General features: G+C 41.4%; 1 protein-coding gene and 1 non-coding gene across 3 annotated transcripts; one reads left to right on the top strand and one right to left on the bottom strand.

Moving 5' to 3' along the window:
- Nucleotides 1-16,911: 16,911 nt before the first annotated feature.
- On the top strand, nt 16,912-59,152 carry LOC105476686 (Yip1 domain family member 6). Of its 2 annotated transcripts, none has more exons than XM_011732835.3 (7): nt 16,912-17,038; nt 29,861-29,989; nt 31,346-31,424; nt 36,835-36,877; nt 39,434-39,559; nt 40,847-41,004; nt 53,842-59,152. In XM_011732835.3, the coding sequence occupies exons 1-7, from the start codon at nt 16,982-16,984 to the stop codon at nt 53,958-53,960; spliced, it is 711 nt and encodes a 236-aa protein (XP_011731137.1). In that variant the 5' UTR covers nt 16,912-16,981; the 3' UTR covers nt 53,961-59,152. The 2 variants fall into 2 exon arrangements, with proteins under 2 accessions (XP_011731137.1, XP_011731140.1); XM_011732838.2 differs by having other exon boundaries at nt 16,995-17,072.
- A 2,232-nt stretch (nt 59,153-61,384) lies between these two features.
- LOC112425742 (U6 spliceosomal RNA) lies at nt 61,385-61,491 on the bottom strand. Its single transcript, XR_003016861.1, has one exon. It is a non-coding gene; the product is annotated as a U6 spliceosomal RNA (small nuclear RNA).
- Nucleotides 61,492-71,766: the final 10,275 nt, after the last annotated feature.

Below are 71,766 nucleotides of genomic sequence, written 5' to 3'. Positions count from 1 at the left end.
AGGGCAATTACTTTCGCACCAACCTAATACGTAGGTTTGTAAACGTGACTAAGATATTTGTACATAACTTATGTTTTGTAGATTTTATTTATTTAAAACTTCTATGGCATGTTAATGACTTATGATAGTATCCTACTCTGGGCAGCTGTGTAGGATCATAACACGGTTAAAAAAATACTTCCCCTCAGAAGAAGTCTTTTAGTGTAGATACAATAAATTTCATAGAAAAAAAAGAGGAACAGAGTTGGAGAACCCACACTTTCTGATTTTAAAATTCACTACAAAAGTACAACAAACAAAACTGTGTTGTATTGGCATAAGAATAGACATATGGATCAATGGAATTTAATTAAGAGTTCAGAAATAAACCTTTACTTTGATGGTCAATTGATTTCAACAAGGATACCAAAACAATTCACGGGGGGAATGAGTAGTGTTTTCAACACATGATGTTGGAATAACAGAATATCCAGCTGCAAAAGTTGAACTTAGACCTTATATTATACCATATATGAAAGTTAACTCAAAATGGATAATAAACCTAAAAGTAGGTGCTAAAACAATAAAATTTTCAGAGGAAAATGTAACTGCAAATCTTCATGACCTTAGGTTAGGTATGATACCAAAAGCACAAGCAACAAAAGATAACCAATAATAATTTATTCACCATGCATCCTTTGATGCATGAAATTAGAAATTTTCATGCATCAACAAATACTGCCATGTTTTCTATGTGTCTCTCAAAAGTTTATGCGTCAGAAACTTTTTTTTTTTTTTTTTTTTTTTGAGACAGAATCTCACTCTGTCGCCCAGGCTGGAGTGCAGTGGTGCCACTATGGCTTACTGGGCTCACCTGGAATTCCAGGTGTCAGCCACTGTGCCTAGCCTATGTGTTGGGAACTTAATCCTTTTTCCCTCATGGATGGATTAGTATCACTATCATGGGAGTGGGCTTGTTATCATGAGAGTGACTTTGCTATAAAAGCAAGCTTTCTGTGGCCTCTTGCTCTTGTCCTCTAGCCATGTGATGCCCTCTGCCATGTTATGACACAGTAAGAAGGCCCTCACCAAATGCTGGTGCAATGCTCTTGGACTCCCTAGCCTCCAGAACCATGAACTAAATAAACTTATTTTCTCTATAAATTACCCAGTCTGTGGCATTGTTATAGCAACAGAAAATGAACTAAGATAGATACCATAAAGAAGTTGAAAAAGCAACCCACAAAATGAGAGAAAATATTTGCAAAGTGTATTTCTGACAAGAAACTTGTATCTATAATATATAAGGAACTCTTTAAAAAGACAAATAACTCAATTTAAAAATAGGTAGAGGATTTGAATAGATATCTCCCCAAAGAAGCTACATAAATTGTCATTAAGGAAATGAAAAGATGCTCAACACCGTGTAATTGTGATATCTGTGACATATGTGAAATGCAAATCAAATCCAAAATTATATATCACTTCACACCCACTAGGGGACAGCTATAATTGAAAATATATGTAATAACATATGCTGGTAAGGATGTGAAAAAAATTGAAGGCCTCATACATTGCTAGTGGAAATGTAAAATGGCATAGATATTTTGGTAAATGGCTTGAAAGTTCCTCAAAAGGTTAAATACGGAGTAACCATAAGACCCAGCAATTTCACTCCTAGATACATACTCAAGAGCAATGAAAACTTATGTCCATGTACTACATGCAAAAGTTCACAGCAGCATTACTGAAAAATGGAAATAACCAAATGTCCATGAATTGATGAATGGGTAAGCAAAACATGGCATGTCTGTACAATGGAATATTATTCAGCTGTAAAAAGGAATTAAATACTACATTCATGCTACAGCATGGATGAAACTTGAAAACACTATGCTAAGTGAAAGAAGCCCACATATTGTATGATTCTATTTATATAAAATGTGCAGAACAGGCAAATGTAGGTTAGTGGTTGCCCAGCACTGGTGGTGGGCAATGGGGGATTTGAGGATGATGGCTAAGGGGTGCAGAGTTCTTGTCTGGGACAATGAAAGTGTTATAATATTGATTGTGGTGATAGATGCATATCTCTGTGAATATATCAAATATCATTCAATTGTACACTTGAAAGGAGTGAATCATAGGACATGTGAATTATATTGCAATAAAGCTGTTACAAAATCCCTGAAGTTTTATTTATTCGCTTAGGTTTTCCAGGGAAGGCATCAGACTCAGAATTAATTTGTTTTTTTGAGACAAGGTCTCATTCTGTTGCGTAGGCTAGAGTTCAACGGTTCAATTGTAGCTCACTGCAGCCTTAACTTCCTGGGTTCAAGTCATTCTCCCACCTCAGCTTCCTGAGTAGCTGGGACAGGTATGCACCACCATATTTGGCTAATTATTAAGTTTTTTGCAGAGACAGGTTCTTGCCATCCTGCCCAAACTGATCTCAAACTCCTGGCTCAAGCAATCTTCCCACCTTTGCCTCCCAATGTGCTGGGATTACAAGCGTGGGCCACCACACTTGGCCCTGAAGTTTCTTTTTCTTTTTCTTTTTCTTTTTCTTTTTCTTTTTCTTTTTCTTTTTCTTTTCTTTTCTTTTCTCTTTTCTTTTCTTTTCTTTTCTTTTCTTTTCTTTTCTTTTCTTTTCTTTTCTTTCTTTTGAGACAGGGTCTCACTCTGTCGCCCAGGCTAGAGTTCAGCGGCGTGATCACAGCTTACTGCAGCCTCAACCTCCCTGGGCTCAGGTGATCCTCCCACCTCACCCTCTGGAGTAGCTGGGACCACAGTCACTATGCCTGGCTAATTTTTTGTATGTTTTGTAGAGATGGAGTTTCACTGTGTTTCCCTGGCTGGTCTCAAACTCCTGAGCTCAAGCAATCCACCCGCCTTGGCCTCCCAAAGTGCGGGAATTATAGATGTGAGCCACCATGCCTGGCCCCACTGAAGTTTTAATAAAGCTATTTTCAGACATAAAACCACTGAAATAATTCATTTCCAGTAGACACACACTACAAAAAATACTTTTAAAATTTCTTCAAGTGGTAGACAAATGACACCAGTTGGAAACCTGGATCTATACACAAAATACACAGAAATGAAAAGCATTAGAAAGGGTAATTACGTGTGTGAATAGAAAGACTTTTATTTCTTATTATTTAAATAAAATAACAAGTCTTAAATAAAATAATAACAAAAGACTTAATAATTAGCCGAATATGGTGGTGCGTACCTGTGGTCCCGGCTACTCGGGAGGCTGAGGTGGGAGAATGACTTGAAGGCTGCAGTGAGCTACAATTGCACCACTGAACTCTAGCCATGTTGCTGCTTTTTAAACTGACTGTTTAAAAAGCAGCAACATGGCTGGGTAAGGTGGCTTACCTGTAATTGAAGCACTTTGGAAGGCCTGAGGTGGGAGGATCACTTGAGCCTAGGAGTTGAGACAAGACTAGGCAATATAATGAGGCCCTGTCTCTACAAAATACATACATATATATAATGTGTACTATGTATATTAGTACTATATATATTATATATAGCACTCCTCTCTCAGTAATTGATAGAACAAGTAGGCAGAAAATCTGTAAGAACATAGATAACATGAAGTACATTATCAACCAACTTGACCTAATTGGTAACACTCCACCCAGCAACAGCAGAAGAGACATTCTTTCCAAGTGCACTTGAATCATTCACCAACACAGACTATATTCTAAGTCATAAAACAAAACTTAACAAATTTAAAAGAATATAAGCCACACAAAATATGTTCTCAAACCAGAAGGAAACTAAATGAGAAGTTGATAACAAATGATACCTTGAAAAATTCCCAAATATTTGGAAACTAAACAGCATAGGGGTTTTTTTTTTGCTTTGTTTTGTTTTTGTTTTCGTTTGTTTGTTTGTTTGTTTTTGAGACAAGATCTCATTCTGCTGCACAGGCTAGGGTGCAGTGGCACCGTCATAACTCACTGTAACCTTGAACTCCTGGTCTCAAGTGGTCCACCCACTTCAGCCTCCAGAGTAGCTGGGACTACAGGTGTGTGAAACCATGCCAGGCTAATTTTTAAACTTTTTATAGAGATGGGGTTTCTCCATGTTACCCAGGCTGGCCTCGAACTTCTGGGCTCAAGTGATCCTCCTGCCTCGACCTCCCAAAGTACTGGAATTACAGGCAGGAACAACCGTGTCAGACTGGTTTCTGCATTTTTAAGGTCTGTAAAACCCAAAACAAAAAGACATAAAACAAAGAATAATGTGCAACAGAGACAATTGATCGTCTGCATAACCTAAAACATTTACTAGCTAGCCTTTTACAGAAAATATTTGTCAACTTTTGATTTAGAGGATTGCTTCTCTGATAGTTGTTTGTTTGTTTGTTTTTGAAATGGAGTCTCACTCTGAAGCCCAGGCTGGAGTGCACTGGCACGATCTCGGCTCACTGCAACCTCTGCTTTCTGGGTTCAAGCGATTCTCATGCCTCAGCCTATGGAGTAGCTGGGATTATGGGCATGTGCCACCCCGCCCGGCTAAGCTTTGCATTTTTAGTAGAGACATGGTTTTGCTATTTTGGCCAGGCTGGTCTCAAACTCCTGACCTCAAGTGATTCGCCCGCCTCGGCCTCCCAAAGTGCTGAGATTACAGGAGTGAGTCATGGCGCCAGCCTGATTCTCTGACAGTTTTAAATGTATTTTTACATAGTCATTGTTCTGATGAGGTTTCCTAAATTCTCTTGGGTCAGTTTGAACACTTAAATTTTTCTAAGAAATAGTCTATCTCCTTGACGCTTTCAAGCTTATTTGCACAGATTTGTACATAGCACTCTCATGTAAATTAAAAATAAAAACCAATTTTCCATTATTATTCTTGGCCTAAATTTCAATTCCATCTTTACCACTAACCAAATTTCCGAGCAATTTGGAGCAAATAATTTACCTCTTTAGAGTCTCATTTTCTTGCAAAATGGAAACAAGAATAAAACCTACCTCATAGAAATTTTGTGAAGATAAGGTACAAAAATGTATGTGAAATTAGTTTGCAAAATAGTAGAGTTCATGCAGATGTTAGTTAATATTTTTAATCTGCTAGGAGACTTAAATGCAGTCATTTCGTGTATGTGAACTTTTCCTTTTACTCTTGAGATGTTATCCTTGAGTAGGAAGATATGGGATCAAACCTAGTGTATAAGTGACTTAGATAATACAGATGGTTGTGAGGAGCAATGGCAGAGAATGTGCTTATGGATACTAACAAGTGGGTACATGTGTGGTCAATAGAAGGTCTCTTTGGACTGCTTTTATTTTCTCAGTGAATTAGGGGACAAAGTTTTCATCTGAAATTCAGAATTGGAGAGGAGACATTGAAGTTTTGAGGAGAAAGAAGGTATGATATAATCTTTAGGTGAGTGGGCAAGTAAATGGACTTAAGAAATTTGTGTGATCACCAGGCAGCATTAAAGGTCTATGAAGCTTTGTGGTCCCTTAAAGTGAGACCAGTCAGCTAAGTTGTATGTTTTGCTCTGATAACATTTAGCTGACGATGCAAACACCAAGTATATAGAGTGTTGGGTTTAACCAGGTCTGTACTCTTGCCAAATGAGTGCAATAAAAGCAAAAGAGGGGTAAGGGAGTTGAGAATGTTGCAAAGAAATGATTGTGGTGATTGCCAGTGGAGTTTAAACTGAATAAGGAGAGAAAAGTGGACATCAGGGGGATGAAAGACAGTAAAACTGTGGCAAATCAGTGGATTGTAGGTCTCAGTAGGATCAAAGTGTAGGAGTGAGATGGTCTTGTCTCCTTCCCTGAGCTTTTATCGCTTGCTTTTTCTTAGACCTCGTTTCACATACATTAAAGATTTGTGCTTTTCTGAGAATCCACACATAGACAGAGGTAGGAAATAATTTGGAGGGCTGGACTGAAGAATTAACTATATTTTAAATTTGTGTAGGCTGTTAGCAGTGGCTTACACCTGTAATCCCAGCACTTTGGGAGGCCAAGGCAGGAGAAGCACTTGAAGGCCTGAGTTTGAGGCTGCAGTGAGCCTCAAAAAATAAATAAATAAACACACACACACATACATACATACATCTGCATCCAAGTAGTTCAGATATTAGAGAGTCATCTACTCATCCTAAGGGACTGCAGTGTGTTAGGAACTCAGTGGCCTCTGCTGCCCTTGGTCATGTCCACTCGCAGGAGTCTCTGTTCCCAATCTTATTAGAGAGGAAACTTTAAAATGATTCCTCGTGGTTCATCTTTCCTTCCTTTTTCTTTCCTTTTCCTTTTCTTTTTTATATCTTTCTCTTTCTCTCTCTCTTTTTTTCTTTTCTTTCTTTCTTTTTTCTCTTTCTTTCTTTCTTTCTTGAGTTGCTCTGCTGCTTAGGCTGGAGGGCAGTGGACTCACTGCAGCCTCAACCTCCTGGGCTCAAGCAATCCTCCTGTCTCAGCCCCCCAAGTAGCTGGGACTTCAGGCACCTACCACCAGGCCCGGCTAATTTTTGTATTTTTTTGTAGATATGGGGTTTTGCCATGTTGCCCAGGTTGGTCTTGAACTCTTGGCTCAAGTGAGCTCTGCCTGCCTCAGCCTCCCAAAGTGCTGGGATTGCAGGCATGAGCCACCGCACCTGTGGAATTTGTATGCTTATTCACTACATCAAAAACACCTCGTGTGGTGTTTTTTATATTTAAGTTTACTTCAAACTTTAACATGGAAAGCATGGGAAGTATTGAGTTGCTGTTGCCCACTCCTAAGGGTGTCCTTTCCTTTGCTATTCTTCCTCTTTCCTTGTTAGGCTCATCCTTCTCAAGAAAGTGATGGGGGAGGGGTGGAAAGTATGAGTGTGTAGTACAATAGACACATTGCTCTTTGCACTGTGTGTCATTTTAATGGCAACCTAATTGCGTAGGTTTTGTTTGCTTTTCAGAAGTGCACTTTTTAGATGCACTCATTCAGAACAAACATTGACCATACATTCGTCCACAGTGGCCCTATGTTTACCTTTTTTTCAGTTACAAAAAGGGGAGGCACTGCTGCCAAGAAGCGAGGTAGTGAAGGACCAGAAAAAGAAAGCAGAAGGAACAACAGAAAACAGTAGAGGAAGGAACATCTCCCATTGGCTAGCTACATACTAGCATTCACCACTCAGTTTATCCAAGTTCCATCTCACGCCTCAGCTTCCCTCAGCCCCTTGGCCTGACTTTGTTGACAGAATAGTTTTATTTCACCTTCCAACTGCCTGACCCCAACACTCCCCATCTCAATTCTCTATTCATGGGCCTTGCTCTCTCCAATCCATCACTGGCAGTGTGGGTTGATTTTGTCTTACTCAAAAACAAAAACATTCTGGCCAGGCGCAGTGGTTCACACCTGTAATCCCAGCCCTATGGGAGGCTGAGGCAGGAGGATAACTTGAGGTCCGGAGTTCAAGACCAGCCTGGCCAACAAGGTAAAACCCGTCTCTGCTAAAAATACAAAAATTAGCCGGTGTGGTGGCATGCGCCTGTAATCTCAGCTACTCGGTAGGCTGCCGCATGATAATCACCTGAACCTGGGAGGTGGCGGTTGCAGTGAGCTGAGATAACACCACTGCACTCCAGTCTGGGCAACAGAGAGAGCCTCTGTCTCAAAAAACATACACACACAAAAACAAAAAACAAAACAAAACATATTCTAACAGACACAGAACAGTTAACTTCATATTTTTACATAACTATGTGTTCTCAATTTTTACAAGGAATGTAATGTTTTTTGTGTAAAATTTTTATGTAAGAAAAAGTAAAAGTTCTTGTCCTACCATCCTTGTGTGGTATCTGTCTGTCTGTCTCTCACACAGGTCACTCAAGTTAATGGGAAAGAAAGAACAGGGGCCCAAATTCTGAAGTTATAAACAACAGAAAATAAAAGATCTTCTGTCTCCAGTGAGGGAATAGATGAGAGTCTGGAAGGGCAAAATCGGGTGGGGATGGGCAGCAGACATGTGTTTCCTTTTTTTTTTTTTTTTAATATTGATTGATTGATTGATTGATTGATTGAGATGGAGTCTTGCTCTGTTACCCAGGCTGGAGTGCAGTGGCTCGATCTTGGCTAATTGCAACCTCTGTCTCCTGAGTTTAAGCAATTCTCCTGCCTCAGCCTCCTGAGTAGCTGGGATTACAGGCACACACAACCATGTCTGGTTAATTTTTGTATTTTTAGTAGAGACGGGGTTTCCCCATGTTGGCAGGGTTGGTCTTGAAACCAACCCGGTTTCTCAGATGATCCGCCCACCTCGGCTCCCAAAGTGCTGGGATTACAGGCGTGAGCCACCGCCCCTGGCCAAACATGTGTTTCTATTGTAAATATTAATAGCTAACATTTAACTCAGTCCTCAAAACTCTATTAGGCAGCTATTGTTATCTCCATTTTACCGATGATGAAACTGAAGCATGGAGAGATTTAGTAACTTGTCCAAAATGACACGATTTACTAATGATGGAGTTGAGTTTCAAACCCAGATAGTCTGGTTCCAGAGTTTGTCTGCTTATTCACTACATCAAGCAAGTAAAATTGCTTCCTTGACACTCCTACTACCACCACTGTTTTTCAGATGACTGTCGCCTTGCGTTTAGAGTAGGCATCAAATACCTTTCAAGCCCTGCCTTGTATTCTTTCCACCCACCACTCTGTAGGCAGGTTCAACCTGACAGTACTTTGCCTATACTGTGCTTTATCTCACAGAAGTCCACAGGCTTCTTCTTGCCTGTGGGAACCTGTTCTAATATTCTGAAGCATGTACAAGTCTGGAGGTGAAAGGAAATTAACACTGCAAGTAGTGACTGCTGACCAATGGGATACAGGAGCTGTAGAGAGATTCCTACTCTTCTGTCCCTCCAGTGGACAACTCTGAACCGCATTCTACATGGCTCCTCAGTGGGATTGACCCCCAGGTGCCCAGCTGGAAATATATTCTTTTAACGACTTTCCCTCCTTTTCTGCTTCAATCTTTCATGTTCCCCGTTCCTGTTACATGGGATGACTTTCCAATATCAACACTAACATGAAAGTCCTTGTCTCAGGCTGTGCCTTCTGGAGGAAATCCAGGAATAGACAGACAACTGCAGCAATAAGATATATTTTACTTTATTTTTAGCATTTTACTTTCTCATATGGTATATGCCCTTTTTATTTATTTATTTATTTTAATTGAGACAGCATCTCAGCTCACTGAGATCCACCTCCCGGGTTCAAGCAATGCTCCTGTCTCAGTCTCCTGAGTAGCTGGGATTACAGGTGCCTGGCACCACACCTGGCTGATTTTTCTATTTTTATTAGAGATGGGGTTTCACCATGTTGGCCAGGCCATGTTGGCCTGACCTCAAGTGATTTGCCCACCTCAGCCTCCCAAAGTGCTGGGATTACAGGCGTGAGCCACCTCGCCTGGCCTGATATATCCTCCCCTGCTCCACCCCTCAACTTTTATTTTTATTTTATTTTATTTTAGTTTTTTTGAGATGGAATCTCACTCTGTCGCCTCAGGTTAGAGTGCAGTGGCACAATCTTGGCTCACCACAACCTCTGCCTCCCGAGTTCAAGTGATTCTCCTGCCTCAGTCTCCCAAGTAGCTCGGATTATAGGCCCCTGCCACCAAGCCTGGCTCATTTATGCTTATTTTTTGTACTTTTACTAGAGACAGGATTTCTCTATGTTGGCCAGGCAGGTCTCAAACTCCAGATCTCAAGTGATCCGCCCACTTTGGCCTCCCAAAGTGCTGAGATTACAGGTGTAAGCCACTGTGCCTAGCTTATATCCCCATTTTTAATGAAGATATTTGTATTGCTTTTTACAATATATGTGATGACTGTGTTTTTTTAATTTTTAATTTAATTTAATTTTTTTTTTTTTTTGAGTCAGTCTTGCTTTTGTTGCCCAGGCTGGAGTGCAGTGCCATGATCTCAGCTCATTGCAATCTCTGCCTTCTGGGTCCAAATGATTCTCATGCCTCATCCTCCCAAGTAGCTGGGACTACAGGAATGCACTACTACACCCGGCTAATTTTTGTATTTTTAGTAGAGATGGGGTTTCACCATGTTGGTCAGGCTGGTGTCAAACTCCTGGCCTCAAGTGATCTGCCCGCCTTGGCCTCCCAAATTGCTGATATGAATGAGCCACTATGCCTGTCCTGCTTTTCTTTTCTTTTTTTTTTTTTCTTTTCTTTTCTTTATAGTTCACAGAACATGAAAAGGGCATCCTTATCACTTGGACTTTTGTTCTCATCTTTTTCTTCTGTCGGTGGCAAGATGGTTGTTGCATTCTTGCATCTCCAGACATCACGTCTATATTCAAGACAAGAAGATTGAGAGGAATAAGCCATGCAAGCTGAATGTGTGTCCTCTACTTAATAAAATAATTGCTTTCTCAGAAACCTACCCACATAACTTCTGTTTTATTCTCATTATCCAAAACTGGATCATATGGTCATTCCTGTGGGTAAAGCTGGGAAATTGGAGAACAGGATCGTCATGATTGATTTGAATCAATTGTGATTTATTGCCTGGGCCTGAACAAAAGTACAGGTCTGTTAAATAATAAGGGGGACATGGATACTGGTAGGGAAATTGAATTCTTGTGTGTTCATTAGTCCTTCTGTTTACATAAATAGTATTTTTATAAGCTGCTTTTCTTGTTTAATGTACCACACACATATATCTTAGTCCATTTAGTGTTGTTATAACCGAATACCCGAGACCGGGTAGTTTATAAAGAAAAGAGGTTTATTTGACTCATGATTCTGGTGACTGGAAAGTTCAAGATTGATTTTCTGCATCAGATGAGGGCTTCAGGCTGCTTCAACTCACTGTGAAAAGCAGAAGGAAAGCCAGTGTGTGTAAAGAGATCACATGACAAAAGAGGAAGCAAGGGTGGGGAGGTGACAGGCTCTTTTTAACAACCAGCTCTTGTGAGACTTAATAGAGTGAGAACTCAAGCGCCCCTGAGAGAGGGTATTAATCTACTCATGAGGAATCCACTGCGATGACCCAAACACTTCCCGACAGGTCCTATCTCCCAACATTGCCACATTGGGGATTAAATTAATTTCTTTCTTTCTTTCTTTCTTTCTTTCTTTCTTTCTTTCTTTCTTTCTTTCTTTCTTTCTTTCTTTCTTTTCTTTTCTTTTCTTTTTGAGACAGAGTCTCACTGTGTGGCTCATGTGGCTCAGGCCTGTAATCCTAGCACTTTGGGAGGCTAAGGTGGATGGATTGTCTGAGGTCAGGAGTTGGAGACCAACCTGAGCAACATGGCAAATCCCTGTCTCTACTAAAAATACAAAAAATTAGCCGGGTGTGGTGGCATGTGCCTGTAGTCCCAGCTACTCAGGAAGCTGGGGCAGGAGGATTTCTTGAACCTGGCAGTTTGAAGCTGTAGTGAGCAGAGATCATGCCACTGTTCCTCCAGCCTGGGTGACAGAGTGAGACTCTGTCTCAAAAATACATAATTAAAAAAAAAAAGAAAGCAAATGTTAACTTCTCTACTGAAAATGTTCATGGTTTGAAAGAGAGTAATTTATGTGGGCATACACAATTATAAATGTTGCTAGATATACTTGTAATTGAAAAAATAGGCCTGGCGTGGTGGCTCATGCCTGTAATCCCAGCACTTTGGGAGGCTGAGACAGGCAGATCACCTAAGGTCAGGAGTTCAAGACCCGCCTGGCCAACATGGTGAAACTCTGTCTCTACTAAAAATACAAAAATCAGCAGGGTGTGGTGGTGGGTGCCTATAATCCCAGGTACTCAGAAAGCTAAGACACGAGAATCGCTTGAGCCTGAGTGGCAGAATTTGCAGTGGCTGAGATTGTACCATAGCACTCCAGTCTGGGCGACAGAGTGAGACTCCATCTCAAGAAAAAAAAAAAAATATTATGGCAATTCCTATTCTGTGAGTTTGTTTATGTGTATCACATTATTTTACCTTCAGAGGTACTTTGGAGTTTTTGTGAATTGCCTAATGCAAAAATATAGGGCACTCTACTTCATCTCATAATTATCTCTTACCCTGTTTGTTAACAGGGAACCGATATGTGTACCCTGAAAAGGCACCCAGGGAACCTGAATACTGACTGCATCCCCAATCACTTTATAACTTGACCTCCTCCTAGCCCAATGACAATGCAATCTTTAGTCAGGGTGCTGAAAAAGCCCAGGGATGAGGTACATGGTAGAGGAGTTAGGGAGATTGGTTAGGGAAATCTTCAGGGAAGTGGGAAAGGACTAGGGAATGGGGTAAGGGTAGGGAATTGGGTTGGACCAAGGCAGGAATGGAGAAGGGAAAGAGGTGGAGGTAAATAGAGAGGTTAGGGAAGGATCTGTCAGTAATTTTTTGAGACTGAAGAAAAGCTATGGTTACACTAGGAAGGGTTAAGTGCACAGATAAGAGCTATATTTATACAGAGAAGTGCTATACTTCGGGAAAGGCAAGCACCAAGAAAAGAAAATGCTGAAAGTGGGAAACGCATGTGGAGTTTGTAGGGCTGTAGGGTTGCTTGTGTATTGGAGACTGAGGTTTAAGCTAGTGTTAATAGGTGAGAGTATTCAGTGGGACCAATGGCCTCAGGGAGAATGGAGCCGGCCTTTGTCCCAAGACGAAGAAGAATCTAAGGACATTTTCAGGCACTTCCAGAACAGTGCTAAATAACAGGGGGGATAAAAAGTATTCTTGCCTTGTTCCTGGATTTAATGTGAATACCAGGTATATCATGATGTTGGTTTTGAGACAGATATTTTTTGTCACATTAAGTTGTCATATTTTATTTGCTAACAGTTTGTTTAAGGTGTTTGTGTGTATGCATGTGTGTGTGTGTGTGTACATATATATATATTTTTAAAAATTTTGTTTTGAGACAGGGTCTTCCTGTGTCACCCAGGCTGGTGTGCAGTGGCATGATTATAGCTTACTGCAGCCTTGCCTCCCTCGTTCAAGCAATCTTTCCACCTCAGCCTCCCAAGTAGCTGAGACCACAGGTGTGTGCCACCATTCTCGGCTAATTTTTTTTTTTTTTTTTTGAGAGATGGAGTCTTGCTCTGTCACCAGGCTGGAGTGCAGTGGCATGATCTCGGGTCACTGCAACCTCTGCCTCCTGGGTTCAAGCAATTCTCCTGCCTCAGCCTCCCGAGTAGCTGGGACTACAGGTGCACCCCACCATGCCCAGCTAATTTTTATTTTTTTAAATTTTTTTGGTATTTGAGTAGAGACGGGGTTTCACCATGTTGCCCAGGCTGGTCTTGTACTCCTGAGCTCAGGCAATTCGCCTGCCTCGGCCTCCCAAAGTGCTGAGATTACAGACGTGAGCCACCGTGCCTGGCCTCTCAGCAAGTTTTTATTTTTACTTTTTTGTAGAGACAGGGTCTCCCTGTGTTGCCCAGGCTAATCTCGAACTCTTGGGCGCAAGTGATACTCCTCTCTTGGATTCCCAAAGTGCTGGGATTACAGGTGTGAGCCTTAATCTAACCATGCCTGGCCTGTAGATATATATTTACAAGCAAGATGATATATAGTTTTCTTTTTAGTACTATCTTTTTCAGATGTGGTACCATGTTTACGCTAGGTCCCTAGAATAAATTTGTAAACTTTGCCTTTTCTTCTCTCTTGAACAATTTATACAGTGTAGGAATTATCTGCTCTGTGAAGGCTTGAATGAATAGCCTATGAAATCATCTGGGTCCAGCACTTTGAGGGTGCGAGAAGAGGGGAGATATTTGGCAACTTTTAAAAAACTAATACATGTATACGTTTAAAATTCCAAACTGCTTCACACACAATGAATAGTCTTCACTTGCAAGTCAATCCACCCCTATTGCCAGTTTCTCTCCCCACAGGCAACCAGTTACCAGCTTTTCGTGTAGCCTTCTGGACACAGTCTGTGAATATTCAAGTACAATGTATGGATATCTATCCATTGCCCTTACATTTTTACCCAGTTGATAGCATATCATACAAACTGTCTGCATCTTGCTTTTTATATGTATGTATGCCTGCATTTATTTATTTTTGTGGAGATGGATTCTTGCTCTGTCACCCAGGCTGGAGTGTAGTGGTGTGATCTCAGCTCACTGCAATCTCCTCCTCCAGGATTCAAGAGATTCTCATCCCTCAGCCTCTCAAGTAGCTGGGACTACAGGCACACGCCACCACGCCAGAAAAATTTTTGTATTTTTAGTAGAGACAGGGTTTCACCATGTTGCGGTCTTGAACTCCTGAGTTCAGGCAATCTGCCCACCTCGGTCTCCCAAAGTGCTAGGATTACAGGTGTGAGCCACCGCACCCAGCCAGCTTTTAATATGTATTTTAAATTTTTCCTTTCAAAATTTCGTTTTAATGAAATTCCCCACTTGTTTTGAGTCAATTCTGACCATTTTTCTGTGAAATTATTTCCTTAATATTTCCTGGTTATTTTCATAGAGTTGTATGCTATATTGTCCTGAAACATAGATTAGCCAACAAAGTTCTCCATACCTATTGACTTAAATATTAATTCCACTTCTACCACTTACAAAGGTTCTGAATAACTTTGGGCAAGTCATGCAAGTCCTGCTGTATTGTAAATATCCATGATCTGGCAAAGAGTAATGACTGTAAGTGTATTACAGAAACTGAGTTAGTCTGGCAATTTTTTGAGATACACTTGCAACTAAAAACAGAATAATTCCTATTTTTGGGAGCTTGTTCCTATGCCGCCCCTTCCTTCCTGATTTTCTTTCTACAAAGCATATTGTCTCACACCCAACCAGTACCCTATTAGTTAAATGGGGAGAACAGGCATTGGTAGTCTGAAATAATGCCCAAGTAACCTGAGCACTGCCTGCCTCAATTGTTCTATGGTCTGTCCTCCTCTTTTTTTTTTTTTTTTTGTGAGACGGAGTCTTGCTCTGTGGCCCAGGCTGGAGTGCAGTGGCGCGATCTCGGCTTACTGCAAGCTCCGCCTCCTGGGTTCAAGCCATTCTCCTGCCTCAGCCTCTGGAGTAGCTGGGACTACAGGCGCCCACCACCTCGCCCGGCTAGCTTTTGTGTGTGTGTGTGTGTGTGTGTGTGTGTGTGTGTGTGTGTGTGTGTGTGTATTTTTTAGTAGAGATGGGGTTTCACCGTGTTAGCCAGGACGGTCTCGATCTCCTGACCTCGTGATCCACCCTCCTTGGCCTCCCAACGTGCTGGGATTACAGGTGTGAGCCGCCGCGCCGGCCGGCCTGTCCTCCTCTTAACCTGGCACCAAGGCTACCTTGAAATACGTGGCCAAGAGGGCCAATAGATGAGGTTAGAAGGGGTAGAAGCTAGGGGCTTGTGGCTAGGGAGAGATAGCTAATTTTGGAGGCTGGCAAGGAAATAGCAGACATTATCAATGGCCTCAGGGAAGTGGGATGGGATGTGGTGGTCTGGTAATCATAGGGTGGGAGGATGAGGTGAGAGGCTGAGGCTGGAGTTGGGGCATTTGTAGATGATATTCCCTTGCAATTACAAAAAGATTTCATATCTACTGGCTTAAATTTTAATATCACTTCCACCAGTATTTGTGCAAGTACTAAAATTGTACTTGGTCAGAAGGGGAATTATCGTAAATAAAACAAAACAACAAACACCAAAAAAAAAAAAAAAAAAAAAAAAAACCTCCATTCGTTTGGAATTTTGTCCCTCCACATTCCACATTCTTCCTTCTTAAGTTTACTACTTGGATTGCCGTGTGTGTGTGTGTGTATATATATATATTATATAAAACATTTTTATTTCACACCCATCCCCTGTGTTGTTGGTCAAATGCTTAACACCACCAAAGGGCACTCAGGCATCCTGGATGCTGATGCTGTCAACAATGGCTGCATGGTCTGACTACATTTTAGCCTGGGGCCAACGTAAACTGGGACCAGAAATACCGTGAAAGTCCAAAAGGATGAGATAAGGAAAAGAGGTTGGGACATGCAGATTATTTTTTATTTAAGTTATTCTCACAATAGTTACTCTCTTTTAGACCCTGAACATTTTCAGTACTTGCGCCAAATGGTTTAGCAACTTTTTTTTTTTTTTTTTTTTTTTGAGACGGAGTCTCGCTCTGTTGCCCAGGCTGGAGTGCAGTGGAGCGATCTGGGCTCACTGCAAGCTCCGCCTTCCGGGTTCACGCCATTCTCCTGCCTCAGCCTCCCGAGTAGCTGGGACTACAGGCGCCCACCACCACGCCCGGCTAATTTTTTTGTATTTTTAGTAGAGACAGGGTTTCACCATGTAGCCAGGATGGTCTCGATCTCCTGACCTTGTGATCCACCCGCCTCGGCCTCCCAAAGTGCTGAGATTACAGGCATGAGCCACCGTGTTTAGCAATTTTTGAAGTGGGATTAACAAGTTTGGTCAACGAAGCTTCTTGCCCGCCCACCCCCAGAGTGGGTGCCCGAGAAAAGTAATCCTGGAGGGTCGGTGTGGAGGCAGTAGAGAGGTTTATAAAAGTCAAGGAAGTGGGAAGAGGCTTGGGAGCAGAAGGAGAGGAGCAGAGTCAGCGGGGCAGGGGCGGCGGCGGAGGGAGCAGTAGGTTGGGGCTTGAACCCTTCATTCCGGGGCACGGAAACTTGAAGTCGCTCGGCGGCCGGGGAAGGGTAGGAAGAGGCAGGCTCTTTCCTAGAATCGCCGTGATAGAGGGTCTGGCACTCCAAGCCAACTCCTGAGAACGGGAAATGGGCGGGGGGGTCGGTGGGATGGAGAAGGCAGCAGTGGTCGCGAGAGCGAGGGAAGGGTCTGAGAATCTGGCTTGAGTGTTAAAGGCGGAGCGTGTCTAGCGGGACCTGTGGCCCGGAAGAAGCGAGACAAGGCGATGCGAAGCTGTCCCTGACACCCCGAGGACCGAGGGAGAGCGAAGGGCCGCGGCCGCCGGCCATTGCCAGGCGCCATTAGGTGACGCGGCCGCACGCGATGACGCGCTGACCGGCCGTGGCCTCCACGTCGCAGGTTCCGCAAAGACCTGTGGGAGCGACCCGGGAGAAGGAGGGCCAAGATGGCGGAAGCGGAGGAGTCTCCAGGAGACCCGGGGACAGCATCGCCCAGGCCCCTGGTGAGCTTGGGATCTGCGACAAAAGGGACCGAGGGTGAGGCAGAGTGCCCCCTAAAGAAGTCAGGGAACGGGCTCGTGGCCTGAGAGCTGGATCCCCTTCCGCCCGGCAGGCCCTTCCTGTACCCGACGCCAGAACCAGTCCCAACGCTACACCTGTTCTTTGTGCTAACCATTTTGCCCCATGCCCTCCTGGTTCCTTCCAGGTCTTTTTGTGAAACTCCGATCTTTCCTTTCCCATCCTCCCAGGGCTCGTCATCGTCCCCTACATTGTGTTAAATGGCGAACTTTAGGTGATTTCTTAAGTTATCTTTTCTTCTGCTGTCCCCTCATTTTTATCAAAACCTGTCACCAACCTTTGTTGAAGGAATGAGAGATTGCTTCCCATGGGACATTAACGTTTTATTGCTTATAACTTTAGTATTGACTTGTTCCGTGACCCCAGTAGGCCAGGTTTAACCCCTGCCATTCCTGTCGCAGCTCCTTGCCATTCTCTTCACCATACTTGTTCTCCTTTCTTATTTTTTACTTTTTTTTTTTTTTTTTTTTTAATCGAGACGGTTTTATTCTGTCACCCAGGCTGGAGGGCAGTGGCGCCGTCTCCGCTCACTGCAACCTCTGCCTCCCAGGCTCACGTGATCCTCCCACCTCAGCCTCCCTAGTAGCTAGGACCACAGGTGCATGCCACCACACCCGGCTAATTTTTTGTAGTTTTTGTAGAGATGGGGTTTTGCCATGTTGCTCAGGCTGGTCTCGAACTCCTGGGCTCAAGCTATCCTCCTGCCTCGGCCTTCCAAAGTGTTGGGATTACAGGCGTGAGCCACTGTGCCCAGCCAACTTCACCATACTCTCTTGCTCCTGTCTCTGCAAGGGATAGAATTTCCATTGCAAGCCCAAAGTGTGGACAAGTATTTTAAGAACACAGGCTTTGGAGTTAAACTTTACCTGGGATGGAATCCACCCACTTTGTGAGTTTGGGCAAGTCATTTTGTGGAGGGTGTTTCTTCATCTGTAAAATGGAGATAAAAATAACTGCCTCAAAAGAGTTTTTAGAAAGATCAAATGGCATAATTTATGTAACATGTCTAATACTATCAGTACCATCAACTGAGGAGTATAAAGAGGTCAACATTCTGCTCCTGTCCCTCTTCTCAATGTGTTTGGTTATATAGTAGTTGCTCACTAAATGGTTCTTCCCTTTCCTCTTTTTTTTCTTTTTTTTTTTTTCTCTTTTTCTTTTTCTTTTTCTTTTTTGAGGCAGAGTTTTGCTCTTGTCGCCCAGGCTGGAGTGCAATGGCACAATCTCTGCTCACTGCAACCTCCGCCTCTGGGATTTAAGCAATTCTCCTGCCTCAGCCTCCCGAGTAGCTGGGATTACAGGTGCCTGCCACTACGTCCAGCTAATTTTTGTATTTTTAGTAGAGATGGGGTTTCACCATGTTGGCCAGGCTAGTCCTGAACTACTGACCTCAGGTGATCTGCCTGCCTCGGCCTCCCAAAGTGCTGGGACACAGGTGTGAGCCATTGTGCCCGGCCCCCTTTCTTCTGTTTTGAATTAGCAACTTAACATAGTGAACTGAGCTAGGAGATCAGTGAACTTGATTCTAGTCCTAGCTCTGCTGCTTACTCTCTCCATTTGTTCACCTCTTCATTCACTCAACAAATATTTATTGAGTATCCATTACTATGTTCCAGGCACTCCTTTCGACACTGGGGATATGGCAATAAGAGTGAGTTGTGTTAAGTTCTATTATGACCTTGAGTAAAATCAGGCTGAACCCCAGTTTCCTCATTTGGAAAAGGGTGATAGGAACACATCACTGAATTAGCGAAGAGTACTAAATGAGATAATATACACGTAGTGCCTGCTAAGACATTGTCATAGGTGCTTAGTAGTTTTTAGTTTCTCTCTTTCATTTAAACTTCTCCACCCCTCTTCTGTGAAGCTTTCCCCCAGTTAACTTCAGTGGTTCTAATCACTCATTACTCAATATGCAGTCTGCTTCCATTCAACAAATGTTTAGTGAACTCCCACAATGAGTAATGCACTGTGCTAGTTGCTGTAGGGAATGCAAAGGGCCTACCTCTATAGTGCTACCAGTCTAAGTTGTAGGGATAAGACGAGTACACAATGCTAAAATAAGGCAGTATATAAGAGAAAGTTACACAAAGAATATTACAGAAATTTAAAGGAAAATGCTGTCATGTCCAGTTGGGGTGACCAAGCTACACGGTGGAAGTTATATTTGAAAGGACTTCAAAGGATGGGTAGGATTTGAAATTGCAGGTGAGCATAAGAGCTATCAATAACTGAGCACCTGCTACATGCTAGATATTGTGCTAGACATCCTCTGCGTATTTGCTAAACTTTACAGCAATCATTTCAGTTAGGTGGCTTTTAACTACATTTTATGTGCAGATGAGGATATGAGATGCAGGGAGGTTTGATGATTTCCCTAGGGTCTACATCCAGTTAGTGCCCATGCCTGATATTTGAACCTAGATCTGACTCTGAAGCCCAGACTATATCCATTTGTGCTACACAGCCTCTTGTGAACAAAGGCACAGATGTTGGAAGGTGCTAATATATATATAGAACAACAGGTAGATCACTTTGGCTGAAGCACAGGGAATTATTAGGAGATAAGCCTCCACATGTAAGCCTACTGAGTTAGGAAGGCAGTATGGAACAGTGGTGATTTGGTATGTGTACTCTGGAGTCGATTTGCTTAGGTTTGATTCTAAGCACTGTCACTTAACTAGCGGGATATTGGGGAAATTACCAAACCCCTCCTTGCTTCAGTTTCCCCATCTGTAAAATAGAGATATAACAATACTTAATTCATAGGGTTGTTAGGTGGAATGAGTTAACACATTGGATAAATTAATACAATAGAATGTCTGGCATATAATATTGCAATAAGTATTATTTCTTATTATCGACTACTAACCTGGGAGGCTTAATGGGCTACAAGGAGCCAGTGGAAATTTTTGAGGAGGGAAGAATTTGAAATCATGAATTGGACAACATAATAGAGGGTAAGTTACAGTGGGGGAATATCTGGAATCTAGAAGGGCAGTGAAGCTGTTGCAGTAGTTTTGGGAAGAAATGATAGGGATCTGGACAACAGCAGTGGCAGGAGACAAGAGGATTTCAGACAAGGCAGAATCCACGAGGGTTTGTAGTATGTGAAGGAGGATTTGTCTTAGATCAGTATTTTGCAAACTTTAGTGTGCTAGCAGTCATCTGGGGAATCTTGTTAATTTGCAGGTTCTGATTCAGTTGGTTTGAGATAGGGTCCGAGATTTTGCATTTCTAACAGACTCCCTGGTGATGCTGCTGCTGCTGCTCCCGGTACCACATTTTGAAGAGTATGGTTGTAGACACCCAAGAGTATAGTGACACTCTGAACAAAAATAGATAATATACAAGGAGGGTTAGCTGGATGAGGGCCTTAAAAGTTGATTAATTCAGTTTGGGACATGTTTAGTTTGCGATACTGGCAGGCCATTCGATAGATATCCAACAGGCAATTGGACTTTAAAACCTGTACTTCAGGGCTCAGAAGAGGTCACGCCTAGAGATGTTGCTTTAGGAGTCATCTGCACAGGGTTACAAAGACAGAATCTTGGGTAATGCCTGTATTTAGCGGGCAGGAAGAAAAGGTAGGCTGTAATAATGGCTGCAGTCTGGGGTCTTTTTTTTTTTTTTTTTTTTTTTGAGACAGAGTTTTGCTCTTGTCATCCAGGGCTAGAGTGCAATGGTGCCACCTTTGCTCACTGCAACCTCTGCCTCCCAGGTTCAAGTGATTCTCCTGCCTCAGCCTCCCCGAGTAGCTGGGATCACAGGCATGCACCACCATGCCCAGAAAATTTTTGTATTTTTAGTAGAGATGGGGTTTCACCATGTTGGCCAGGCTGGTCTCAAACTACAATCTGGGATCTTTGGAAGATCTCAGGCTGTGAGGAAGCTGGCCCCAGGTGAAGGGCTGGCTGGAGACCATGCCCACTGGCTATCCCTTCATCCACTCCTGGGAGCCAAGCCTCTTTGAGCTGATTCTGGCTTCATGCTTCCCCTTGTTGGTTCCTTTTTCCAGGATTTTGGTCAATAGTATAACCCATTTGCTCCCAGCTATTTTTTTTTAGGGTTGCAGTCCCTGTTTTTATTGTGTGTTTTTGGCCCTGCCTCTACCTGTTCCCCTTACTGGCCCAAGCCAGGCAGAGCAGTGTGCATGTGTGTTTCTGTGAGCACATCTATGTATGTGCAAGAGCCTGCCTGCTGATGGGAAAGGGGAGGGGCATGGATCCAAGTCGCCTTTCCTGCTGAGGGCTAGACAGAGAGCAGGGTCCATTAGCTGAGGCCCTGGAAGTCCTGTCTTTTATACATGGAGCTGGAGGGCCATAGTTCCTGACTCCATAGCTCATGGAACATTGTTGCTAATTCTTGAAGAGATAAAGGGGAGAGAGTAGGAGATCACATGGCACCTCGGTGACTACAGTGACTTCTGATACCAACTACCTGGAGTTAGGCCAAACTGCACAGGTTAAAAGCACAGTCCTCTACAAGACTGCTCTTCAGACACCAGCCACGATTTTGGGGGTTCCCAGGACAATCCTCACTTCAGAGCAAGTAGCTACAAATTCAGGGATTTCCACGTTCCCCTCAGATTTTTTTTTTTTGGCACAATCTCAGCTCACTGCAGCCTCTGCCTCAGCCTCCCAAGTATCTGGGACTACAGGCACATGCCACCATGCCCGGCTAACTTTTGTATTTTTGGTACAGATGGAGTTTCACCATGTTGACCAAGCTGGTCTCGAACTCCTGACCTCAAGTGATCCGCCCATCTTGGCCTCTCAAATTGCTGGGATTACAGGTGTGAGCCATGGCACCTGGCCCTCCCTTCAGGTTTCATAATTCACTAGAATGACTCATAGAACTCAGAGCAGCACTCTACTTAAAATTACAATTTTATTATAGCAAAGGGATACAAATCCAAATGTGCAAAAGAGAGAGATACACAGGGCGAGGTCTGACAGAGTCCCAAACACAAAGATTCCTTGTCTTGTCCCTGTGGATTCAGGACATGTTACCCTCCTGGTTTGCTGGTATGTGACAATATGCAGAGTATTGCCAATCAGGGAAGTTCACTCATGTGTCTATAGTTTTTATTGGGGTTTCATTATGTAGGCATGGTTAATTGGATCATTGCTCGGATAATAGAACTCAGTCTTCAGGGTCCCACCACTCCCCAAAGTTTGGGCTTATATGTTGTGACTTAAAGCCCCAGACCTCTAGTTATATGCGCGGTGTTTCTGACGTGGTTAGTCCCCATCCTGAGTCATCTCCAGAGCACAAACTACATAAGGGTCTACTATGACTCACCTGTTAACATAAACTACCAGAGCCCCTGTGAATATCAAAAATACTCCTCTATCATTCAGGAAATTCTAAGTTTAGAGGCTAACTCTCAAGAACAGGGGACAAAGGCCAGCTAAATTCTTTATTATACCATAGTGACAGAACTGGAATTGACTCCATGGGAATCTTGAACTTGAGCTAACATGTATCCAGCCCCTATTGTGTTCCTGTATTAATACATTTCTTCCTCACAATAACCCTGTGATGATGGTACCATTATCTCAATTTTACAGAGGAGGAAACTGAAGCACAGAGAGGCTAAGTAACCTGCTCATTGTCACATGGATAGTACATGATGGAGCTGGGATTTGAACTCAGGCTATTTGGCCTGCACTCTTAATCAGTATTCTCCAAATACCATGTTGAGCATTGGGTATGTGCTAGGTGCTGTACAGGTGTTATTTATTTTTATAGCAGTGTTGTTTCCATGTGAGATCCCTGTTTGACTTTAAAGCCTGTTTTTTTCTACTGTACTACCCTGCTTCTCCTAGCAGTAGCAGGCAACAGGGAAACTGAAAACAAGCAATCCTGGCACTTGAAAGGGCAGTGTTATAGTAGTGAAGAGAAAATATGGCTTCAAAAAGTGTTGGTTTTGGCTGGGTGCAGTGACTCGCATCTGTAATCCCAGCACTTTGTGAGATCAAGGCGGGCAGATCACTTGAGGTCAGTAGTTTGAGACCAGCCTGGCCAACATGGCAAAACCCTGTCTCTACTAAAAATACAAAAATTACCCAGACGTGGTGGTGTGTGCCTGTAATCCCAACTACTTGGGAGGCTGAGACGAGAGAATCGCTTGAACCCAGGAAACGGAGGTTGCAGTGAGCCGAGATCATGCCACTACATTCCAGCTGGGTGACAGGGCGAGACTTCGTCTTAAAACAAACAAAATGGGTTGGTTTACGCATTACATGCTGCAGAGTATTAAAAGAGGATGAGGATTGAATGAAGATCCTTGTATTTCTTGATTATGTGAGGCTACTATCAGAGAGCACAATGTCAGTGAAGTGGTGAGAAGGCCACTGCCAGATTACAGAGGATTAAATGGGAAAGTGAAAAGTGTGATCAAGCAAGAGAAGAAGGGGAGTAGTTTGAGAGAATAGCAGAAACAAGGGAGCAATATATTTTTAAATTTTATTATAGAAGCTTTCAAATGTATAAATAAAATGAAAAGTAGTATAATGAACCTCATGTACCTATCAACATTCTGCTATTATTTTATTGGTCTCACCATATGTTTTTTCAGTCTTTTTATTTAAAACTAATTTTAGACATATAGAAAAGTACAAAAATAGTAGAGAGAGTGCCTGTATTCCCTTCGCCCAGATTCCTCTAATGCTAACATTGTATATAAGCATAGTACACTGATCAGAACCAAGAAATTAACATTGGCAAAACACCATTACCTATAGACCATGTTTGAATTTTAGCAGGTTTTCCACTAATGGCTTTTTTTGTTCCAAGATCTTATCTAGGATCCCGCATTGCATTTAGTTGTTATTTTTCCTTCATTTCTTCCAATCTGTAAAGGTTCTTCAGTCTTTTCTTATCTTTCATAATCTTTCCTGAGTATTTTAAAGCAAAGCCCAGACATATCATCTTCATCTGTAAATACTTCACTATGTTTCTCTAACAGGTAAGGACGTTTTCTTTGTTATCATACATAACAAAACTATCCGTTCACCTCGCAATTTTCTAAAAAGATAAAGTCCTTTTTGGTGTTTGTTTAAATCGGGATCCAGGCTGGGTGCAGTGGCTCATGCCTGTAATCCCAACACTTTGGGAGGCTGAGGTGGACAGATCACTTGAGGCCAGGAGTTTGAGACCAGCCTGGCCAACATGGTGAAACCCTATCTCTACTAAAAATACAAAAAAAAGAAGAAATAGCTTGCATGGTAGTGTGCACCTGTAGTCCCAGCTACTAAGGCAGTTGGGGCAGGAGAATTGCTTGAACCCTGTAGGCAGAGGCTGCAGTGAGCTGAGATCACACCACTGCACTCTAGCCTGGGCAACAGAGTGAGACTCCATTTCAAAAAAAAAAAAAAAAAGGTAAATTGGATCCCCATATACACCTTCAACAATTATCTACTTACGATGAATCTTCTTTCTTCTACAGCCCTACCTACTTTCTGTATTATTTTGAGGCAAATCTCAGGCATCATTACATTAGTAAATATGTGGTATGTATCTCTAAAAGATAAGGATTCTGGCTGGGCACGGTGGCTCATACCTGTAATCCCAGCACTTTGGGAGGCCGAGATGGGCAGATTGCTTGAGCCCAGAGGTTCGAGATCAACCTGGGCAACATGACAAAACCCTGTTTCTACCAAAAATTTAAAAACTAGCCTGGTGTGGTGGCACCACTTACAGTCCCAGCTACTTGAAAGGCTGAGATGGGACAATTGCTTGAGCCTGGGAGATTGAGGCTGCTGTAAGCTATGATCATGTTACTGCAATCCAACCTGGATGACAGAGCAAGACCTTGTTGCGAATAAATAAATAAATAAATAAATAAGGATTTTTTTTTTTCTGATTTTGTATTATTTTAGAGTTGTCATCTTGCTATGTTGCCCAGGCTGGAGTGCAGTGGCTGTTCACAGTCATGATCGTAGCACCCACAGCCTTCAACTTCTGGCCTCAAGGGACACTCTCACCTCAGTCTCCCAACTAGCTGGAACTATAGGTGTGCCACAGTTCCCAAATTAGAATTCTGCTTTTAGAGAGAACATAACCACAATAATAATGCGTGTAAAAATTAATAATTTCTTAATATATCTTATTAGGGTTCAAATTTCCAATTATCTCCTAAATTATATTTTTATAATTTAAAAATTGGCCCACTGCCTGTTTTTCTAAGTATAGTTTTCTGGGAACAGAGCTACACTTATTTATTTGTGTGTTATCTTTAGCTGCTTTCATGCTACAATGCAAAGTTCAGCAGTTGCAGCAGAAACCATATGGCTCTTAAAACCTGAAATATTTACTGTTTGACCCTTTACAGAAAGTTGGTGACCCCTGCTTTAGGCAATTATCTTTTAGAATAATTAAAAATAGGAAGAAATGTCATATTTGCCTTCATTTTAACCACTTTAGGAGATCATTTATTTATGTAAATCCAAGTTTCCTTCTGATACATATTCCTTCTTTCTGAAGAACTTCCTTTAGCATTTCTTGTAGAATATATTTTAGCTTTTGCTTGTCTGAAAAACGTTTTTACTTTGCCTTTGTTTTTAATAGGTATTGCTGGGTTTAGAATTCTGTGTTAATAGTTTTATTCTTTTAGCCCTCCAGAAGTGTCCCTCCATTTTCTTTTGGTTTGCATAGTTTCTGGTGAGATGTCTTTCTTTATTTGTTTGTTTATATTTTGTTAGAGATGCCTATTTTTTTTTTTTTTTTTTTTTTTTTTTTTTTTTTTGCGGTGGAGTCCTACCCTGTCACTTAAGCTGGAGTGCAGTGGTGTGATCTTGGCTCACTGCAACCTCCGCCTGCCGAGTTCAAGTGATTCTCCTGTCTCAGCCTCCCAAGTAGCAGGGATTACAGGCACCTGCCACCATGCCCAGCTAATTTTTATGTATTTTTAGTAGAGATGGGATTTCACCATGTTGGCCAGGCTGGTCTTGAACTCCTGACCTCAGGTGATCTGCCTACCTCAGCCTCCCAAAATGCTGGGATTACAGGCGTGAGCCACCATGCCCGGCCTTTTATTATAATTCTTATCTTTGTTCCTATGAATGCAATGCCTTTCTCTTTGGCTACTTTCAAGATTTTCTCTTTCTTTGGTTTTCAGTAGTTTGTGTCTAGGTTTGTGGATTTTTTCATTTTGTAGTTTGGTATTCATCTTGATTGGGGTTCTCTTAAGCTTGCATCTGTCCTTTCATATCTCATTATTTTTGGAAAATTTTCAGCTATTCTTTTTTTTTTTTTTTTTTTTGAGACAGAGTCTCTGGAGTTCAGTGGCATGATCTTGGGCTCTGCAAGCCTTGAACTCCTGGGCTCAGGTGATCCTCCCACCATAGCCTCCCAAGTAACTGGGACTACAGGTGTGTGCCACCACTCCTGGCTAATTTTTAAATATTTTTTTGTAGAGATGGAGTTTCACCATGTTGCCCAGGCTGGTCTGGAATTCGTGGGCTCAAGCATTCTGTCTGCCTCGGCCTACCAAAGTGCTAGGATTACAGGCGTCAGCCACTGCAGTTGGCCTATATCTCTTCAGAGCCGTTATCTTTCTATTCTTCTGGGATTCCAATTATTTACATAATAAGACCATTTAATGTTTTCCCATAGTTCCTACATACTCTATTCTTTTATCTTTTGTTCTTTTACTCTTCTCTTTTTGTTTTAGTTTGGATAATTTTGACTGACCTAGCTCTGAAATCTTTGGTATTGAGTTAACTGATAAGGCTGGCAAAGGCATCCTTCATCTGTTACTATGTTCATGTATTTCTCGCATTGCCATCTGATTCTTACAGTTTCCATCTCTTTGCAGAAATTCATCACCATTCATGCATGTACCTTTTCTACTAGAGCCTTTTGCATATTAAACATAATAATCTTAAATTTCTTTTCTGATAATTCTAACATCTTGGTCATCTCAGAGTCTGGTTTTGTTGATTGCTTTGTCTCATAGTGGGTTGTTTTTTCATGTGAATATGGGGGAGATAATTTGTTATTGATATTGAACGCTAGACATCATGTATACACTGCCAGAAGTGGCACACCTCTGCTACTGAGTTGTCAGTCAGTAGGGGTTAAGTCAGTCTAGTCAGGAGTTGAGCTTCATTTGTTCTTTTTTCGTTGTTGCTATGGGTACCTTCAGTGCATCACCAGCTTCAGATTCCTCTGCTGTTACCTTGTGTTTAGGGGTAGGGGTGCTATGTTGTCCCAGTGTTTTGTTTTTTGTTGTTGTTTTGGTTTGGTTTTTTTTGAGACAGCGTCTCACTCTGTTACCCAGGCTGGAGTGCAATGGCGTGATCATAGCTTACTGCAGCCTTGACCTCCTGGGCTCAAGTGATCCTCCCACTTTAGCCTCGTCAGTAGCTGGGACCACAGTTGCATGCCACCATGCCCAACTAATTTTTTAAAAACCTTTTTTTGTAGAGATGGGGGTCTCACTATATTACCCAGACTAGTCTCAAACTCCTGGCCTCAAGCAATTCTCCTACCTCAGCCTCCCAGTGTTGGGATTACAGGCATGAGCCACTGCACCCAGCCCCAATGTTTTTATTAATGTTCATGTTCTATACTCAGCTTCTGTCTTTGCCCTTGCATCTCATGGTGAGTCTCTTTCTAAGCTCTAGCCCTTCCTCCAGCAGTAGACTGCTGTTGTTTATTGCTCCATACTTGCTAGCCTGGTGATAGGGGCCAGGGAAAGGGGATTCTTTGTTGTCATAGTCTAGTCTCTGCCTTAGGCATACCGTGTGTCCCTGGGTCTCCTGGGTGGCACTTTCTTAGTGATCCTGTCCCCCTCCTAGCTGAAGGAAACTCTTAACGGTCTGGGCCCAGGATGGTTTCTTGTCCATCCCTTAGTAGTAGAGAGCTTTTCCTTTTCCCTTTCACCAGCTTCAGTGAGTTGTTGCCTGTGTTCTGAAAGCAACTTGTTTTTGTCCAAGTGGCTTTAAGGCTCTTTCTCTCTAGGGGCTTTTTTCTAGAGAAGAGCCTGCAAGAGGGTGTGAACTCCCCTTGAGTCTGTTGCTTCTAGGGGTTCTGTACTCCTGTGCTAGTCCATACTTGGACTTTAGCAATTTATTTAAAATTTTGGTTGAATTCTCACCCATCTGTGTGGTGTGGTGTGCAGCATTGTCTTCTCCTCATGCTTTGCTACCGTTGAGCCACCTGCTGATGTCTCTTCGTGGAAGCACCTGGCGTTCTTTAGATTTCATCCAGGCTACTTGGTCTCCCTACAACTCAGGTCTCAGATGAATTCAGGGAAAGTTATGATAAAGTAAAGTATCTAGCCTTTTCTCATTGTTCTCCTTGGGGAATGGTCTTTCCAGCTTCCTAGATCTTAGTCAGAAGTCAAATTACAGTGTTATATAGTCACTTGAAATAGGTGCTATCTTTGTGGTTGTGTGTTTATTTCAGTACGTGGTAGTTTCATTGGTTTAATTTTTCTCTCAGTTTCAGGGATTGCTTCCTTCAAATTTTAATTTTGTTTCATAATTGTGTGAACTGTTTATATGATTGCAAGTCATTTATACGAACAATATGTATTGAAAAAAGCCTAGTTTCTCTCCCTGTCTGCTCTATCCTATTCCTTTCTTTCCTCTATAGGAAACCTTAAAAAAAAATTCTATGGAATGTTTCTTATAGTTAAGAAATATGAATGTGGTTAAGAAATTTATTTTATTTCATTTTATTTATTTATTTATTTATTTATTTATTTATTTATGACGGAGTTTTGTTCTTGGTGCACAGGCTGGAGTGCAATGGTGTGATCTCGGCTCACCGCAACCTTCACCTCCTGGGTTCAAGCGATTCTCCTGCCTCAGCCTCCCGAGTAGCTTGGATTACAGGCATGCGCCACCATGCCCAGCTAATTTTGTATTTTTAGTAGAGATGGGATTTCTCCATGTTGGTCAGGCTGGTCTCAAATTCCCGACCTCAGGTGATCTGCTCACCTTGGCCTCCCAAAGTGCTGGGATTACAGGCATGAGCCACCGCACCCAACCCTTTACAAATTCTGTGAACATCCTCATTCTTTCTAAAATTGCAGTATACTGTCTTGTGTTTCCTCTGTCTGCAACTGTTGCCCACTAAAAGTTGTGCCTACTGGTCCAAAAACTGTATGAGAAGGCATTGCCTCTATTTTCTTAGGAATTTGTAGATTCGAGTTTCGGTTGTAATAAAATTTAGCAGATGAGTATGAATTTAAAAGTTCACATTCCTTATTCACTTTGAAAATTGTATTTGCTCTGTGATTGCCAGGTAACCTATAAAGAGTGTAATCAAGGTATATTTTGCTATTTCCCTTTTCCTCCCACTTGCCTTTATGGTTCATGTAATGCTCATTTTTAGCCAGCAGAGGCCACTAGAGCCTGCTAGGGAGCAGAAGTGCAACAGAAATGCAGCCATTCTAAGACAGTGATTGCTAAAAGGTCACTTTTTAATAACTTTACAATTATTATCTCAATTTTGCTAGCTTGTGCCATGTGAAGATTTTATGCTAAATGTTGGTGGGCAAGAAGGTGTCTATGACATTTACTTTAGTTTTTTCATTATGTTTAATCTTTAAAGAAATAAATTTGAGAATTATTGTTAACTGCATTGTGTAATGTCTGTTGAGCTAACACCTACTTTCCTATGTAAAACCCTACAAAATACATGGTCCCAACTCTCTAGGAAATGATGATATATATGAGGAATGCTACAGTTTATTACAGGCTTACTTTTTTTCCCATGACTCCTCTCAGTTTGCAGGCCTTTCAGATATATCCATCTCACAAGACATCCCTGTAGAAGGAGAAATCACCATTCCTATGAAATCTCGCATCCGGGAGTTTGACAGCTCCACATTAAATGAATCTGTTCGCAATACAATCGTAAGTTAGACTAGTTGAGAGAACTTCTGTTCAGTATCCTGGGACTAAGTAACTGATAGTACTTTGCAATATTTTCATTTGGTTCACTGGTTTTGAATATGTTTTATATACTGAAGTTTAATATTTTATTCTAGAGAATAATTTGGTACAGCCTTTTTGGAGAACAGTTTGGTTATAATGCATATTAAGAATCTTAAAACCGCAAGGTGTGGTGACTCGCGCCTGTAATCTCAGCCCTTTGGGAGGCCAAGGCGGGCGGATCACCTGAGTTCAGGAGTTCAAGACCAACCTGACCCACATGGTGAAACCCCATCTCTACTAAAAATACAAAAATTAGCCGGACATGGTGGCGCACGCCTGTAATCCCAGCTGCTTGGGAGACTGAGGCAGGAGAATCGCTTGAACCTGGGAGGTGGAGGTTGCAGTGAGCGGAGATCACACCACTGTACTCTGGCCTGGGCAACAGAGCGAGACTCCGTCTCAAAAAAAAAAAAAAAAAAACTTAAAATGTCCAAATCTTTTTAAACCAATATATTATCAAACTTCTCCAAATATAGTATAAGGAAAGTTTTAAAATGTAAAACAAAAATTTTCAACATAAAAGTATCAATATACAAAGATGTTTATTATAGCATTCTTTGTAATAGGGGAAAGCTAGAAATAAATGAACCATAGATGAGGTATTGGTTAGGTAAATTATGTTATATCTTTGTGATGGGATGCTAAACAACTATTAAAAATTATGTTTACAAAGTGTTTAATAACATGGATAAAGTTCTAGGTGAAAAAACTAAAACAGAATTAGCTCAGTGGTACTTTGAGAGGTTGTATTTGTATTACTGAACCCTTCCTCCAGTTTCGTGATTTTTTTTTTTAATCTGGCTTCTAGGATTTGTTTACCAATTAAATTGGGAATGTTAGAAATTTATTTCATATATTGCAAAGAATGTGGTAGCTAGAGAGCAGGCTAATTGACCCTTGAGACCTCATCTTCTATGAACTGAATGTCACATACTGTGTTTTGTAGAGCAGCTTTTTATAGTGCAATTGTTTTAGTTTCTTCAAGCAGCCTATTGGGAGGGCTGTGTTTCTTTTTTATGGATTTGTTTTCAACATCAAAACAGAACAGATCAAAAAAGATGTGGAAAAGTGTTAAAAGTTGGCTTAAGGAGTTAATAGAAAAAGCATACCCTACCTCTCTGGTTTGTTTGTGTAGTGAAGGAGTTGAACTGGAATTATCTGCAAAATTCAATGAAGAGTTCACAGGAGATTGAAATAAAAGAAATTTTAGCAAATTAAGTAAGGCTGCTGACAACCTTGGTCATCACAATACAACAGGTTGTTTCTGTTTTTCAGATGCGTGATCTAAAAGCTGTTGGGAAAAAATTCATGCATGTTTTGTACCCAAGGAAAAGTAATACTCTTTTGAGAGATTGTAAGTATATGAAGTTTTTAAGGGTTTGCTTAATCTATCTCACCGTGCCTTATCATGAGTACTTTATAAGGCAAAGGCTCTGTGGTAATAAAACTGACATCATTTTGTAGGATGAAAAAAATATGTAAATGATATATAAATCAAACTTCTGGCAGAAATTAAACATTTATTTTATTTTATTTTTATTTTTATTTTTTTTGAGACAGAGTCTCACTCTGACTCCCAGGCTGGAGTGCCGTGGTGTGATCTTGGCTCACTGCAACCTCCGCCCCCTGGGTTCAAGTAATTTTCATGCCTCAGCCTCCTGAGTAGCTGAGATTAAAGGTGCCTGCCACCACGCCCAGCTAATATTTTTGTATTTTTAGTAGAGACGGGTTTCACCATGTTGGCCAGGCTGGTCTCCAACTCCCGACCTCAGGTGATCCACCTGCCTCAGCCTCCCAAAGTGCTAGGATTACAGGCAGAAATTAAAAATTTAGATTGGAATCTCAGAGACTGAAAGATTTTGCTTATTATATTGCCCGCATCAATAAATATACCTCATCAATAAATATACAGTGTCCAGGCATGGTGGCTCATATGTGTAATACCAGCACTTGGGAGGCTGAAGCAGGAGGATTGTTTGAACTCAGGGGTTTGAGACCAGCCTGGGCAACATGGCAAGACCTCATTTCTACTAAAAATTAAAAAACTAACCAAGCCTGATAGCGCATGCCTGTAGTCCTAGCTACTTGGGAGGCTGAGGTGGGAGGATTGCTTGAGCCCAGGAGATCAAGGCTGTAGTGAGTCATGACTGCGCCACTGCACCCTAGCCTGGGTGATAGAGCGAGACCTGTCTCAAAAAAAAAAAAAAAAAAAAAATATATATATATATATATAGCATACATATAAATATTTTTTTTAATTTATTTTTTATTTTTTTTGAGACGGAGTCTCGCTCTGTCGCCCAGGCTGGAGTGCAGTGGCCGGATCTCAGCTCACTGCAAGCTCCGCCTCCCGGGTTCACGCCATTCTCCTACCTCAGCCTCCCGAGTGGCTGGGACTACAGGCGCCCGCCACCTCGCCTGGCTAGTTTTTTATATTTTTAGTAGAGACGGGGTTTCACCATGTTAGCCAGGATGGTCTCAATCTCCTGACCTCGTGATCCACCCGTCTCGGCCTCCCAAAGTGCTGGCATTACAGGCTTGAGCCACTGCGCCCGGCCCATATAAATTTTTAAAAATGCTCTAGTGGTTACTACAAAATGCATTTCTGGAGGCTGCTAATTTGTAATATTTACATATATTGCATAATATTCCTGGAAGCTGCTGACACATAAAGAATTAATGATCTCCAAGGGAAAGGCAAATGTTTAAATTTTTGTTTGTTAGTTTTTTGAGATGGAGTCTTGCTCTGTTGCCCAGGCTGGAGTGCAATGGCACAATCTCAGCTTACTGCAACCTCTGCCTCCAGGGTTCAAGCGATTCTTCTGCCTCAGCCTCTGGAATAGCTGGGATTACAGGTGCCCGCCACCACATCCAGCTAATTTTTGTATTGTTAGTAGAGATGGATTTTGCCATGTTGGCCAGGCTGGTCTCGAACTGCTGACCTGAAATGGTCCACCTGCCTTGGCCTCCCAGAGTGCTGGGATTACAGGCGAGAGCCACCACCCCTGGCCTAAATGTTAATATAATAGTAAATACCCATAAACATTTAACAAATTATTAGTACCTTTATTGACAGTTTCATTTTGAAGCCTATCATTTAGTCTGATGACTGCTTTCTTTATCAGAGTTCTGTCAAAACAGACAGCGTCTCACTCTGTTACCAAGGCTGAGATGCAATGGCATAATCATAGCTCACTGCAGCCTCAAACTCCTGGGCTCAAGCAGTCCTTCTGCCACAGTCTCCTGAGTAGCTGGTACTGTAGGCATGTGCCACCACGCCTGGCTAGTTTTTAAATATTTTGTAGAGATGGGGGTCTCCCTATGTTGCCCAGGCTTGTCTCAAACTCCCGGCCTCAAGCAGTCTGCCCACCTCAGCCTCCTAAAGTGCTGGGATTACAGGTAGGAGCCACTGTGCCCAGCCAATGTTTTATTTTTTCAACTTTTTTGTTAAAAACTAAGACAAACGCAAACACATTGGTCTAGGCCTTCACAGGATCAGAATTGGATCATCAGTACAATTGTCCTCCACCTCTATCTGTCCTATTGGAAGGTCTTCTGGGGCATGAACACGCATGAAACTGCCATCTTCAATTATAACAATGCCTTCTTCTGGAATATCTCCCGAAGGACCTGCCTGAGACTGTGTTATGGTTAACTTTTTTCTTTTTTTAGAGACATGATCTTGCTGTGTCACTCAGGCTGGAATGTAGTGGCGTGATTATAACTCACTACGGCCTCAAATTTCTAGGCTCAAGCCATTCTCCCACCTCAGGCTCCCATGCCTGGAGCCTGTGCCAGCATGCCCAGCTAATTTTTAAAAATTTTTTTGTCCGGGCACGATGGTTCACGCTTCTAATCCCAGCACTTTGGCAGGCCAAGGTGGGTGGAACACCTGAGGTCAGGAGTTCCAGGTCAGCCTGGCCAACATGGTGAAACCCTGTCTCTATTACAAATACAAAAATTAGCTGAGTGTGGTGGCAGGCGCCTGTAGTCCTAACTACTCGGGAGGCTGAGGCGGGAGAATCGCTTGAACCCGGGAGGTGGAGGTTGCAGTGAGCCAAGATTGCGCCATTGCACTCCAGCCTGGGTGAAAAGAGGGAATCAAAACAAAGCAAATAAAGAAAAAACAAACAAACAAAAAAACACGTGTTTTTAGAGACAGGGTCTTGCTCTGTTACTCAGGCTGAACTTTTTAGGTAGAAGTATGCTTCAACGTAACAATGAAAAGTATAGCATAGTAAACACTTAACCCACAGTAGCATAGTCATTTTTTATCACTATCAAGTAGAGTATTATGTAGTGTACATAATTGTGCTATATTTTTATATGACTGGCAACATAGTAGGTTTGTTTATACCAGCATCACCACAGACACGTGAGTAATGTGTTGTACTGGATGTCACTAGGTGATAGGAATTTTTTAGCTCCATTATAATCTTATGGGACCACTGTCATTGACCAAAATGTCATTATGTGGCACATGACAGTACACTTGAATTCAGTTTTTAAGTTGAGCAATTAAAAAAAAAATTAATGAAATTAGCAGCAGTTTTATTAGAAGTGGTAGGATTATGGTTTTTTATGTCTTTTCCAAACTTTCCACAATGGTGTCAAAATTACTTATATAATTAAAAAATAAATAATATTAAGTATATAACTTTGCGTATGTCTCTTGGGTAAGGTTATATACATGTGAGGTTAAAGTTAGATGTGGGATATGTGCCTTTTTGGAATGAATTGAGGAAGGTAATTGTGCTCTAAGCTGTGTGCTACTGAACTGTTGGCATACAAATCACTCAGAAGCTTATTTTGTTTGTTTTTTTGAGACAGAGTCTTGCTCTGTCACCCAGGCTGGAGTGTAGTGAGTAGAGGTTGTGATCTTGGCTCACTGCAACCTCTGCCTCCTGGGTTTGAGTGATTCTCCTGCCTCAGCCTCCCGAGTAGCTGAGATAACTGGTATGTGCCACCACAACTGGCTCATTTTTTTGTATTTTTAGTTAGAGACGGGGTTTCACCATGTTGGCCAGGCTCGTCTCAAACTCCTGACCTTAAGTGGTCTTCCCGCCTCAGCTTCCCAAAGTGCTGGGATTATAGGCATGAGCTACCGAACCTGACCAAATCACTCGGTAGCTATTTTTGTTGGTTTGTTTGTTTTGGAGACGGAGTCTTGCACTGTCACCCAGGCTGGAGTGCAGTGGCACGATCTTGGCTCACTGCAACCTCTGCCACCTGGGTTCAAGCAATTCCCATGCCTCAGCCTCCCGAGTAGCTGGGATTACAGGCACGTGCCACCATGCCCAGTGAATATTTTGTATTTAATAGAGATGGGATTTCATCATGTTGCCCAGGCAGGTCTCAAACTCCTGAGCTGAGGCCATCTACCCGCCTCAGCCTCCCAAAGTGCTAGGATTACAAGCATGAGCCACCGCACCCAGCCTGCAGCTTTTGATTGAGGACCATGTTTGCTAGACCTGATGCTGGCAGAGCCTTCATAGCCTTTTGCAGTTTTCAGAAAGCTTTCATATGTTATTTGCTAAAGTTTAACCTTGTGAAATTACCAATACTGGGCTGTTTTTTTACCTAGAAGAACAGCAACTCTATATTAATTCAGTATACTAATTATAAAAGGGAAGCAGTACGACAGAGTGGCAACAACTTTGGTCTAAGAATCAAAAGACCAGGCTGGGTGTTGTGGCTCATGCCTGTAATCCCAGCACTTTGCGAGGCTGAGGCGAGTGGATCACTTGAGGCCAGGAGTTTAAGACTAGCCTGGGCAACACGGCGAAACTCCGTCTTTACAAAAAATACAAATTAGCTGGGTGTGGTAGCATGTGCCTGTAGTCCCAACTACTCAGGAGGCTGAGGTAGGAGGATCACCTGAGCCTGGGAGGTTAAGGCTGCAGTGAGCCACAATCGCACCACTGCATTCTAGCCTGGGCAACAGAGTGAGGCCCTGTCTCAAAAAAAAAAAAAAAAAGAATCAGGCCAGGTGCGGTGGCTCACGTCTGTAACCCCAGCACTTTGGGAGGCCAAGGTAGGCGGATCACCTGAGGTCAGGAGTTCAAAACCATCCTAGCCAACATGGTGAAACCCTGTTTCTACTAAAAACACAAAAATTAGCCAAGTATGGTGGCGGGTGCCTGTAATTCCAGCTACTCGGGAGGCTGAGGCAGGAGAATCGCTTGAACCCAGGAGGCAGAGGATGCTATGAGCTGAGATTGCGCCATTGCACTGTAGCCTGGGCAACAAAAGCCAAACTCCATCTCAAAAAAAAAAAAAAAAAATCAGTAGCCCTAGGTTCTGGTCCCATCTCCACATATAAAACTAGGCAAGTCATTTCCTTCTCAGCTTCATTTTTTGTATTTGTGAACTGAGCATGATTATACTTGCCTTGTCTAATGCAGTCTCTGATCGGTAAAGTGCTTTGGCTATAGTCTTTTTTCTTAAGAGTATGGGGTAGGGAACCTAGGTCTTCTGATTGTTTGTCCGTTGGTCTTTAATTATAGGATGCCAGTATGTGGCTTAGTAGATGGGGAGGAGGGAAGGGTGATTTGTGGGATATGAAGTAAACAAAACTTAAAGTCTATGTAAAGAAGTGCATTCAGGATTAGGGGACAGGGAGGGCAGGTAGTGGGAGAGGAGAGGTAGGAAGGCTTAGGCAGGAAAAGAGATCCTTGATGTCTGAATTCCAGGAGGGAGAGAGGTAGATATTGGAATAAAGATAGAAAATATTACCTTTGCTTCTGTCTTTTCTTGTCTCGTAGGGGATTTGTGGGGCCCTTTGATCCTTTGTGTGACACTCGCATTGTAAGTACTTGCATTTTCTTTCTTTGTCCTTTGAGCTAGACTAGACTTTTTTGTGGATTTTCAAAATTGTGGGGGATTTTGATTGAATATTTAATTTAGGACTTGTATGACTTGTTGGACATGTTGCACTCCTTAGGTATTTCAGCCTCTAACGTCACTTTCCAAATCAATTAAAAAATGATGAGATTAGGCTCACCTTCCTTAACCAATGACATTTTAGTCTGTTTTAGCCATGTCTGTTCAACAAATATTTATTTACTTATTTAGTCTCTTGTTCCTCCCCGTTATTAAACTAAGTGAATTAAGGTTTAAGCACCCTTTGTTTGCAAACGTGATTCTCTGTAATCTTACTAAAAATATGAATGAGAATGAGAATAAATCAGAAGTAGTAGTGAAAAGCAAGATCGTGTTTCAGAGCATTGTACTTTTCCATACACGTTGTATGTAAAGGAAGAGGACAGAGGAAGGAGAGAAAGGTTACACTAGAGAGAGGAATATAACCATTGATAGAGTGGGAAAAAAATACTGCCCTGGAATTCAGTTCGGAGTTCGCATTCTGACTCTACTGTCAGCTAGCTATGCGACTTTGGGCTACTAATAACCAATGTTTGTATAATTTTTCCCAGTTTGCAGAAAACTTTGAAATACTTTCTCTTACTTTAGCCACATAGCAAGAATTAAAATTATTTTCTTTTCTTTTTTTTTTTTTTTTTTTGACAAATAAGCTCAGGTTCACAAAGGTTGAGGATTTAACCAAGATCACATAATCAGTGGTAGACCTGAGATTCAACCTCAGGTTTCCTCACTACCTACTCTGTACCTCTAGGGTTCATTACACATCTCTTCCCACCTAGTCACTCTGGGTCTCCTCTTCCATATCTGTAAAGGGAGATGGTTGAGGGTCCTTTCCAGGCTTAACCCTTTGTGGGTCTAAATTCACTAAGTTTCTTGCTGACTTCTCTAATTTTTTAAATTTAAATTGAGCATATATTAATTTAGGTAATAATGTTGAGTACTATTTCTTATGCTTTTAGTAACTATGTCAAGGGATGCAGCCTAATGCCTTGATGGAGGGGTTTATATTAGACATCCTGAGCATATATATATATATTTTTGAAAGATTAACCTTATAGATTACGTAGTTTAACCCCACTTAGTTGCAGAGAAAACTGGAGTCCCAGGACATCAAGTGACATATCTAGTGACAGAATTAGGATCAGTATCTGGGTCTCTTGCTTTCCAGGCTAGTTAATATTCTTTCCATCATACCATGCTGAAGCAATAGGGATTCCAGGCAACAAGTGATGAGTGCTGGCCATTCTTTGCATCTGGTTGTCAGGACTCGGAATGGAATATGCATAGCATAGAATACAAAAGCCTGTGCGTACTGCCAAGTAGCATAGCAGGGCAAGAAAGACTTACAGTGTGACTTCTCTATACTGTTTAATAAGAAGAGGTTGTGAGCTTACAATTACTATTTTTCTTGGTAATAACACCAAGTCCAAATATTCAAAACAGTTTACATCTGTAAAATTCTTAGACAAAGAAAGAATAGTTAAGTGGTTGTTCAACTACTCAATTCCAAAGCAAAACCCTTTAGCAATAATCTGTATGTTTTGATGTTTTTAAAAATCAACAACTAAAAAGGTTTATAGACCGTTTCCATTTTTGTTTATTATTTTTATTTTGTTTTGAGGCAGTCTCACTCGGTTACCCAGGCGGAGTCGGTGGTGTGATTACAGCTCACTGTAGCCTCAACCTCCCAGGCTCAAGTGATTCTCCCAGCTCAGCCTTCCTAGTAGCTACAACTATAGGCGTGTACCACCGCGGCCAGCTAATTTATTTTTTGTGGAGACGGGGGTTTCGTCATGTTGCCCAGGCTGGTCTCGAACTTCTGGCCTCAAGCGATCTGCCTGCCTTGGCCTCCCAAAGTGCTGAGATTACAGGCTGAGCCACCATACCTGGCCTATTTCCGTTTTTAAATATCTCAACTGAAAGCTTAACCCAAGAATTGCAAATTCAGATATGTCTAAAGGCTAGAGTAGTAACCTAAATGCATGCAGTAGTGATATGGTGACTGTAAGCCCTTTGCACTTATGTCAGCTACATTTAATTGTTGCAGTGTTGGAATGCAGGCTCGGTGTTAGAAAGTCTAATAGTTTTTTCAAGAAGATCTAGAAATTCATATTCTTATGTGAAATAAAATAATGTCAACTTAAATTCAAAATCATCTTAAATATTATATAAGCCCAAAACCTCATATCTGTGAGGTACATTTGACCCTTCAGTTTATAACCACTGCTTAAAAAAAAAGGTCTTCAGTAATTCAACAAGGTCAAATGGAGCACCCCTTGTAGTCCTGAGGCATTTGGAATTTGCAGTAAGGGATCCTTGCCAAATACTTGTGTCATTTTCCTTTTAGTACAACCTACATATTACAGATCTTCGGGTGAGGTTATAGCACAGCAATCTGATTCAAAGTTTGAGAACCCATGCCTTAACTGTGTTGCCCTAAGTAAAAGATTAAGCAATTCTTATGCTGTTTCCTTTTCTCAGAATGCTGCAAAGAGACTCTGTAGATAGTGAAAAAGATGGAGGGCCCCAGTTTGCAGAGGTGTTCGTTATTGTCTGGTTTGGTGCAGTTACCATCACCCTCAACTCAAAGCTTCTTGGAGGGAACATGTGAGTATTATTAAAATGCATTGTTTTTCCCCCTTGCCAGGTAGTATATCTTAGATTAAGGAAGACAGGCTAGTTAGATTTTTTTTTTTTTTTTTTTTTTTTTGAGACAGGGTCTCAGTCTGTCACCCAGGCTGGAGTACATTGATGTGATCATGACTTACTGCAGCCTCTATCTCCCAGGCTCAGCGTCCCAAGTAGCTGAGATCCTCCTGCCCCAGCATCCTGAGTAGCTGGGACTACAGGCATGTGCTACTATGCCTGGCTAATTTAAAAAAAATTTTTTTTTGTAGAGGTGGGGTCCCACTGTATTGCCTAGGCTGGTTTTGAACTCCTGGGTTCAAGTGATCCTCCCACCTTGGCCTCCCAAAATGCTGGGATTACAGGCATGAGTCACCATACCTGCCCTGATATTTTTTTAAAAAGAAAAATCGAACTAAATAAGGGCCAAAGAGAAGTGTTCTTAAAACCACTACTACTGGACAGAGATAACCTTGTTGAGTTAAATTGTCTTAAATTATCTGAGGTCCTTTAATAAGCTTCAGATACCCTCTCCAGGCCCTGAAATCATAGGCAGACTTTTTTGTGTAAGAAGAGTATGTACATTTTGGGGGGCAAGTGGTCCATAGCTTTCAACAAATTCTCAAGTATAATAAAAATTCTCAAGTATATATAAACTAGAAAGGATTAAGAACCACCATCTTAGAGGTTCAGAGAAAGATATCTGTAGGAACTAGAGCAGATCATCTGGTGTTAGATGATTGACTTTTAAGGGATCTGAGAGGAGAGGAGGAAGAGTATAGGGAAAGAAAATTAAAGCATGTACTTAATTTTTTTTTTTTTTTTTTTTTTGAGATGGAGTCTTGCTCTGTCACCCAGGCTGGAGTGCAGTGGCACGAGCTCAGCTCACTGCAACCTCCACCTCCCGGGTTCAAGCGATTTTCCTGCCTCAGCCTCCTGAGTAGCTGGGATTACAGGCACCCGCCACAATGCCCGGCTAATTTTTTTGCATTTTTAGTAGAGATGGGGTTTCACCATGTTGGCCAAGCTGGTCTCAAACTCCTGACCTCAGGTGATCCACCCACCTTGGCCTCCCAAAGTGTTGGTATTACAGGCGTAAGCCACCACACCCAGCCAAAAGCATGTACTTAATAATTAATGTTAGGATGTAGATGTTATGTACCAAGAAGGAGGAAACAGTCCATTATATAGAGAAATCTATGTAATAAGCTGTGTCATAACACCCATCAGCTGTATTTATGATCTTTATTAATGTATTTTGTTTTTAAGATCTTTTTTTCAGAGCCTCTGTGTACTGGGTTACTGTATACTTCCCTTGACAGTAGCAATGCTGATTTGCCGGCTGGTACTTTTGGCTGATCCAGGACCTGTAAACTTCATGGTTCGGCTTTTTGTGGTGATTGTGATGTTTGCCTGGTCTATAGTTGGTAAGTATATACTTATTTCCACAATAACAGAACAAACAAAAACATGATTTAAAGATGAAGACCAGATGAGGAGCAGTATAAGTCCAAAGTTAGATGTGAGTAATACGATTCTTGACAGTATTATCCATAGAACCCTCTTCCCTGAGTAGGCAATGATGGGGCTGCTGTCTATCTTATCTGAGTTGGATATCTGGACTTATAAGGTATGGAGAGTCACATCTTTTTTCTTTCTTTAAAAAAAAAAAAAAAAAAAGGTTGGGAGAGTGGATTACACTACATTTAGCCCAGTCCTGGTATATAAAAGGCATTAGGTGACTTGTGAAATGACTGGGATCTTTTCCTGACAAAGTAATTAAAATAAAAATAATAACATTTATTTATTGCTTATCAAAGGCCAGGCACCGTTTAAGAAATACTATTATTAGTCCCATCTTATAGATGAAGAACAGTTACAGAGAAGTTCGGCAGCTTGCCCTAGGTTGCATTACTAGTGAGTAAGAGAGTCAAATTGCAAACCAGGCAGTCATGAACCTTTAAGAACTGTACTATACTGCCTTTCAGTGTAGATTGTAAGCATCATTATGTAGCACTTTTCTGCTTCAGTAGAACATTTTGCTAAAGACTAGGAAGGGCCTATAGCAATGATAATGAATGCTATGTGCTCATTGTTTTTACATTCCTAAAGTTCTCTTAAGATTCCAGCTTAAATTTAGAAGTGTTCACTAGCTTCTGCTTTAATGGATAGACAGACTGCTTAATATTTTTAAGTGTAGTAACATCTCATTGCTCTGGAACATGGTTGAAAGCTAACAAGTAATCCAACAAAGATCTGAGAGAGCCAGAATTGATATTCCAAAGACTGTATATTAAGCTTGGGTGCTTTTCCCATGGGGACAGTCCCTCATTCTCTCACTGAGAATCTCATAATTACCATACATGTAATTATATTTACTTAGTTATCCAGTATCCAGGCTCACAGGTGATCACGAAGTAGAATCATAGGAGAGAGCAACTTTAATTCAGCAAACATTAATCACAAACTATGTGTCAGGCATAATTTTAGGCATGGTCTTTGTCCTTGGAGTTCAAAATCTAACAGAGCCGCCCGACATGAAAGCACTTAAAGGCAATAGGTGTTCTAGGTGGGAGATGAAGATTTATACAAGGTAACATGATTATTCAGGAAAGATTTCCCAGAGGTGTGATGATGATGATGATGATTAGTATTTGAGACGGAGTCTCACTCTGTCGCCCAGGCTGGAGTGCAGTGGCACTATCTCGGCTCACTGTAACCTCCACCTCCTGGGTTCAAGCAGTTCTCCTGCCTCAGCCTCCGGAGTAGCTGGGATTACAGCTGTGTGCCACCACACCTGATTAATTTTTGTGTTTTTAGTAGAGATGGGGTTTCACCATGTTGGCCAGGCTGTTCTCAAACTCCTGACTTCAGGTGATCCACCCGCCTTGGCCTCTCAAAGTACTGGGATTATAGACATGAGCCACCGTACCCGGCTGATTATTTTCATTTATTTATTTGGCTAAAATCTATATATATATATGTTTTTATATTATTATTATACTTTAAGTTCTGGGACACATGTGCAGAACATGCAGGTTTGTTACATAGGTATACATATGCCATGGTGGTTTGCTGCACCCATCAACCCATCATCTACATTTGGTATTTCTCCTAATGCTACCCCTCCCCTAGCCCCCCAACCCCCAACAGGCCCTGGTGTGTGACGTACCCCTCCCTGTGTCTATGTGTTCTCATTGTTCAACCCCCACTTATGAATGAGAACATGTGGTATTTGGTTTTCTGTTCATGTGGTAGTTGGCTGAGAATGATGGTTTCCAGCTTCATACATGTCCCTGCAAAGGACATGAACTTATCCTTTTATATGGGTGCATAGTATTCCATGGTGTACATGTGCCATATTTTCTTTATCCAGTCTATCATTCATGGGCATTTGGGTTGGTTCCAAGTCTTTGCTATTGTGAACAGTACAGCAATAAACGTAGGTGTGCATGTGTCTGTATAGTATCACCCAGTAATGGGATTACTGGGTCAAATGGTATTTCTGGTTCTAGATCCTTGAGGAATCGCCACACTGTCTTCCACAATGCTTGAACTAATTTACAGTCCCAGTAACAGTGTAAAAATGTTCCTATTTCTTCACATCCTCTCCAGCATCTGTTGTTTCCTGAGTTTTTAATGATTGCCATTCTAACTGTCGTGAGATGGCATCTCATTGTGGTTTTGATTTGCATTTCTCTGATGACCAGTGATGATGAGCTTTCATGTTTGTTGACCACATAAATGTCTTCTTTTGAGAAGTATCTGTTCATATCCTTTGCCCACTTTTTGATGGGGTTGTTTGATTTTTGTCTTGTAAATTTGTTTAAGTTCTTTGTAGGTTCTGGATATTAGCCCTTTGTCAGATGGGTAGATTGCAAAAATTTTCTCCCATTCTGTAGGTTGCCTGTTCACTCTGTTAATAGTTTCTTTTGCTGTGCAGAAGCTCTTTAGTTTAATTAGACCCCATTTGTCAATTTTGGCTTTTGTTGCCGTTGCTTTTGGTGTTTTAGTCATGAAGTCTTTGCCTATGCTTGTGTCCTGAATGGTACTATCTAGGTTTTCTTGTAGGGTTTTTATGGTTTTAGGTTTTACATTTAAGTCTTTTATCCATCTTGAGTTAATTTTTGTATAAGGTATAAGGAAAGGGTCCAGTTTCAGTTTTCTGCATATGGCTAGCCAGTTTTTCCAGCACCATTTATTAAATAGGGAATCCTTTCCCCATTGCTTGTTTTTATCAGGCTTGTCAAAGATCAGATGGTTTTGGATGGGCGGCATTATTTCTGATGTCTCTGTTCTGTTCCATTGGTCTATATATCTGTTTTGGTACCAGTACTATGCTGTTTTGGTTACTACAGCCTTGTAGTATAGTTGGAGGTCAGATAGAGTGATGCCTCCAGCTTTGTTCTTTTTGCTTAGGATTGTCTTGGCTATATGGGCGCTTTTTTGGTTCCATATGAAATTTAAAGTAGTTTTTTCTACTTCTATGAAGAAAGTCAATGGTAGCTTGACAGGGATAGGATTGAAACTGTAAACTACTTTGGGCAGTATGGCCATTTTCATGATATTGATTATTCCTATCCATGAACAAGGAAAGTTTTTCCATTTGTTTGTGTTCTGTCTTATTTCCTTGAGCAGTGGTTTGTAGTTCTCCTTGAAGAGGTCCTTCATATCCCTTGTAAGTTGTATTCCTAGGTATTTTATTCTCTTTGTAGCAATTGTGAATGGGAATTCACTCATGATTTGGCTCTCTGTTTGTCTATGATTGGTATATAGGAAGGCTTGTAATTTTTGCACATTGATTTTGTATCCTGAGACTTTGCTGAAGTTGCTTATCAGCTTAAGGAGATTATGGGCTGAGACGATGGTGTTTTCTAAATATACAATCACGTCATCTGCAAACAGAGACAATTTGACTTCCTCATTTCCTAATTGAATACCCTTTATTTCTTTCTCTTGCATGATCGCCCTGGCCAGAACTTCCAACGCTACGTTGAATAGGAGTGGTGAGAGAGGGCATCCTTGTCTTGTGCTGGTTTTCAAAACGGATGCTTCCAGCTTTTGCCCATTCAGTATGATATTGGCTATGGGTTTGTCATAAATAGCTCTTATTATTTTGAGATACGTTCCATCAATACCTAGTTTATTGAGAGTTTTTAGCATGAAGGGGTGTTGAATTTTATCAAAGGCCTCTTCTGCATCTATTGAGATAATCATGTGGTTTTTGTCATTGATTCTGTTTATATGATGAATTACGTTTATTGATTTGCGTATGTTGAACCAGCCTTGCATCCCAGGAATTAAGCCGGGTTGATCTTGGTGGATAAGGTTTTTGATGTGCTGCAGGATTTGGTTTGCAAGTATTTTATTGAAGATTTTCACATCGATGTTCATCAAGGATATTGGCCTGAAATTTTCTTTTTTTTGTTGTGTCTCTGCCAGGTTTTGGTATCAGGATGATGCTGGCCTCATAAAATGAGTTAGGGAGGATTCCCTCTTCTTCTATTGTTTGGAATAGTTTCAGAAGGAATGGTACCAGCTCCTCTTTGTACCTCTGGTAGAATTTAGCTGTGAATCTGTCTGGTCCTGGGCTTTTTTTGGTTGGTAGGCTATTAATTACTGCCTCAATTTCAAAACTTGTTATTGGTCTATTCAGGGATTTGATGTCTTCCTGGTTTAGTCTTGGGAGGGAGTATGTGTCCAGGAATTTGTCCATTTCTTCTAGATTTTCTAGTTTATTTGTGTAGAGGTGTTTATAGTATTCTCTGATGGTAGTTTGTATTTCTGTGGGGTTAGTATTATCTCCCATTTATCAGTTTTTATTGTGTCTATTTGATTCTTCTCTCTTTTCTTCTTTATTAGTCTGGCTAGTTGTCTATTTTGTTAATCTTTCCAAAAAAACAGTTCCTGTATTCACTGATTTTTTTGAAGGGTTTTTCGTGTCTCTATCTTCTTCAGTTCTGCTCTGATCTTAGTTATTTCTTGTCTTCTGCTAGTTTTTGAATGTGTTTGCTCTTGCTTCTCTAGTTCTTTTAATTGTGATGTTAGGGTGTCAGTTTTAGATCTTTCTCGCTTTGTCCTATGGGCATTTAGTACTATAAATTTCCCTCTAAACACTGCTTTAGCTGTGTCCCAGAGATTCTGGTATGTTGTGTCTTTATTCTCATTCATTTCAAAAAACTTGTTTATTTCTGCCTTAACTTCGTTGTTTACCCAGTAGTCATTCAAGAGCAGGTCATTCAATGTCCATGTAGTTGTGTGGTTTTGAGTGAGTTTCTTAATCCTGAGTTCTAATTTGATTGCACTGTGGTCTGAGAGACTATGATTTCCATTCTTTTCATTCTGTTGTTATGATTTCCATTCTTTTGCATTTGTTGAGTATTTTACTTCCAATTATGTGGTCAATTTTAGAATAAGTGTGATGTGGTGCTGAGAAAAATGTATATTCTGTTGGTTTGGGGTGGAGAGATTGTTGATTTGGGATGCATATTGGGTTGATTTGGGGTGTGTATTGTTGATTTGGGGTAGAGATTCTGTTGATTTGGGATAGATGCATGTTAGGTCCATTTGGTCCAGAGCTGAGTTCAAGTCCTGAATATCCTTGTTAATTTTCTGTCTTGTTGATCTGTCTAATATTGACAGTGCGTTGTTAAAGTCTCCCACTATTATTATGTGGGAGTATAAGTCTCTTTGTAGGTCTGGGTTTTTTTTTTGTTTTTGTTTTTAATGTTAATTTTATTTATTTTTGTTTTGTTTTTTATTGTACTTTAAGTTCTAGGGTACATAGGGTACATGTGCACAACGTGCAAGTTTGTTACATATGTATACATGTGCCATGTTGGTGTGCTGCATCCATTAACTCATCATTTACGTTAGGTATATCTCCTAATGCTATCCCTCCCCCTTCCCCCCACCTCACAACAGGCTCCAGTGTATGATGTTCCCCTTCCTGTGTCCAAGTGTTCTCATTGTTCAGTTCCCACCTATGAGTGAGAACATGTGGTGTTTGGTTTTTTTGTCCTTGTGATAGTTTGCTGAGAATGATGGTTTCCAGCTTCATCCATGTCCCTACAAAGGGACTTTTGTAGGGCTCACCCTTTTTTATGGCTGCAAAGTATTCCGTGGTGTATATGTGCCACATTTTCTTCATCCAGTCTATCATTGATGGACATTTGGGTTGGTTCCAAGTCTTGGCTATTGTGAATAGTGCCACAATAAACATATGTGTGCATGTGTCTTTATAGCAGCATGATTTATAATCCTTTGGGTATATACCCAGTAATGGGATGGCTAGGTCAAATGGTATTTCTAGTTCTAGATCCTGGAGGGATCGCCACACTGTCTTCCACAATGGTTGAACTAGTTTGCAGTCCCACCAACAGTGTAAAAGCTTTCCTATTTCTCCACATCCTCTCCAGCATCTGTTGTTTCCTGACTTTTTAATGATTGCCATTCTAATTGGTGTGAGATGGTATCTCATTATGGTTTTCATTTGCATTTCTCTGATGGCCAGTGATGATGAGCAGTTTTTCAAGTGTCTCTTGGCTGCAAAATGTCTTATTTTGAGAAGTGTGTTCATATCGTTAGCCCACTTTTTGATGGGGTGTTTTTTCCTTGTAAATTTGTTTGAGTTCTTTGTAGATTCTGGATATTAGCCCTTTGTCAGATGAGTAGATTGCAAACATTTTCTCCCATTCTATAGGTTGCCTGCTCACTGTGATGGTAGTTTCTTTTGCTGTGCAGAAGCTCTTTAGTTTAATTAGATCCCATTTGTCAATTTTGGCTTTTGTTGCCATTGCTTTTGGTGTTTTAGACATGAAGTCCTTACCCATGCCTATGTCCTGAATGGTATTGTCTAGGTTTTCTTCTAGGGTTTTTATGGATTTAGGTCTAACATTTAAGTCTTTAATCCATCTTGAATTAATTTTTGTATAAGGTATGAGGAAGGGATCCAGTTTCAGCTTTCTCCATATGGCTAGCCAGTTTTCCCAGCACCCTTTATTAAATAGGGAATCCTTTCCCCATTTCTTGTTTTTGTCAGGTTTGTCAAAGATCAGATGGTTGGAGATGTGTGATATTATTTCTGAGGGCTCTGTTCTGTGCCATTGGTCTATAGCTCTGTTTTGGTACCAGTACCATGCTGTTTTGTTTACTGTAGCATTGTAGTATAGTTTGAAGTCAAGTCGTGTGATGCCTCCAGCTTTGTTCTTTTGGCTTAGGATTGTCTTGGCAATGCGGGCTCTTTTTTGGTTCCATATGAACTTTAGAGTGTTTTTTTCCAATTCTGTGAAGAAAATCATTGGTAGCTTGATGGGGATGGCATTGAATCTGTAAATTACCTTGGGCAGTATGGCCATTTTCATGATACTGATTCTTCCTATCCATGAGCATGGAATGTTCTTCTATTTGTTTGTGTCCTCTTTCATTTCGTTGAGCAGTGGTTTGTAGTTCTCCTTGAAGAGATTCTTAACATCCCTTGTAAGTTGGATTCCTAGGTATTTTATTCTCTTTGTGAGCAGTTGTGAATGGGAGTTCACTCATGATTTGGCTCTCTGTTTGTCTGTTATTGGTGTATAGGAATGCTTGTGATTTTTGCACATTGATTTTGTATCCTGAGACTTTGCTGAAGTTGCTTATCAGCTTAAGGAGATTTTGGACTGAGACAATGGTGTTTTCTAAATATACAATCATGTCATCTGCAAACAGGGACAATTTGACTTCTTCTTTTCCTAATTGAATACCCTTTATTTCTTTCTCCTGCCTGATTGCCGTTGTCAGACCTTCCAACACTATGTTGAATAGGAATGGTGAGAGAGGGCATCCTTGTCTTGTGCCAGTTTTCAAAGCGAATGCTTCCAGTTTTTGGCCATTCAGTATGATATTGACTGTGGATTTGTCATAAATAGCTCTTATTATTTTGAGATATGTTCCATCAATACCTAGTTTATTGAGAGTTTTTAGCATGAAGGGCTGTTGCATTTTGTTGAAGGTCTTTTCTGCATCTATTGAGATAATCATGTGGTTTTTGTCTTTGGTTCTGTTTATATGCTGGATTGTGTATATTGATTTGCATATGTTGAACCAGCCTTGCATCCCAGAGATGAAGCCTACTTGATCATGATAGATAAACTTTTTGATGTGCTGCTGGATTTGGTTTGCCAGTATTTTATTGAGGATTTTGGCATCTATGTTCGTCAGGGATATTGGTCTAAAATTCTCTTTTTTTGTTGTCTCTCTGCCAGGCTTTGGTATCAGGATGATGTTGGCCTCATAAAATGAGTTAGGGAGGATTCCCTCTTTTTCTATTGATTGGAATAGTTTCAGAAGGAATGGTACCAGCTCCTCCTTGTACCTCTGGTAGAATTCGGCTGTGAATCCATCTGGTCCTGGTCTTTTTTTGATTGGTAGGCTACTAATTATTGCCTCAATTTCAGAACCTGTTACTGGTCTATTCAGGGATTTGATGTCTTCCTGGTTTAGTCTTGGGAGGGAGTATGTGTCCAGGAATTTATCCATTTCTTCTAGATTTTCTAGTTTATTTGTGTAGAGGTGTTTATAGTATTCTCTGATGGTAGTTTGTAGTTCTGTGGGGTCGGTGGTGATATCCCCTTTATCAGTTTTTATTGTGTCTATTTGATTCTTCTCTCTTTCCTTCTTTATTAGTCTTGCTATCAGTCTATCAATTCTGTTGATCTTTTCAAAAAACCAGCTCCTGGATTCATTGATTTTTTTGAAGGTTTTTTTTGTGTCTCTGTCTCCTTCAGTTCTGCTCTGATCTTAGTTATTTCTTGCCTTCTGCTAGCTTTTGAATGTGTTTGCTCTTGCTTCTCTAGTTCTTTTAATTGTGATGTTAGGGTGTCAATTTTAGATATTTCCTGCTTTCTCTTGTGGGCATTTAGTGCTATAAATTTCCCTCTACACACTGCTTTAAATGTGTCCCAGAGATTCTGGTATGTTGTGTCTTTGTTCTCATTGGTTTCAAAGAACATCTTTATTTCTGCCTTCATTTTGTTATGTACCTAGTAGTCATTCAGGAGCAGGTTTTTCAGTTTCCAAGTAGTTGATCGGTTTTGAGTGAGTTTCTTAATTGAGTTCTAGTTTGATTGCACTGTGGTCTGAGAGACAGTTTGTTATAATTTCTGTTCTTTTACATTTGCTGAGGAGTGCTTTACTTCCAACTATGTGGTCAATTTTGGAATAAGTTTGATGTGGTGCTGAGAAGAATGTATATTCTGTTGATTTGGGGTGGAGAGTTCTATAGATGTCTATTAGGTCCGCTTGCTGAAGAGCTGAGTTCAATTCCTGGATATCCTTGTTTACTTTCTGTCTCATTGATCTGTCTAATGTTGACAGTGGGATGTTAAAGTCTCCCGTTATTATTGTGTGGTGCCTACGTCTCTTTGTAGGTCTCTAAGGACTTGCATTATTAATCTGGGTGCTCCTGTATTGGGTGCATATATATTTAGCATAGTTAGCTCTTCTTGTTGAATTGATCCCTTTACCATTATGTAATGGCCTTCTTTGTTTCTTTTGATCTTTGATGGTTTAAAGTCTGTTTTATCAGAGACTAGTATTGCAACCCCTGCCTTTTTTTTTTTTTTTTTTTGGCTTTCCATTTGTTTGATAAATATTCCTCCATCGCTTTATTTTGAGCCTATATGTGTCTTTGCCTGTGATATGGGTCTCCTGAATACAGCACATGGATGGGTCTTGACTCTTTATCCAATTTGCCAGTCTGTGTCTTTTAATTGGGGCATTTAGCCCAAATACATTTAAGGTTAATATTGTTATGTGTGAATTTGATCCTGTCATTATGATGCTACCTGGTTATTTTGCCCATTAGTTGATGCCGTTTCTTCATAGTGTCAATAGTCTTTACAATTTGATATGTTTTTGCAGTGACTGATACCGGTTTTTCCTTTCCATGTTTAGTGCTTCCTTTAGGAGCTCTTGTAAGGCAGGCCTGGTGGTGGCAAAATCTCTAAGCATTTGCTTGTCTGTAAAGGATTATATTTGTCCTTCACTTATGAAGCTTAGTTTTGCTGGATATGAAATTCTGGGTTGAAAATTCTTTTCTTTAAGAATATTGAATATTGGCCCCCACTCTCTTCTTATAGGGTTTCTGCTGAAAGATCCGCTGTTAGTCTGATGGACTTCCCTTTGTGAGTAACCTGACCTTTCTCTCTGGCTGCCCTTAACATTTTTTCCTTCACTTCAACCTTGCTGAATGTGACAATTATGTGTCTTGGGGTTGCTCTTCTTGAGGAGTATCTTTGTGGTGTTCTCTGTGTTTCCTGAATTTGAATGTTGGCCTGCCTTGCTAGGTTGGGGAAGTTCTCCTGGATAATATCCTGAAGAGTGTTTTCCAAGTTGGCTACATTCTCCCCGTCACTTTCAGGTACACTAATCAAAGGTAGGTTTGGTCTTTTCACATAGTCCCATATTTCTTGGAGGCTTTGTTCATTCTTCTTCATTCTTTTTTCTCTAATCTTGTCTTCCCGCTTTATTTCATTGAGTTGATCTTCAATATCTGATGTTTTTTCTTCTGCCTGATTGATTCAGTTATTGACACTTGCGTATGCTTCACATAGTTCTCGTGCTGTGTTTTTGAGCTCCATCGGGTCATTTATGTTCTCTAAACTGGTTATTCTAGTTAGCAATTTCTGTAATGTTTTTTCAAGGTTCTTAGCTTCCTTGCATTGCGTTAGAACATGCTCCTTTAGCTCAGAGGAGTTTGTTATTACCCACCTTCTGAAGTCTACTTCTGTCAGTTTGTCAAACTCATTCTCCATCCAGTTTTGTTCCCTTGCTGGCAAGGAGTTGTGATCCTTTGGAGGAGAAGAGACATTCTGGTTTTTGGAATTTTCGGCCTTTTTGTGTTGGTTTTTCCTCATCATCGTGGATTTATCTACCTTTGATCTTTGATGTTGGTGACCTTCGGGTGAGGTTTCTGTGTGGACATCCTTTTTTTTTGATGTTGATGCTATTCCTTTCTGTTTGTTTGTTTTCCTTCTAACAGTCAGGCCCCTCTGCTGCAGGTCTGCTTGAGTTTACTGGAGGTCCACTCCAGACCCTGTTTGCCTGGGTATCACCAGCAGAGGCTGCAGAACAGCCAAGATTGCTGCCTGCTCCTTCCTCTGGAAGCTTCGTCCCAGAGGGGCACCTGCCAGATGCCAGCCAGAGCTCTCCTCTGTGAGGTTTTTGTGGACCCCTGCTGGGAGGTGTCTCCCAGTCAGGAGGCATGCGGGTCAGGGACCCACTTGAGGAAGCAGTCTGTCCTTTAGCAGAGTTCAAGCACTGTGCTAGGAGATCCACTGCTCTCTTCAGAGCTGGCAGGCAGGAATGTTTAAGTCGCTGAAGCTGTGCTTACAGTTGCCCCATCGCCCAGGTGCTCTGTCCCAGGAAGATGGGAGTTTTATCTATAAGCCCCTGACTGGGGCTGCTGCCTTTCTTTCAGAGATGCTCTGTCCCAGGAAGATGGAAGTTTTATCTATAAGCCCCTGATTGGGGCTGCTGCCTTTCTTTCAGAGATGCCCTGCCCAGAGAGGAGGAATCTAGAAAGGCAGTCTGGCTACAGCAGCTTTGCTGAACTGTGGTGGGCTCCGGCCAGTTCGAACTTCCGTGTGGCTTTCTTTACACTGTGAGGGGAAAATCGCCTACTCAAGCCTCAGTAATGGTGGTCGCCCCTCCTCCCACTAAGCTCTAGCATCCTAGGTCCACTTCAGACTGCTGTGCTGGCAGTGAGAATTTCAAGCCAGTGGATCTTAGCTTGCTGGGCTCTGTGGGGGTGAGATCCGTTGAGCTAGACCACTTGGCTCCCTGGCTGCAACTCCCTTTCCAAGGGAGTGAATGCTTCTCTCTCACTGGTGTTCCAGATGCCACTAGGGTATGAAAAGAAACTCCTGCAGCTAGCTTGGTGTCTGCCCAAATGGCCGCCCAGTTTTGTGCTTGAAATCTAGGGCCCTGGTGGCGTCGGCACCCGAGGGAGTCTCCTGGTGTGCAGGTTGTGAAGACAGTGATGAAAGTATAGTATCTGGGCTGAAATGCACCGTTCCTCATGGCACAGTCCCTCATGGCTTCCCTTGGCTAGGGTAAGGAGTTCCCCGACCCCTTGTGCTTCCCGGGTGAGGCAACGCCCCACCCTGCTTCAGCTCACCCTCCATGGGCTGCACCCACTGTCTAACCAGTCCCAGTGAGATGAGCCGGGTACCTCTGTTGGAAATGCACAAATCACCGCCTTCTGCGTTTATCTCACTGGGAGCTGCAGACCAGAGCTATTCCTATTTGGCCATCTTGCCAGCCACCTCCTATTGTTTTTTTGTTTTTTTTTTTTTAAAGAGATGGCGTTTCACTCTGTCATTCAGTCTGGAGTGGAGTGGTACAACCGTAACATACTGCAGCCTTGAACTCCTGGCTTCAATCAGTTCTCCCACCTCAGCCTCCCGAGTAGCTGCGATTACAGGCATAAGCCATAGCACCCCGTGAGATGAATGATTCTTTATTTTGTTTTTTTGTTTTGTTTTGTGTTTTGAGACTGGACCTTGCTCTGTCACCCAGGCTGGAGTGCAGTGGCACCATCTTGGCTCACTGCAACCTCCGCCTCTCGAGTTCAAGCAATTCTTCTGCCTCAGCCTCCCGAGTAGCTGGGATTATGGGTGCCCGCCACCACACCTGGCAAATTTTTGTATTTTTATTAGAGATGGGGTTTCACCATGTTGGCTAAGCTGGTCTCGAACTCCTGACCTTTGGTGATCCACCTGCCTTGGCCTCCCAAAGTGCTGGAATTACAGGCATGAGCCACTGCACCTGGTCAGAAGGGTGATGCTTGATTAGTAAAATGATGAGTAGGTTTTTCTTAGATGGACAAGAGAAGGATGGCATTTAAAACAGCTGATAATTTCAGAAGAACAGTTAGCTCAAAAAGCACAGCAGCACGAGGCCATTTACCATAGGAGCAAATAACCTTACACATCTTTGTAAGCCTTTTCAGTATAGTTCAATAACTTTTCCAGAAAAGGGTAAAAAACTCCTTTTAGAAAGATTTCCATCCAAAATGGTTTAGTACTTGAAATAAAAAGCCCTTGGCTCTCTGAAAAACTGTGTTGCAGAATGCCTTTATCTCTGAGGATCACCAGTATACTAAACTTTTAGTGTAATTCTATGTTCCAAATGATGCCAAGCTCATGAATGTTTAGTAAATGTTAGTAGTTGTGACAATATTACTGTATTAAACATTCCTTTTTGTTTTGTCTTGTTTTGTTTAGCCTCCACAGCTTTCCTTGCTGATAGCCAGCCTCCAAACCGCAGAGCCCTAGCTGTTTATCCTGTTTTCCTGTTTTACTTTGTCATCAGTTGGATGATTCTCACCTTTACTCCTCAGTAAATCAGGAATGGGAAATTAAAAACCAGTGAATTGAAAGCACATCTGAAAGATGCAAGTCACCGTGGAGCTTTGTCTCTGGCCCTATTTTGTCTAATTTTGGAGGTATTTGGTAACTGAGTAGGTGAGAAGATTAAAAGGGAGCCGTATAGCAGTGTCACCACTTATGTGAGGAACTGATGTTTGAAAGGCTGTTCTTTTCTCTCTTAATGTCATTTCTTTAAAAATACATGTGCATACTACACACAGTATATAATGCCTCCTTAAGGCATCATGGAGTCACCGTGGTCCATTTGAGTGACAAGTAGTGACTTGGGAAGCACATGGATACATCTTACAAGTTGAATAGAGTTGATAACTATTTTCAGTTTTGAGAATACCAGTTCAGGTGCAGCTCTTAAACACATTGCCTTATGACTATTAGAATATGCCTCTCTTTTCGTAAATAAAAATAAATGGTCTATATCCATTTTCTTTTATTTCTCTCTCTTAAGCTTAAAAAGGCAATGAGAGAGGCTAGGAGGGGGTTCATACATGTGGAGGATGAGAAAACATGCATTAACCAATGTTCAGATTTTGATCGGAGGAAACCCTACACTTGTTGCTAAAAGAAAAAAAACAGCAAAGGGCCTCTAAAGAATCAGCCTCTTTGGTCCCTTTGTGCAGTCACCTTTTTGCCACGTTGGACAGCATCTAGGTTGGCACTCTAGTCTTCATCTTGCGCCTTAGCTTTGAATATGCAGAGTCTAAAATGTTAGTAGTCAACATGTAATTTTCCTTTGACTGAAATTGTGAATGTTCCAATGCTGGAACTTATCCAAAAAGAAGACCTCAGAAACTGGGATTGGTAGATCTCTAGTGCATGTTATCATGTGGGCACCTTCTCTTAGGGTGGAATGAGGCAGTTTGGATGCAGTATAGTTAAAAGGAGCTCTTTAACATTCTCTGTAGTCTGGCCTCTTAACTAGAAAGTGAAGCTAAATCAGAAGTCTGCATTTGACCGTGTGAACAGGGAGGGATTTAGTGTTCTGATGGCTGATTAATAGGACAGCTAGATACTTAGAGCGTGACGTGGGATGGGATGAGTTTACAGCTGCTGCCTTTTCATAGTGGGCTTAGCAGTTTTCTCATTAGATGTGTTTTTTGGGTTGGGGAATAGCAATTTTTTGGTCTTGATTTTAGACTTTATCAAGCTAATTAGCTCCCCTTTAGACAAGTACATTTTGCACGTGTGTACCTACTTGTACGCTCAAATATTTATGCACACAGGTGTGAACGTTTTTCAGGGAGCAGAGCATCTGGGACAGGCTGATTCTGATCTAAACAGGGCTCCTTTAAGGCAATATGAACTGTTGCCTTCTATAAATTGCACACTGAGGAACTCTAATAGACAAAGATTAGGTGTCAGGCAGAAAACACTCATTGTAAATATACTATTAGTTGATAAACATAGGACTTTCTTATTCCCCAATTTTTCTTTATCATATAATTTAAATATTTATTCATTTTGTATTTAAAGACTACCTACACATAGATATATTATTCCAAAATCCTATTTTCTCCATCCCCACATTAACCAAGTGAACACAGGGCCAAATGGGTTCTTGGAATGATAACAACAAAGCATTGCAAAGTGGGTCCCCTTGGTTCCAGCCTTGTCCAGAGTTTTTGCTTATATATTTCTATTCATTACAGTTTACCTTTTAAATTGTAAAATAAACCTTTGTGTGGACAGAGCCAATGTTTCAATCTTGAATTAGTAAAGAAAATACTTTGGAACTGATCCTCATTTTGAAATTGGTTCTAAATTATTATCCATTTCCAATGTCTGAAATTCTCTTACTTCCTGCTAAAACTCTCTCTCTGCCCAAGTTGTTTTGTAATCTGTCTCAATGACTATAATGTAAAATTAAAGAAGTAACCATGCTTCTCAAGGGGGAATTAAAAGTGTTTATTGAATTTTACTCGGGCTAATTGTTTGGTCAGAAATTCCTAAGGCCACAACTTTGGGGGGGGGTTCGTGTAGATGTACGTGGTGGGTGGGTTATACATATCGGGACTTAAGACAGCTTGTTCTAGGTATTGATCTTTGCTCTTGGGTGACTTAGGGAATGATTTTACTTGATTTAACCCTTTTTCTGTTTGCCCTGAGAATACTCGCCAGTGGCGCTTGTAGTTGTAGCATTTACCCCAAGATAACTTTGCCACGAAATATTTCGCTTTTATTATTTTCACATCATTCTGGTACATTGACTTTGCAAACAAAAGACATTGTTCTATTTATAGCATTCTTTTTTTTTTTTTTAATAGCGGTATTTCTATTTACAAAATATAGTAATTCTTGATCACTGAAAATGTCAAATCCTAGAAAACGTAGCATGCCTATACATGATGTTTACATCATTCTCGAACAGTTGTTGGCTGAAGATTCATTTGATGAATCCACTTTTCTTGAAATAGACAGTTCTGATGTTCTGTTTGGAAATAACTCAGTTTTTATATTTTTTTCACTTTGAAACTCAGATTTGCTTCAGCCTCAGAGCATGTTTATGTAAATTAGCGCTGGCAGTTTTTTTTTTTTTCTAAACAAGAAAAGGGTTAAATGAAGGTTGATAAAATGGATGTTCAATTGTCTTTCTGAAAGTGAGTGGCTTGAAGGGATGAATAAACGTTTTCTTAATATATTCAAAAAAGTACATTGCTTTCTGTGATGGAAGTTAAGACCTAAATGTCTGCAAGTTGTAACCCTCAACACAGCTTTTCCTGATTTGCTGCAAAGGCACATAGCTGATTATAGAAGTGAAGACAGCAAGGACAGGGGACTCCAACAAAGGAAACCCTGTTGCAGGAATTGGGAATTTTCATGCTTCAGATGAAATTCAGGCATGTGAGCATCACTGCAGAATGTGGCGCATCATTGCCATCATGAGTAATCACTTGCTGCTCCTACTTCTGAGACCAAGACTCTGTTGTCATATTCTTTAGCAATAGGACGGGTTAAGACTGGATTTAATAGCTGTTCAGAGTATAAAAACTCAATTGAGGCCAACATATTTGAATGTGTGGTATAGTCTTAAAAGTCAATCGTTAATCATTTAGTCTTTTGCCTCTGAAGAGATTTATTACATGAGTTGATTTTGATCTTTTCATTGTGGTGGGGTTTTCCTGTTGTTGGGCAGGGTGAGGTCACAGGACATGGGACTAGTAAGCATTTTACTGTTTACTATATTTGTCTTTTTATAAACAGTATCTCCCAAAATGTGATTAGAAGGCTAGCAAGCCTGTATTTAGACATTTAATTGTGTACTTTATATAATGTAACTACTAACAGTATGTGGACTGCCTGTTCATTCCTGGAGACAAACATGAAAATCCGTCAGTTCAAGTTCTTGGGTAACATCAAGTCATTAGAATTTATCTAAAGCTTGTCATGATTTGATAAGATATCCATTGCATGCAGCTGTTTTAGCGCAGTGCAAAACACTGAAATTGTGATTCTTAGACTGTTTCTGAGATATTTGGATGGAAATAAATGTATAAATGTTAATTGATGTATATAAATTAGAAACACTTTTCTAGATTCTGTAGGCTTTTATTAAAAATAGAGAATTTCTTGGGGTTTACTTAGGCCACAGAATGGCCAAATAATAATCATGACAATGATATTACTACTAATAATAGCTAACCTTTATTTGGCACTTACTGTGTGCCGGGCACTATTCTATTTTTTTAAGAATTTTTAAAATAACAGCTTTATTGAGATACACTTTACCATGAAATTCACCTTTTGTTTTTTTTATTTTTATTTTTGTGAGACAAGGACTCACCCAGTCACCCAGGCTGGAGTGCAGTGGAGCAATCATGGCACATTGTAGCCTCGACCTCCCTGGGCTCAAGCAATCCTCCCACCTCAGTGCCCCGAGTAGTTGGTACTACAGGCATGAGTCACTACACCTAATTGGCTAATTTTTGTAGTTTTTGTAGAGATAGGGTTTTGCCATGTTGCCCAGGCTGGTCTTGAATTCCTGGACTCAGGCAATCTGCCTGCTTTGGCCTCCCAAAACACTGGGATTACAGGCGTGAGCCACCATGCCTGGCTGAAATTCACCTTTTAAGATGTACAATTCAGTGTTTTTTAGTATATTCACACACAAAATTGCATAACTATCACTACCATCTAATTTTAGATCATTTCGTAACTTCGCCAAGAAACCCCAGGTCTGTCGACAGTCAGTTCCATTCTCCCTTCATCCCAGCTCCTGGCAACCACCAATCTGCTTTCTGTCTCTATTGATTTGGCCAGACACTATTCTTCCGTGCTTCCCATGCATCTCCTGTAATCCCAGTGCTACAATTCTCATTTTTTGTGGAAAATTGAGGCACTGAGAGGTTAAGTAAATTGTCCACGGTCACACAGTAATTTGATTTACAACAGTAATAACACATTAGATGAGAACATAGTAGGACACAATTTTGAATTCCATTTTTATGTACCTGAAATGAATATATCCCTCCCCCAAGGTATTTTCCCTATTGTTAGCCTTTGTACCCTAGAACTGACTGGATGTAGATAACATTTGTTTTCGGAGTAATGGAACACTGTATCAGCAGCATCTGAGAACATAAGAACAGTTGGACATTGGAAGGAGTTAGGTTTGTTCCCCTCATCCCTCCTTGAACCTCTTTTCTCTCCCGCTTCCACGACCACCACACACATATACCCCTTTTTCTCAGTCTTAAGAATCAATTTCTGCCTCTTTTTAATTCTCCCAGAGGGATGGTTAATGCATCACAGTTTAACTTGTCTATTCAGGTATTAATAGTCAAGGGATGCATCTGGTTGCTTATAGTACCAGTTATATTCCTAGGACCTTAGAGAACGGTAGTGTGAGAATAGAATGCCTTTCTATTTGGGTTAAACTACGTGGGAGGAAAAAGTAACAGAGTAAAGGCTTTGCCTTAATGAAGTCAAGTGTTCTGCCTGGTGGGAAGTGGCCACGCACTGGGCTGCGCTGCCCTTGTTTACTCTGTTCTCTCAGAGCCTTTGTACTTTGCCATCACTGCTGGTAATTTCTTGGTCCTTTTCGATACTCCATTTTAATCTTGATTTTTTTTCTATAAATAATAAATCTATGAAAAATCTGTAAAAAGATTTGTGACTATTAAATGTGCAAATAAAAACACTGGAAAAAGAATTTGTGTGTGCCTATTCTTGTACTGAAGGCACAGAGATTTGCTACATCTTTTTTCAGATATATTGCCATCTGACAATATTGAATGCTTTGTAAATTGGGCAGGGAGCAAGTAAGAAAGGGAAGTCACATTGAGCAAATGCTGTATACCATGCCAGGCACTTTATTAGTTGCTTTACAAACAGGATCTCCTCTGATGACAGCAGCCTTTTGAGATCAGAGGCGTTATCCTTAAAGTTGGATCTGGCTGGGTTTCGAGGCTCACACCTGTAATCCCAGTGCTTTGGGAGCCTGAGGAGGCAGGACCTCTTGAGCCTAGGGGTTCAAGACCAGCCTGGGCAACATAGGGAGACTCTGTTTCTTTAAAAAAACTAAAAAACAAAAATTAGCCAGACTCGGTGGTGTGTTCCTGTAGTCCCAGCTACTCGGGAGGCTGAGGCGGGAAGATTGCTTGAGCTCAGGAGTTGGAGGCTGCTGTGAGGTACGATGGTGCCACTCCAGCCTGGGTGGCAGGCTGAGACCCTGTGTCAAGATAGATAAATAAAAATTTAAAACAGTTGAGAGATCTGGGACTCAGGTTAAATTGCCCAGAGTCACATAGTGAATGGTACAACCAGAATTCAAACACAGGTTTTATGACTGCAAAGCCTGTTTTGTTGTTGTTGTTGTTGTTGTTGTTTATTTTTTGGTTTTTTTTTTTTTTTGAGGGGGGAGGGTTTTCTATATTGGTTCTTTGCTAAATTAAAACCATACCTACCCACTTAAATGAAGCTAAGCTAGGCCAAGCAGGCAATTTAGGCGCTTGGTAAGAAAAACTGGGTTTTCAGCTTCCTGCTGGGGACTATACCTGTTCCCGCTCTTGACTTATAAACTACTTGGATAAACAAAATTCCGCATTGCCCTACACACATAATAGTTGAAAAATGTCATGGCTTTTATTTTTGGTACCAAATAAAATAGCAGAGTGATCAGTAAAAGCAAGAAGTCTGTGAAATATTGAGAGAATTTGTATCATCCAAGAGTAGAAGAGGAAGGGCATTCCCAATGGTAGAGAACACTTACGAGCAAAGATAAGAGGGAACAAGCAGGGCTGTCTGTACAGCTGTTCACGTGCACATGTGAGAGTGTGGCACCTTGTTCTGTACATAATCACAATGCATTGTGACACTTCATTTTCCTAGCTGCCTTTATTTTATGTCACTGCGAAGTAGATAAAGCTGATTATCTTATAGCTAAAGAAATAGGCTCAGAGAAGTATGTCCTGGGTTACAAAGTCAGTCTCAAGGATGCAATTGGTTGTTCCTCATGTTAATACAATCTTTCATTTTCTAATGAAAATGCAAAAGTTGAAGTGAATTCAACTGAATTGGGAAATGGAAGAAATTAGTTGGCTAAGATGAGACCAAATTATTGAGAGTAGGTATTGAAAACCAGGGAATTGTGAAGTTAGGTCTTACTGTGGTGGGAAATAGGGTGACTTCAAGGGGAATAGCTTGATGAAAGTGACCTCAAAGGAATAAATGGGGACATAGTGGGAAATTGGATTGGGAGGAGGGTAGAGGGAAGAAAAGAGTGTGAATATATTTCTAAGCTGTAAGTCTGAAGTCAGGAAGAATGGTGGGCTAACAGTTGTGGAGGCACTGACTTTGGCTGTCACAGTGGTGATATTCTACAAACCATTGAAAATTGGCGCCTGGAGGGTAGTATTATAGAAGTCATTGCTATAAATGTAAATTTGAGCTTACAGATGTGATGAATATTGAGAGAACACTGTCCAGGCACAGTCTTGATGACAACCACAGTGCTGGGTGATAGGCTTATGAAAAGGAGCCAGAAAGATGAGGAGGAGGAAGTTACGAAGCTAACACTTACCTGCCATGGATTTTCACATTGCTGTCTTCATCTAACACTAACCCTGTGAGATCATTCCCTCCATTTTTCAGAAGAGGAAGAAGTTTGGATTAAATACCTTGCCCACAGTAACTGGCAGAGGTGGAATGTGAACATAGGTCTGTATGAACTCCAAAGCCTTGGTGCTTTCTGCTCTGCTGTCACCACCATGCCCGATTAATTTTTGTATTTTTTGTAGAGATGGGGTTTCGCCATGTTGCCCTTGCCAGTCTTGAACTCCTGAGCTCAAGCAATCCACCCACCTCAGCCTCCCAAAGTGCTGGGATTACAGGCGTGAGACACCATACAGCCAAATATTTTATTTATTTATTTATTTATTTAAATAAAAACATGGAAGTGTTGACGAATGTGTGTGTCATCCTTCTGCAGGGGCCATGCTAATGTTCTCCCCATTGTTCCGATTTTAGTATACATGCTGCATAAGTAAGCACTCCAAAAGTATTGATAGGTAGGAGATGGAGGCTCCTAGTCTTTGTTCCTTATTTGTAGATTCAGATCAGGCACAGAACATTAGAGATTAAAAGAACGTGAGCGATAATTGGTTCACTTTGCTTATTTTACCAATGAAAAACTGAGGCTCAGAGAGGGAAAGTCATTTAGCCAACGTTGTTGGAAGGAACCAGACTAAAACTTAGTTTTTTCATTTCTGGTTTGCTGCTCTTTCTACTACGTGAGAGTACAGTAGCTAAAAGGATGATAACCTAATGCAGGTTAAACAGACAAACAAAACACAAATTCACAATTCTTTTTTTTTTTTTGAGATGGAGTCTTGCTCTGTCGCCCAGGCTGGCGTGCAGTGGCGTGATCTCATCGCAACCTCTGCCTCCCGGGTTCAAGTTCTTCTCCTGCCTCAGCCTCCCCAGTTGCTGGGATTACAGGCGTGAGCCACCACGCCCAGCCCACAACTTTTTTTTTTTTTTTCATCAGTGGATATGTGCATATTTAACAGTGAAAAAGGAAGGAGCTCATGAGAAAAAGTGATATGCTCTAAGGAAAAGAGTTTGTTGAAGGAGCAACACCCTAAAGAAGGTGAAAAGGGCTGGAATTCGGAATATAGTTGGTAGATTTAGCTTTAGAGAAAGAGAAACCTCTTGTGAGGTGGAAGAGAAGAATAAGTGGCTAGAGGCATGGATGATGAAGTGTTCACACATTCAATAAGTTATTGAACATTCTACTACTACACTAGATAGGATTCAAAAATGGCTAAGACGCTGGTCTCTGCTATCAGTACTAGCTGTCAATAGGATGCAGCTTTGATAGTTCCAACTACATGGCATGGTGAGAAGGAAGGAGTAATCAAGCCAAAGAAAGAATGGGAAATTCATGGGCAATAATGGTAGCCATGGCCCTGGGTAATATGTTGAATGGTTGGAGCAGGCAGGAGTGGAAGAAAGATTGAAAATTGAGATCAGGAACTCAGCTAATGTAGTCCAGGCAGACATCCAGAATCCAAGGAGAAATACAATCCAGGGTAGTGGGGCTGGTGCTATAGCTTCAGAACCAAGAGTGGGAATGTGTTCCCTTCCAGCTATCATCCAGATGCCAACCTGCTCTCATCCAAACTTCTCGAAAAAGTTTGTCTACATTCATGTTCACTTATCAACCAAATACAGTCTGGCTTCATGCCCATGTCATGAACATTCTCAGAGAGTGGCTGCTCTCACTAAAATTGCTAAGTCCTTACCTTACTCTACTGCACTGATGCTGTTGTTAACTCCTATTCCTCCTGGAAACATTTTTCTTTCTTGTCTTCCATGACAGCTAACTCTCTTGATTGTCAAAATAGTCTATTTCTTCTTAAAGAACCCCTCTTCTTCCACCTGCCCCTTGAAACTGAGTGTTTTCTCTGCCTTCTGCTCTTTTCAATCTACAAATTCTCCCTAGATATCAAAATTCACTCTCATAATTTCAACTACCATTCAAACTATTCAAACTATTGTTGTTGTTGTTGTTGTTGTTTTTCCCAGCATGCATTTTCATTTTCTTTCTAGTTCCTTTGGAGAATTCCTCCCTTACTAGACTGACCTAGACTGAGCCATGTTACCTCCTTTCCTTGATCACAGTGATTGAGTAATGAATACTTAAGCCAAGTTGGGCCAATCAAAGGCCTTTCTAGGTTTTTTCTGCTAGACCTAAGAAGCCAGACTGTCTTCCTTTTGTATTATGACTTGTAAAGATGCAAGCCTGGGGTGGTCAGTGGCCAACTTTTTCATCACAATAGCAGAAGAGAATAAGTGTATCACAAGAAGAGAAGCTGGCACTGAGGGAAGCTTCATGAGGTTTGAGCCTGAGTCCACCTGTGCCTGAAGGCAGTGAACTCCATCCTCAGATGGATCAGCCAGTAAATCAGCTTGAGGAGTTCTGATAACTCCGGAATCTCCAGTTTATGACTCTGACATATGATTTCTAGAATGATACAGAAGTAATTGCTGGACAGTCACTTGAATGTCCCATTACTTTTTAAACTCATCACGTCTCAACTAGACTGGGCAGGTCCCCCAAACCCTGCTCCTCCTATGTTCGTTATTTTGGAGAACCACTACTATACCTAGTTACCCAAGTCAGTAATCTGAGAATTGCTCTTAACTCCCCCTTCAGTTTCTTATATCCATTCAGTCACCAATCCTGCTAGTTTTACCCAATAAACATTTCTCAACTCCATATCTTACTCCCTGTCCCCACTGCCACGGTTTGGTTCAGGTTCTTATCTTCTCTTTTTTGGCCTGTAGAAACAACTAGCTAAGTAATCTGCTTCCATGTTGACCTGCTCAAATCCATTTCTCATACTGTTGTCAGAGTGACATACTTTAAGTGTATATTTGACCCTATCTCTCTTCAGTTTAAATTGCCCTACTGTCTTCGTGTCCAGAGTTGGTTCCTTCCAGTGGGTTTGTGGTCTCGCTGACTTCAAGAATGAAGCTGCAGACGTTCTCGCTGAGTATTACAGCTCTTAAAGGTGGCACGGACCCAAACAGTGAGCAGCAGCAAGATTTACTGTGAAGAGCAAAAGAACAAAGTTTCCACAGCATGGAAGGGGACCTGAACAGGTTGCCACTGCTGGCTGGGGTGGCCAGCTTTTATTCCCTTATTTGTCCCTGCCCATGTCTTGCTGATTGGTCCATTTTACAGAGTGCTGATTGGTCCATTTTACAAACCTCTAGCTAGCTACGGAGTGCTGATTGGTGCGTTTTTACAGAGCACTGATTAGTGCATTTTACAAACCTCTTGTAAGACAGAAAAGTTCTCCAAGTCCCCACTCAACCCAGGAAGTCCAGCTGGCTTCACCTCTCACCTTCACATCTTCTTTGGGACAAAACTGAAGCCTCTTATGCCATTGATTGCAAGACCTTCTGTCATCTGGCCCTAGCTTTCCTCTCTTCCAGCCTTGAATTCTGTACTCCCGCAACAAGGAACTACTTGTTCCCAAGCGCTTGCTGTGCTACTTCTCACCTCCCTGCTGTCCCTCTGAAGTGCCCTCCACACCCCACTTTTCCTGTAAAAGTCATCCGGGCCTCACCTCATCCAGCAGTCCAATTGCTCTCCTCCCTTTTCACCTCCTCTGCTATTTCACCTGGCTTAGGTATTCTCTTCTGTGCCATCATAATACCATTCATTCATTCATTTAACAAATATTTACTGAGTGCTTATCAATAGTGAACAAGACAGAGTCACCACTTTCACGGAGCTGACATTTTCTTGCATTCTCTTGTGGTTAAGTTCACATCTGTCATTGTACTTAACTACACTATGTTAAATTATACTCACCTGTTAACTTGTCCATATCTCCTACTAGATCATGAGATATAAAAGGACAGGAATCATGTCTAATTTACCTCTTTGTCCTCAAAATCTGGCCCAAAACTTGGTACATAATAGGCACAGTATTTGTTCAGTTAATTAGACTCAGAAGTGTCATTCTAGAAGACTAGCATAGTATTCTGTTTTGTTTTGCTATAATGGAATACCTGAGGCTGGGTAATTTATAAAGAAAAGAGGTTTATTTAGCTCGCAGTTCTGCAGGCTGTACAAGCATGACACCAGCATCTGCTCAGCTTCTGGTGAGACCTCAGGAATCTTACTCATAGAGGAAGGTGTGTCACATGGTGAGAGATGGAGCAAAAGAAAAGGAGAGAGGAACTAGGATCTTTTTTTTTTTTTTTTCTGTTTTTTTGAGATGGAGTCTCACTCTGCCACCTAGGCTGGAGTGCAGTGGTGCCATCTCAGCTCACTGCAACCTCCACCTCCTGGGTTCAAGTGATTCTGCCACCTCAGCCTCCCCAGAAGCTGGGACTACAGGCACGTGCCACCATGCCTGGCTAATTTTTGTATTTTTAGTAGAGACAGGGTTTTGCCATGTTGGCCAGGCTGGTCTTGAACTTCTGACCTCAGGTGATCCACTCCCACCCTCTCCTCGGCCTCCGAAAGTGCTGGGATTATAGGCATGAGCCACCACGCCCGGCCTTCTTTTTTTTTTTTTTTTTAGACAGAGTCTCACTTGCTGTGTTGCCCAGGCTGAGCGCAGAGGTGCAATCATGGCTCACAGCAGCCTTAACTTCCCAGGCTCAAGCAATCCTCCCACCTCAGCCTCCCAAGTAGCTGGGACTGCAGGCATATGCCTCCATGCCTGGCTAATTTAAAAAAAAAAAATGTTGTTGAGATGGGGGTTCCACTACGTAGCCCAGGCTGGTCTGGAACTACTGGATGTAAGTGATCCTCCTGCCTCCAGCTCCCAAAGCGTTGGGATTACAGGCATAGGCTATTGTGCCTGGTTGCCAGGCTTTTTTTTTTTTTTTTTTCTTTTTTTTAACAGCCAGGTCTCATGTGAACTAATAGAACAAGAACTCACTCATTATTGAGAGGAAGACACCAAGCCATTCATAAGGGATCTGCCCCCATGACCCAAAAACCTCCCGCCAGGCCCCACCTCCAAAGTTTGGGGTCACATTTCAACATGAGATTTGGAGGGGACAAACATCCAAATTATATCAACTGGGTAGAAGGGATAGTGGAAGTTTGATCTCTGGGGAATAGGGGAAGATAGACAGGTAACGAGATACATTTAACTACAATGTGGAAAACACTTTAAAGAGGTATGGCCAAAGGCTGTGAGAGCCCAAGGATGGAGCATTTTTATCTAATGTGTTGAGGTGAAGATGATAGGCCATGAAGCCATTCACTCTGTATGTTGGCACTCTTCTCTGGGAAAGGGGAAGCCTGCTCCTCTGCTGACAAGGGAGAAACCATGTTCTAGATATTTAGTGTATGCTTTCACTGAGTCCTTCATATGAGCCCTGCAAGATATATATTATTAGCACCATTTTACAAACGAGGAAGCAGAGACTCAGAGGTGAAATGATTCACCCAAGGCCACACAGCTGGTAAGTGGCAAGGCTAGGACTTGAACTCAATCCGGTTCTAGAGAATGCATTCAATTAGAATTAGATGAATATAGTCTGCATGTAACAGAAGAATCCAAAATAAACGTGGCTTAAATAAAATAGAGGCTTATTTCTCTCTCATATAAAAAAGTCTAAAGGTGGGAGGTCCAGTGCTGGTATGGTGGTTTTCTGGTCATTTGGGACCTAAGAAGCTCCAAATTCCTGGTGCCACCATCCCCATTATTAGTTTCCTTCCTGATGGTCCAAGATGGCTGTGAGAGGCCAATTCATTATACCCACCTGCCAGGCAGCAGTTAGAAGTAGGGGAGGACAAAAGGGATGTTATTTTCTGGCCAACTTAGCTCCCCTTAAGCTACTTCTTAGAAGTTAAACACAGCACTTCTACTTACATGTCATTGCTAGGGAGCTTAGTCGCATGGACATGTCTAGCTGTGGGGGAGGGAGGGAAGGGAGCTGAGAAATGTACTATTTTAGCTCCATGCATTGCTATCCCAAATAAACTTGGAGTATTGCTATTAAAGAAGGGAGACTTGATATTGAGTACAGCAAGCACTCTGTCATAATTCTTTGTTTGAATAAATTTAAGGATAATTTACATACAGTGAGTACTCATGTTTAAATGTACAGGCTAATGAGTTTTGATAACTGTTAAAAGTCATGTAAGATGTTGAATTTTTCACCACCATATTCATGATATTGAATATTTTTGTTTCTAAAAAGTCTTTTGTGTCCCTTTGTAATCACTCTCTTCTAATCCCTGGCCTCAGGTATTTAGTTATCTACTTTCTGTCACTTTAGATCAGTTCTTCCTGTTTTAGAATTTCATGTGGTCTTTTGTGTCTGATTTATTTCACTCTGCATGTTCTTGCAGCCAATCCTTGTGTGTATCACTAGTCTGTTCCTTTTAATTGCCAAGTAGCATCTCATTATATGAATCGTTCTCCTGTTAATGGATGTTTCATCTGTGTTCTAAAATTCATCCCACATTCTCACCAAAGTCACGCTTCCCACGAGCTGCTCCCTGCAGTGACTAAGTGGGATAGGCATACTGACAGGCCCATTCCTGGGATAACGGGGCTACTCTGATGGGTGATTTCGGTTTTAAGGACTCTTCAATAGCCTTGCTGCACTTTTGTTTCAGAACTGCACTGCAATCTGAGATGCTTCCATCCAACTTTTCTTCTTCCCTCTCTTCTTCACTAGGAATCAGACCTACATGATGGTCTAATGGCTCTCCCAATCTCCCTTAGCTCCCCACTCATCTTCTCTCACAAGGTTTTCCTTAATACATTTCTAGCATATTAAAGCCAATCTTGACATCTACTTTTCAGAGGACACAGACTAACACAGATTATTTCCAGTGTTGTTACAGAAGTGAGCACGGATCTGCCCACCTGGGGCAGCAAAGCCAAACATTGAGGTTTGCACCAAGAGAAAGTGAGGCATTTATTACAGGGAGCCAAGCAAGGGGAATTGGGCAGCTCATGCTTAAGACTCAAACTCCCAGTGGCTTGCATGTAAGGGTTTTTAAAGGTGGGAAGGCAGAGGTTACAAGAAAAGTCATAAATCAATACATGGAGACTATACATTGGTTTGGCCTAAAAAGGTGGGACATGTAAAAGTGGGGGAGCCCATAGATCATAGGTAGATTCAAAGATTTTCTTCTTCTTTTTTTTTTTTAAATTGAGACAGAGTCTTGCTCTGTCACCCAGGCTGGAGTGCAATGGCGTGATCTGGGCTCACTGCAACCACCACTTCCCAGGATCAAGCAATTCTCTTGCCTCAGCCTCCTGAGTAGCTGGGACTACAGGCGTGTGCCACCATGCCTAGCTAATTTTTGTATTTTTAGTAGAGACGGGGTTTCACCATGTCATCCAGGCTGGTCTTGAACTCCTGGCCTCGGCCTCCTGAAGTGCTGGGATTACAGGCAGGAGTCACTGCGCCCAGCCCAAAGATTTTCTGATTTATGATTGGTCAAGCTTTTCTTAGCAGAAAAGATAACACTTTCCATTTGTTGGGAGTTCAGGTTTCTGAAAAACAACTCAGGGACATATGTTAAGATGTTATCGTTAGTTTCTATAGGGAACCAAACATTTTGTGGCTCTAACTTCCGTGGCTATTGTTTTAAGCTATTATTACCTTCTTGTTTATCAGGTTGCTTACTTATTTTTCAAGGCTAGCCAGGTGCCTGGAATTTCACTTGAAGGAGCACAAGGTTTTACTTTATTTTCATTCTTGGGGAACCCAGCAGGCCCACAAGAGGGGTCCCTGCTCTGTCTCTGTTTGACTATCATGAATAATGCAGCTATGAAAATTCTTGTTCAAGACTTTTTGTGGGCTGTGCTTTCATTTCTCTTGGGTAGATACCTAGGAAGGGAACTGCTGAGTCACATGGTAAGTGTATATTTAACTTCTTAAAAATTTGCCAAATAGTCTTCCCAAGTAGTTATACCCATTTACACTCCTACCAGGAGTGTTTGAGAGATCCATTGCTCTACGTCCTCACCAATACTTGATATTTATAATTTTATAAACTTAGGCTGGGTATGGTGGCTCATGCCTATAGTCCTAGCACTTTGGGAGGCTGAGGCAGGAGGATCACTTGAGCCCAGGAGTTCCAGGCTGGCCCGGCAACATAGTGAAGAATAAGCTTGTGTATGAATGACTGTTAAGTAAATGGAGATATAAGTGAACAAGCATATAATTACTCTCAAAGTAAAAATAAATGAAATTATGTATTCAGATTTTTTTTTTGACAAGGTCTTGCTCTGTCACCCAGGCTGGAGTTTAGTGGCACGATCTTGGCTCACATCAGCCTTGACCTCCCAGGCTGCAGCCATCCTCCCACCTCAGTTTCCCAAGTAGCTGGGACAACTGTCATGCACCACTATGCCCGGCTATTTAAATTTTTTTTTTTTTTTTTTTTTTTTGTAGAGACAAAGTCTTACCTTGCTCAGACTGGTCTTGAACTTCTGAGCTCAAGCAATCCTCTTGCTTCAGCCTCCCAAAGTGCTGGGATTACAGGTGTGAGCCACTGCACCCGGCCAGCTTGTTCTTAGTAAACATTTGTCAAATTGGGTTAAAATGCAGCTGCCTTAGAAAACAGTTTGGTAGTTCCTCAAAAACTTAAACATAGAATTACCATGTAACCCAGCAATTCCACTCCTAGGTAGGACCAAAAGAATTGAAAACAGGTACTCAAACAAATACTCATACACAAATGTTCAAAGCTACTCAAAAGTACTGGTTCACACTACTCAAAAGCGGGGAACAACTCAAATGCCCATCAACAGATGAATGAATAAACAAATTGTGCTATATACATGCAAATGGAATGCTACTTAGCCATAAAAAGGAATAAAGTACTGATACATGCTACCATGTGGATGAACCTCAAAACAGTATGTGTAGTGAAAGAAGCCAGAAACAAAAGGTAATATATTGTAATATTCCATTTATATGAAATATCGAGAATAGGCAATTCTAAAGCTGTCTAAGAAGTGAAGAGCTAGTAATGTTTTATAGGAAATAGGTCCCTAATAGGACCAGAATATGGAGACCTGCCCTGCTCTGCCATGTCCCACTTTTTTGAAGCTTCCATCTGGATCCATGCAGAAATGCTGGAAAAATAAGCAACAAGTGGCCTGCAGATGAGGTGATAGCAAAACAACAACAACAAAATCCACAGTGTTTGATCTGTATTTGTTAATTTAGTATATTTAGGGAAGGTAGTTGGGGATTAAATGGAACTAATAATTATTCAGTGTCAACTATGTGTCAGGCACTGGGCTAAACATTATCATTTATAATATCTTTAATTTATACAACATTTATAAACAGAAGCTCAACTAGCTTAAGAAAAAAAAAAAAGTACTCATTTAACCAGGAAGTCCGAAGGGCTGGGTTAGCTTCAGGCACAACTGGATCCATGTGCTCAAACAATGTCACTGAGATTTGTGTGTTGGCCAGGCATAGTGGCTTATGCCTGTAATCCCAGTATTTTGGAAGGCCAAGGCAGGAGGACCACTTGAGCCCAGGAGTTCAAGACCAGCCTAGGCAACATGGTGAAACCCCATCGCTACAAAAAGTAAAAAAATTAGCTGGGCATAGTGGTATGCGCCTGTAGTCACAGCTACTTGGGAGGCTGAGGCAGGAGGATCACTTGAGCCTGGGAGGTCCAGGCTGCAGTGAGCTGTGATTGCACCACTGCACTCCAACCTGGATGACACAGAAAGACCCTGTCTTTAAAAAAAAAAAAAAAAAAAAAAAGACTTGTGTGTCTGGGTGTCTTCTCCTCTTCTGTCAGCTTTGGGGGTTCATTCTCAGACTCTCTTCATGGTGTTGCAAATATAGCCCCCAGCTACTCACAATATACATGGTCCTTAGAACTCTAATTATACTATCTGAAGCACAGGACTTTCTCTCTCACAGCAACAATCCTCTTCAAAGGTCTCTGATGAATACTGCCTGGGAAATGTGTACTTCCTTGGCTCACTACATCCAAGGGAACTGGAGCAATTAGATTGCTCATTTTGGGTTGAGTGCCCCTCTCTGTGGTGGTGGAGATGAACTCCTACCGATTGATCACTGGTAGGAATCACACAGCGGAGGAGGGGCAGGTCCTAAAAGGAAGAGATGTGAAGCATAATTTCATTGTCAAGTGGGCATTATCATCCCCATTTCACAGAGAAAGAAACTGAGGTAAAATGCCTTGCTCTACATTACAGACCTAGAATATTAGAGAACTGTGGGTTGGAAGAAGCGGCATGAAAAGCGGACAAAGGTTTGGATTGCGGATCAGACAGACTGGGTTTCACCTGGCCTTGACCATTGACTATATACATATGCAATTATGGGAGAGTCAGTCCCACTTAGTCTCATATTCCCCATATGTGAAATGGGAATAATGTCCCTAATTCTGAATTCATTATGAGGATTAAGCGGAATATGTATGTGAAAGCACTTTGTAATAAAGTACTATGTAAATTCAGGATGTATTATTTTCTCTAGTATATTTGACAATGGGAACAGATATTTTACTTTATGTGAATTATCAGTTTCATTTTCTAAATTCACGTACAGTTAAAATGACTTTTTCTTTTTTTGAGACAGAATCTCACTCTGTCATCCAGGCTGGAGTGCCATCTTGGCTCACTGCAACCTTCGCCTCCTAGGTTCAAGCGATTTTCCTGTCTTACCACCATCCCGAGTAGCTTGGATTACAGGTGTGCACCACCATGCCCGGCTATTTTTTTTTTTTTTTTTTTTAATTTTTAGTAGAGACAGGGTTTCGTCATGTTGGCGAGG

The sequence above is a fragment of the Macaca nemestrina genome, chromosome X, assembly GCF_043159975.1.
Source record: "Macaca nemestrina isolate mMacNem1 chromosome X, mMacNem.hap1, whole genome shotgun sequence".
NCBI lineage: Eukaryota > Metazoa > Chordata > Mammalia > Primates > Cercopithecidae > Macaca > Macaca nemestrina.
This window is presented reverse-complemented; position numbering and strand designations above follow the sequence as displayed.

Bases quoted from the DNA above. Each gene is read 5' to 3' on its own strand.
- LOC105476686 (XM_011732835.3), top strand. From the start codon at position 16,982: ATGGCGGAAGCGGAGGAGTCTCCAGGAGACCCGGGGACAGCATCGCCC. The intron at 31,425-36,834 runs GTAAGTATATGA...CTTGTCTCGTAG, and splicing joins TAATACTCTTTTGAGAGATT to GGGATTTGTGGGGCCCTTTG. The intron at 39,560-40,846 runs GTGAGTATTATT...TTTGTTTTTAAG, and splicing joins AAGCTTCTTGGAGGGAACAT to ATCTTTTTTTCAGAGCCTCT.